This window comes from Castor canadensis, chromosome 8, assembly GCF_047511655.1.
Source record: "Castor canadensis chromosome 8, mCasCan1.hap1v2, whole genome shotgun sequence".
Taxonomy (NCBI): Eukaryota; Metazoa; Chordata; class Mammalia; order Rodentia; family Castoridae; genus Castor; species Castor canadensis.
The window spans coordinates 147,698,317-147,767,696 of record NC_133393.1 but is presented as its reverse complement, the minus strand read 5'-3'; the positions used below and the strand labels follow the sequence as shown (position 1 = coordinate 147,767,696).

Sequence of the window (69,380 nt, the reverse complement as noted above, 5' to 3'; positions counted from 1 at the left end):
CCAGGTTCTGACAGGAGGCACTTCTCAGACACTTTGTCCACCTCTGTACAGAGAAGCAATGTGGAGGGCAGAGCAGGGAGCCCCTAGCCTGGGGGCAGTGGGGCAACACAGTTCCCTGGAGCAGTAAGGCTTAAAGGCCCAGTTCCACCCATCCTGGGAGTCCAGAGATTCCCCTCCAAGCCAGCTAACCTCAGCCCCCTTCCCAGAACATCCTGGCTGGGCCAGTCAGCCACCTGCTCAGTGTTGGACCTATCTCCCTCTTGAAATGAGATGTGCTGTGCGCCTTCATGGAGGGATTGTGGGTGGGACTCCAGACAAGTCACAGCAAAAATCACCTTCAAATAGCCCAGAAGCCAGAGGGAGATGCCCAGGATTAGGGGGTAGAAAACTGTTTGCTAGGGGGCACTCTGATCACAAGATGGAGAGGGAGCTCCGAGGCCCTATCAGAAGGCAGCAATAGGGTTCCCAAGACCCTGAGGTTCCCAAAATACCTTCACTGGGCACACAAGAACCCTGGCTCCTTATGGAAACTGAGACAGCACCACAGCTACAAAGAGTTTGCGCTTGGCTCTTTTATTTCCTTGGCAGTAAAACAGAAGGGAGGGGGCCCCAGCATAGCACCACACAAGCAGCCCCCCTCATTCTGGCCTCCTTGCCGGTGCCACCTTCTCTCCTGCTTGCACTGGGAAATCACCAGCCAAGGTTGCTGGGATGTCACCCAAATGCTGCTTGAATTGGATGATCTTTTTTATTTTTTTGGCAGTACAGGGGTTTGAACTCAGGGCCTCACACTTGCTAGGCAGGCGCTTTACCATTTGAGCCACTCTGCCAGTTCCTGAGTTGGATGGGAGACACTTTCTTTGGCAAAGCAGACATAGAAGGACCAGGATGGTCCTGCTGGTTAGGCATTGCCGAAGCTGACCTGTGTCCTGCCGGCCTCAGTGGGTCTTCCCCCAGCCCTCGGAGATGATGTGCTCTGGCGGGGCACGCGTGTGCCACTCCATCCAGGAACCATCGTAGACCGGCACGTTGGTCTTGCCGCAGAGGTAGGCCCCCAGCACCACGTGGCAGGCTGTGACGCCGGAGCCACACGTGGCCACCAGGGGCTGGGTCAGGTCCACCTTCTTGTCCTTGAACAGGTGGCGGATCTCCTCAGGGTTTTTCTCCAGGCCCTCCTCGGTCAGGAACTCCGTGAAGGGGATGTTCGTGCTGTGTGGGATATGGCCAGGTTCGATGCCTGCGGCGGGAGAGCGGGAGGGAGGGACAAACGGGGCAATGTGAATAGGACTAAGCCTGTCTGCATCATGCCATCGAATCCTCCCAACCGCCAGTCTCAGGCAGAGTGAGAGGCAGTTCCACTTTAGAGATGGCGATGCTGAGTGAACCTTCTAAGGCCTGGGTGTGGCAGTCATCCCTGTCATCCAGCACTCGGGAGGCTGAGGCCGGAGGATCAGGAGATCAAGGCTAGCAATGTATCAGCAAAGTACTAGCTGGAGTTTGGACCTAAGAGTCAGACTCATCAGAGCCTCAGTGGGCCCCAGGTTTCCTGACTGTGCATCCTGGGGGCAGCTGAACAGAGTGCAACCTCCAGTCTGCTAGGACTTGCAGCACTTACAAGCAAGGAATCCCATCTGGCAGGGCAGACAGGCAATAACCAGATAAAGTCAGTGTGGTAGATGCTAGGAAAAGACCCGAGGGTGGCCTTTAGCATAAAAATAGCAGTAATAAGGGCTGGTGGAGTGGCTCAAGTGGTAGAGCACCTGCCTAGCAAGCATGAGGCCCAGAGTTCAATCCCCAGTACTACCATAAATAAATAAATTAATTAATAACAATAATAAGACTGACAATGCCAAATGCTTCCTCTGTGCCGGCCACTGTTGTGCTTTGATGGCATTTTCTCCTTTCACCCTTCCCAAAACTCTATGGAAAAGAAATAATTACCCCTCGTTGTACTAATGAAGAGATGAGGCCCAGAGACAAGCTAGCCCAGGATTTCAGCACAGGTCATCTGAGAGACTTGCTGTGGCCCCACCGGCCACAGTGCCTAGAGGATGGGACGGAGGCTGGTGGGATTCAGCCAGGTAAAGAGGTCTGTGCCTTGGAGCAGAGAGCATCCCAGGCAGAGGGAGCCCAAGGGGCCGTGGATCCTAGAAAGGGCATCATGCCCACAGCCCAGAGAGTGGGAAGGTGGAGGGGAGGGATGCCTCAGTGGGCCTGGAATGCAGGGCAAACCAGACCTCATTCTTAAAAGATGGCTTTGCTGTAGCAAGAAGCAGAGGCCCCGGGCAAGGCCAGAGAACTGTGAGGAGGGTGGCACTCCTCACTCAGGGCCACAACCACGGGGCTCTTACCACACATTGTGTGTTTGCCTCCCCACCATCAGGTAGGTGTGACTAAAAGTCCCATTTAGGACCTGCAACAAAATAAAGCCTCACAGCCAAGTACTCAAAACTGAGTCATTTGGACTCTAGGACATGGCTCTAGGGCAGCTTCTGCCTCAGTTTCTCTGCACAGTGAAGTGACACCCTTTTCGGGAGCTGCTGGCCCTTGTCAATCTCTGTCCTCAGAGGGCAGCACGGAGACAGCATTCCCGAGCTGCAGGGAGGCTGAAGTGGGCCGTGCATCCCCACTGAACAGATTCAGAAACTGAGCCCAGTAGGAGACACCACGCAGAGCACAGCCCAGGGCCAGAAGAGCCAGGGCTTCCCCACACCTTGAACCTCACCCAGCAAAGCACACCCCTCTCCCTGCTGGACTGAGGTGACAAATGCACGTGCACTTGGCCAGGCCTGGGCTGTGGAGTGGGCATTCCTGTGAGCTGCCATGCTTTTACCCCTTCAGCTTGGCTCATCTCACAAAGGAGCTGTATTGTGTGCACCATTCACTCCCGTTCACAGCTGGCAAGTGGGCTGAAGGGCATATTACACACTCTTGAAAAGAGCCATCCTCAGAGCACCACTGATTACTTCTCATCTCTGTTTTTTAAAAATTATTTATCTTTTTTGGTGATAGTTTTTTTTTAAACTCAGAGTCTCATGCTTGCTAGGCTAGGCAAGTACTCTGCCACTTGAGCCACACCTTGTTGCTTTAGTTTATTTTTCAGATAGTCTCTCACTTGTTTCCTAGGCCTGCCTCCGACCATGAGCCATCCTCTTACCTCTGTCTCCTGCGTAGCTGGGATTATAGGCATGACCTACCATGCCTGGTGCTTCCCATTTCTTTCGTACAGCTCATCTCTGGGTGCAAGCACAGAGCTGAGTGATTTACACCCTTGCTCTGTTTGACCCCCACCCCATCCTTTGTGCTCCCTATTCCTGTTCCCACTGCACACATGCAGGAGCTGTGGTTCGAGAGACGCAGCCAGTGTGACTGAGGCACAGCTCTGAACTCAGGTCTGGAAGTGGCAGTACTATGTTGTTCTACCTCTTGGGGCTGAGTAGGGAAGCAACAGAATCAAGGTGGCACTCATACTAGGCTGGTGCACATGAAACAGCCACCTAATGTGGTTTCCAAAATGGTTGGCTATACCAACCATCTCCAAGGCTTGGAGACACATCACTATTGCTCTGCAGGATTCTACCTGGCAGGAGCTTTCTGCCATTCACCAAACATCTCTTGGTGCCAGGAGCTGGGCTAGTGTTCAGGCTGCACTGGGAGCCCAAGCATGGAGCGGAAGATCCAGTCCCCAGGTGGGAGTGTGGGGACAGCCATGCGGGGAGTGCGTGCAGGGGCTTGGCCAGTTCTTGCAGCCTCCAAAGGAATGGTGGGCATGAGGTCCTGAGTTCAAACACCAGTGTTACCAAAGGAAAAGGATTATGGTTAATTGCTACAGTTAGGTGTGGAGGCTCTTGCTGAGCTGCTTTCTGAGACCTTGGACAAGGCAGTCATTCTAAGATGCTTTTCCTCCTCTGTGTAGTGACAGTACAGTCATTTCTCTGTATCTGTAGACAACTGACAAGAGCACCCCCAATATCCCAGACACTCAAGTCTCTTAAATAAAATGTAACTTACACAAATCTTAGATTACTTTTAAACCTCACACAATGTAAATGCTAAATAAATAGTTGTTATGCCATATCATTTAGGGACTAATGACAAAGACAAAAGTCTGCACATAGCACCGCTAAAATATTTTTGATCTGAGATTGGTCAAATTTCAGATATGGAGGGCCAGCGATACCTATCCCCAGGATTGTTGAAAGGCCCACACTAACACGGTCATTGTGTGGACCCCTCTCACGTTATACAGGGCTTTCCCACAGGCCTCTTGTCTAGTGAAACCAGCCCCTAGGCCCATGGCTCTGGCCTCATTGAGGACAGCACCCACCCTGTTTGGAAGCCCATCCATCCCCCCAAGTCTGGCCCTCTGAGGTACTTCATCAGCTAGAGGCTTCTTTTGCTCCCTCACCCCAGGGATACAGGTCAGACCTCATCAACAATCACCCCTTGGGGTTTTTTTCCAAATTGAGGGCTGCTTCCCACTACTCTGCAGTGACCCCATGCAGTATGATAGTGGGGTGAGAGCCATTTGGATTCTCACGATCATTCATGCCACCTTGGGTTCCCAACGTGATTGGGCAGCTACTGTCCGACGCTGGGGAGCAGATGCGGCAGCTTTTGTCCTGTTCCACCAATAGAGTGAGCGAGGCTTAGACAGTGAGGCCCCTGGCGGACTAAACCTTCCCTGACCCCAGGCAATGTGCTTTGAAGGCCAAGGCAAAGCCTCGTGCCCCTGCCTACCCCTCCGTCCCTTTTCCCAGCCTGTTACCTTCTCGGGGCTCAGGCTCAATGCCGCGGAACCGACCAGCGGGGCGGGCGTCTACCACCTGGAAGCGCCGGGACTCCAGGTTCTCCTTCATTTCCTGGAACGTGGTGACGAAGGTGGGGTCTAGACGTGCGCGGAATGTGGCAGGCGTCGGGTAGCTTTTGCCGGAGCTGAGCGGGAGGCCCTGGCTCAGCCAGTGGCGGAGGCCTCCATTGAGTAGGGACACTGTACGGTGGCCGAAGGCACGGAACATCCACCAGAGCCGTGGTGCCGAGTAGAGGCCCTGGTCACTGCCATCGTAGATCACGACGTGCGTGGCCTCGCCCACGCCCAGCTGACCCGCGTACTCTGCAAACTGCTCAGCGTCAGGCAGCATGTGATCGTAGGGCGACGTGCGGTCGCTGCACTGATCGATGTCAAAGAAAGCTGAGCCTGGGATGTGTTGCTCCTCGAATTCGCGGCGTGGGTCACGACCTGTCTTGGGCAGGTACCAGGAGGCGTCGAGGAGCTGCAGGGCCTGCCCAGTGCGTGGGGCCCCCAAGGCCTCTGCCACCCACTGCGAGGACACAAGTGCCCGGAAGAGCTGTGGAGCAGCCATGGTCTCAGTAACACTGGGCAGACAGGCCTGCAGGACAGAGAAGATGTCAGCAGGGTGCATTGTGTTAGTGGACAGTGGAGGAGGTGGGTCCACAGATCAGAGTCCAGGAATGCACACACTACTGGTGGTGAACCCAAGCCTGGACTCTGGTCACCAGGAGCCTCCCCTGCCAGGCCTTGAGAGGGTTGGTGAGGCTCCTCACTCCCTGCTGAGCATACAGGAGGACAGAGGCTCACAGAAGTGCCCAAAGCCAGCTTCTCTTGGTCAGGCTGGTGCTGGACACTGAGGAACTCTTGACCTCGCCAAGTTCCAGGCCTGCTCAGTCACCAGTACAATTGAGGAGTCTGGAGTTCATTGTGAGCAGAGGGGACTCTACCTCAGCATGGAGTGGGAAGGACAGGCTGGGAAGGCTTTCCGGAGGAGGCAGAAATCCAAACTAATTTGATCATTTCAGGGGCCCAGGAACTCCAGCTTGACTTTAGGGATAAGGAGGCTGCCAGGGACATTGGCTAAGGGCAGTCCCAGTAGCCGTGATGACATCACTACATCACAGCTAGATAATGCTGGGGGAAGCTGAGACATCTTCAACAACCCACTTGTGAACCACAGCAGCTCCTGTATATCCCCTGTCATTCTTGGGGATCCTTTTTCCCTGTTATCCCCACCCCCATCCATTTAGAGTAGAAAGAACTCTGGTTTGCTCCCCAAAATTAGGCACAAATTCCACTTCACTGCTTGTGTGGTGGTGGGTATGTTCAGGTCCCAAGGCCACTTCTTTCTTTTAACGAGGATGCCAACTTCCATCTCTGATAGAAGGGCCACCATAATGCACTAGATATGAATGGCTTGCATAATCATTAAGGGTAGTTCAATGACAGCCCAGTACTTGAGTGAATCTCCCATTACTCTCAGGCCCTTAAATCTACAGCAGTAAATCTAGAATCTTAGACTGTCAGGGGGTAGGACTTCAGAGGTTACACTGCCTACACTTCGGAGGCTTCCCTGCCTGAGTGGCTCTTTGCACAAAAGATCCTGGGCCATAGAGGAGGGACTAAGAGAGCAGGCTGCAGGTGTCCCCAATGGGCAGAAACCAGGAAAAGAGACCTGGTCCCTATGTGCATGGTGACCAGGATTACTGAAGGGGAGTTCTCTGGGAGTGAAGGATCTCAGGACCCAGAGGACAGCCCCAGGCTGCTCTCAGGGCCAGTGCAAGCCTAAGCCCCATCTATGTGGGCTTGGGCTCTCCTGGCACCTCTCTGTCCCACTGTGGCACTCAAAACTCAAGAGGATCACTGGGGAGTGATGTTTATCTATGTCTGAATTTTTTGCAACATGCTGTGGCAAGTATTCCATGACAAATTTAAAAAAAAAAAGGGGGTGTCCAGGTTGAGTATAATAGCTATAGCTAATTTGCAAGTCAGTGTTAGCTACAGAAATTTTGCCAACTGTTTTTTAAACAGCCATTGTTACAAGTTAACTTATAGACTTACAATTAAATAAGTTAAATTAAAACCAAAGACAACAAAAACAAACCAGGAGGCTTCAGGGATGAGCCCCACTCCCGGCTTCACACCTTAGGTCCATCTCCACCTCAACTCCATCTGTGTCCTGGTCACTGACTCTGCGTCTGTCTCCTGTGCTTAGGGAAGTTCCTGGCCTAGCCGGCAGGGTTGCTACCAAACAAAGTAACACACAGGATACTCATCAAGGGCACATCATGCAGGCCTGACAGCTACTTTCATTTCACTCTCTCTGCCAGTAAGTTCTCTGCCAGTTTCTCCTCCTCCAGGCCTCTGGTTCAGTGGGCCTCCTCACCCTGGTCTCTCTGCAAGGCCACCTCCTCCATCAGACACTCATCCTAACCCAATCTGCAGGCGATCCTAAGAACCTAGTGGCCACCGCAAGTGTTCCTCAAGGAGAATTTAGAGGAGCCCTAAAATGCCCTCATCTCCTAGACGGCGCCCCCTCCTCCACTCGGGCGGGGTCCCGCGCTGGCACCACAAAGAGTACCCCCCCACACACACAGAAAGGCCAGGGCGACCCAGTAGGCAGCAGTTACCCCGGCTCCTGGCTCCCAGGCTCCGCCATGGCACCCCTCCCCGCGCCCGCAGAGGTCCCCTCCTTCCACCACCAACCTGCAGCCGGCCAAAGGGAGGAGACACGGGCACAGCCCACCGCCCCGGCCACTGGGAACAACCGCTGTCCGCGCTTTCCACTGGCCAGGCCGCGGGGGGAAGCCGGCAAAGCGCCGCCGGGCCCCGCGCTGTCCGCCCCGCCCCTTTCGCGCCCCCACCAGCCTTCGGGGGGGGTTCTGGAAGGCGCGGGGTGCAGAAGGTGGGCCAGAGCCTGGCGCTGCGGCCGAGGGTGGGGCGCAGAATCTGGACGAGCGGCCAGGGTCCCCCCTCGGGAGGCCGCACGATGGTTCAGGCCGCCGAGGGAGCTGCGAGCTTGGGGTTTAAACGCGCCAGCTACTCCAGCGGGCTGGGGCGAGCGCCAGCGAGGCGGCCAGGGCGAGTGAGTGCAGCCGGCCATCTGCGGCCCAGGGGAGGGTCAAGGTGGCGAGAACAGGGCGGGGTGCTCGAGAACCCCGATCCAACTTTGCCAGTGGCACCAAGTCAGGGGCGGATGTGGGCATTCTGGAGGTGGGCAAGCTCAGACTGCCAGGACAGGGAGCTGGAGGGCTGGTGAGAGCACAGGCCAGGGCCGCAGGGCCTTAGCGGAGCTGCTCCCTGTGAGCCCAGCCCCTGTCCTTCTTAGGAAAGGGGACTCTGAGCCCAGGGTCCATCACCTTCATCTTGGGCAGGCTGTCTCTGCGCCTTTCTGGCAGGATCCTAAAAGCGAATATTGTAGCTGTCGTGGTGGCCCCCACTCCTACCTTCGCCCCAGCTCCCGCTACTGGAGTGTTCAGAAACTCGCTTAACCATTCCTCCCTCCCTCCCTTCTGCGCTGGGGACCGAAGCGGGGAGGTGCTAGGGTCGGGTGGAGGGGCAGAGCAGGCTGCCCTTAGGAAATCTGCAAACCTACCCACTGGCTTCCAGACCCACTGGGGTGCTTTTAACCACGCACCAACTCTCCTCCTCCCTGGCCCCGCCCACTGCACACAGTCCTCTCAAGTCTGTCTCTCTCCTGGTTCCTGCCCGCACCAGGTGACACGCAGAACTGACACCATGGTTCAGCAGGTGCTGTACCGGGCGCTAGTCTCCACCAAGTGGCTGGCGGAGTCCATCCGGTCTGGCAAGCTGGGGCCCAGCCTGAGGGTGCTGGACGCATCCTGGTACTCACCAGGAACCCGCCAGGCCCGCCAGGAGTACCAGGAGCGCCATGTGCCGGGTGCCTCTTTCTTTGATATAGAGGAGTGCCGGGACTCAGCTTCACCCTACGAGATGATGCTGCCCAGCGAGGCCTTCTTTGGGGACTATGTGGGCCGCCTGGGCATCAGCAATCACACCCACGTGGTGGTGTATGACGGTGATGACTTGGGCAGCTTCTATGCCCCCCGAGTATGGTGGATGTTCCGAGTGTTTGGTCACCGCACGGTGTCAGTGCTGAATGGTGGCTTCCGGAACTGGTTGAAGGAGGGCCACCCAGTGACATCTGAGCCCTCACACCCCGAGCCGGGAGTTTTCAAAGCCACACTGAACCGCTCCCTGCTCAAGACCTATGAACAGGTGCTGGAGAACATGGAATCTAAGAGGTTCCAGCTGGTGGATTCACGAGCCCAAGGTCGATACCTGGGCACTGAGCCAGAGCCGGATGCAGTAGGTAGGTGTTTCTGTGGTCCCTGGGGAGAATTGCACCACGAAAGGATGGCAAGGAAGGGTGACTGCAACCCTCTCAGGTTTCGCCCTCAGGTCTGCCATGTGGATCTGTCTTTCCATCCGTAAAATGGGAGGGGTAGCTAAACTTAAAGGTGTTTTGAGCTCTGATGCATGAGGACCTCTGTATGTGTCCCCGTAGTTATGTGTTAACCAGTGGCCCAGCATCAGCAGAAGTGACTGGTGACATGTCCAGCCATGTTCACTTCCAGGTACCAGCTTCCCCGACATGCACTAGAGTGTACCAGAGGGTTTCATGCCCATGAGCTGACATTTACATGGCTGTACAGAAGCTTCCCAAGTACATCCCCAGCCTCTCTAGTCCCCAGAGACCTTACAGACACCAACAGTGCCCTTCCCCCAGCTCTTCCGGGCCCCTGACCGCTGTTTGCAAGAGGCCGTGCGGTTGATAACTTTTCTAAGCAGCTGCAGCCTGTCTGAAGGGTTGCTGGCCGCAGCCGCTAGCTCACGCTAGACACTTGGCAGTGCGTTATCCCATCCAATACTGTGAAATGCCCCCCTTTTAGATGGAGGATGAGATACAGGATGTTGTTACCTGCTCAGTTAAGTGGAGGAGTCAGGATTTGAACCCCCATGCTGCTTTGTTTTGCATCAGTGCTCTAGACCTGGATGCAACCCATTCTGTCCTACCCCCACCTCCCAGGGCTAGGAGGAAGTCCCCTCTGCGAGGCATTTTCAAGGAGGTGGCTCTGTACAGAAGGACAGGCCATAAGAAGTCTGCACTGCTTGAGGGGCAAGGGTAGCCTCGGGAAAGGAAAAGATGCTTCTAGAAGTTCCTTAACCAGAGAGGAGTTCAGAGGTCTCGCTTTTGCTTTTCCTGGGCACAGGACTGGTAGTCTGCATAGCCCTTTCCTAAATTAAAGCCTCTGCTCTGTGGGATCTAACTCCTGTGCAACATTTTACATAACTTGTTGCAAAATGTCTCTTCTTTTCCAGGCCTCAGAGGGAGAGAAGGGGGAGAGAGAATGCTGGGAAGTCTGTTTTGCAGTCTTAGAACTGGGGACACTGAAAAGTCACAAGTCACCTCCTCACAAGAAGGGAGGTTGAGGCACACGGAGGCAGGGGCAGGCCAAGATCAAGGCCACACTCAGAGATTGTCAGGCTCTGCCCTCTCAGCTCCACTTTTTCTAGGCCCCTGCTGTCCTCGCCTGGCTTGTTGTCAGGTCTGAAGAAGATTCACGTTCATTGGTCACCTGCCAGATACTCATGGCATGGGACACTCGCAGCCCTTCCTGGCCATGTTTCAAGGTGCCTTTTCTTGTTAGTCGCTCCTGTGGGAGAGAAACAGTGGGGCTGGTTCCCTAGCTGTTTCCCAGCCCACTGAGACTTACTGAGAAATAAGCGATGCCCGGCCCCGTCATATTCCCATTTTATAGATGAGGAAACTGAGGCTCAAAGGGGTGAGATAGACTGATAGTGGTAATGTCACTTGAGAGCCCTGAATTCTAAAGTCCCTCCCGTGACCCTACTCCTACTTCCTCCAGTTTCCATTGGTGCACCAGGGAGCCTTGGTTCCAAGCCAGCCCTGCCAAGCCTTTGTGGACTGAGCTCAGTCCCGATGCTGTGCAAAGTCCAGGGCCATCTAGAAAGACAGAGAACATGCCACCTCCCTCCCTCTAACAGGATTTGCTGGTCTCCCATACAAAGTCACTCAAGGCTGCCGAGGTCATGGACTCCAACCTGGGGTGGGGTAAGGGAGACACCTATGTGTTCAGCAGTCCACTCTTTTTTTTTTGGCAGTACTAGGGTTTGAACTCAAGGCCTCACTCTTGCTAGGCAAATGCTCTACCACTTGAGCCATGCCCCCAGCCCCAATAGTCCAGAGGGAAACTATGGAAGGCAGGGCAGAGGCATCTCTAGAGGGAGTGACCCCAGAGGAGCTGGAAGCAAGGCCTTAGACATTTGATGGGCACTTGTTGCCCACCCCAGGCAGGGAGCTACCCCCTGGCCACTTCCTCGTAAGAGCAGTGGGAGCAGCAACAGAGGCGGAGGCATGTCCAGCCCTGGGAGGGCATGGTGAGGGCGAAGAGGGAGGAAGGGGTGACTCCCAATGAGCACTTTTATCTGCAGAACACTTTATACATAGTCTCTTTTGAAACCAGCAGTGGCTCTGCCAGGGGAGGAAGGCAGGGTGGGCCCAGAGACTAACAAGGCAGAATGGCTGAGACTGGACCCTGGGTCAGCAAGTATCAATGTAAGGCAATTTTCCAAGGGCACTGCTGTGGGGGGGGCGGTGACCATAAACAGACATGGGGACTACAGGAAAAGGCCGCCAATATAGGTGGGTGTTGCTTCATTCTTGCACTGTGTTGCTTTGTTGTTGCATCATGGTACCAAGAAGCCCCACTGCCTGGGTCCCTCCTCCTGGGGCTCGGGGCCAGGGTGTCTGGACTGGATTCCCTAGTGTCTTTAGGAGGAAAGCTGGAAAGGGCTGAAGAGGCCTTCCTGGCCTTGAACTCCCACACCTACCTGTGACCTAAGCATGTTAGCTTGCCACCTCTACCTGTACCTTCTCCCAAACCCAACACAGATTCCTAGACCTCTGAGCAGCAGAGGAACGTGGAAAGTCATCTCATCCTGTCACTGCCTTGGCCTCCTTTCCCAGGGAGACTCAGAGTGGTAAAAAAACCCAGTCTGGGGTCTGACTGAGCTGATTTTATTACCTTTGCTGTGTGTGTGTGGCAAGTTACTGCCCCTCTCTGAGCTTGGGTTCCCCATCAGCCAGGAAGATAATCTTCCTCAGCTTTGTGAAGGTGGAGGAAGATGCAGTTCTTGTGAGAACCCACTGGTGTCAGAGGTATTGAGAATAGCGATATGCCAACTCTGGAGAGGGGTCGGCAGGAGTCTGCAGCTGAAGATGGATGTGGAAGGAGAGCAGCAGGAGGTTCTGCTTCTGGCCAGCAAGACCTCCCTCCCATTGGCTGTTCTCCAGGGTTCTCTGGCCCCCGCCCATATGGGCTCATGGCACCTCTCCCCTCCCCTCCATGGACTGCCAGTCCGGGACATTGAAATTCTCCAGGCAGGCCGATTCCAGCTAGCAGAAGTGAGCAGGAGGACCCCACCTCCCAAGGCTGAGCCCAGCTCTATACGACCCCCAGCCTTATCCTTAGGACAGGCGCCCTTTATAGAATCAGAAGAGAGCAGTGAAACTGGTTGGTCAGGGATCAGGGGAGAGACACCAAACAGCACTCAACGCTTGTTTGCTTGTTCATTAAATGCACTTACAGCCAGCTGCTGCCTGCAGGCTGACGGTTGAAGTTGCCTTTCCTGGGGAGGAGATCCTTGAAGCCAGCAGATCAGCTCCCTCGCCAGCAGGGTTAGTGCATCGCTATATCAGGCAGAAAGAAGTCTCAACAGGTAGAAATGGCTACATTTACAAGTGGGGACATGTGTCCACAGGAGCTCCTGTGCTAATGATTTGGGGTTTTCTTTGGATCATGGGGTGAGGACCCAGCAAAGAGCTGGCTTGAGTGTGCACATGGGGTTGATAGGTACTTTTACCTATAGTAGCTAAACTTTCCCACACACCTGTGAGATGGGTGTCACCCCATTCCGCAGGAGGAGAGACTGAGGCTTGGGGGGGGGGTTCTGCTTCGCTGCACAGTGCTACACATGGCACCAGGAAATGTCTTGGTCAGGGCCTTTCCCTCCCACTGCCACTACCCTGGCCATGCCTTGCCCTGCTCTATGGTCCAGATGTAATGGGGTGGTAGGGATTTTGGAGGGACTGGAGCTAAAGGGATGGGAGGCAGAGCTGGATCAGACCCACTCCCAGTGCCAAGTCTGCAGGGTGCTGGCTGCTCGAGGAAGAGAGGGTGGCCTGGGCATGTGGGGCCTTTGACCCTTCCAATGCCAGTTTTGGCAGAGGGCCTCATTGGGTGTGAGGCAGGGCCAGCCTGGCCCCACTCTGCTCCCACCCAAGGTGCTTGGAGAGGCTTGAAGGGACCACATAGCCCTATTTCAGTGAGTGGTGAAGCAATGGGGAGCCACAGCATCAGGGGACAGGGGGCAGGGCAGCCTCAATTGTCAGTGCATCATTTCTTCTCACCTAGGGGGTAGTCCTAGGGGAAACTGAGGCTCAGAGGGTGCCTTGGCATGCGTTTAGATCACCAGCAGGTAAGTGGCAGAGCTGGAATTTGAACTCATGTCTGATGCCAGGGGCATCAGATGCTTTTTTCACATCTGTGTGCCTAACAGGAAAACCAGGGACCCATGTAATCCTGGGTCTGCCTTTACCTCTCTGTGTAGCCTTAGGAGACCCTTTTTATGTCACCAAGCCTCAAGTCATTTGTAGAATAGAATACATTCTCATTAGTGGGTTATTCAGTTACCTAACACCTGTCTTCCTTGATGGCCCCAACAGGAGGGCCTGGCTGTCTCTCACCACTGTGTCCCTGAATTGACATAGCACATGGCATTTGCTCTTATCAACAACCCTGTGAGACAGGTGTGTGCTGAGCCCATTTTACAGATGAGAAAACCGAAGTTCAGGGAAGTGAAGCGATTTTCCCAAGGTGAAGGTTGGTTAGGTGGTAGGACTGAGACTCAGACTCACTCTTACGCAGGTAGGATTTGGGGCATCCCTCCTTCAAGACAGTGTTTAGAGGAGGGGTACGGGTGGCTTAAGTTGTGAACATTGACTGTACATAGGGTTGCTAATAAATCAAACTCCACAAAGAGCACAGGCATCTTTTTATTTACCAAGCTCTCTATCCTTATAGTCACAGCTGGTGGTGGCCTCTGTGCCCCACTGGTCCCCACCCCCATGCCTCCCCCCTCCTCATTACCCCATCTCCTCTGTCGTCGCCCAGGACTGGATTCTGGCCACATCCGTGGTGCACTCAACATGCCCTTCATGGACTTCCTGACAGAGGACGGCTTTGAGAAGAGTCCCGAGGAGCTCCGCGCCATGTTCCAGGCCAAGAAGGTGGACCTCGCTCAGCCGCTCATCGCCACGTGCCGCAAGGGTGTCACCGCCTGCCACATCGCGCTGGCTGCCTACCTCTGTGGCAAGCCTGATGTGGCGGTGTATGATGGCTCCTGGTCAGAGTGGTTCCGCAGGGCACCCCCTGAGACCGTCGTGTCCCAGGGGAAGGGCGGGAGGGCCTGAGCTCCGCCTTTCTGTGCACTAACTGCAGCCAGCTTAGACAGCCTGGTGCCACCTGCAGCTGCCTTCCGCCTCTTATACACAGGAGATCCACACATCTTTAAAATTGCCGTGAGAGCTCACCCTTCCCCAACAACACTGGAATAAAAGGCCTTTTCTGAGCTGCGTGTCTGCCTGCCTCTTCCTGGGTTCCATCCTTGCCCCTTCCACACTCCCATCTCCTTCAGATTCCTCAGACCCAGCAGGGAAAGAAAAGTCCGTAGCAGCTTCCTGCTGGGGGACCACATGGAGGACACACTTCACTATTCACTGTTGGTCTCATGTCAGGTCCACTCTGCCCCAGAGCATGCTGGGACCTACCTGGAAGGCTAAGGTAGGAAGGGGTACCAGGAAGCCAGAGAGAGTGAAACCAATGCTAACCTGGCCCCAGTTCCTCCGGTTGCAGCCTCAGACCCTGGGTCCCTGGGTGGGGGCAGGGGAGGGTGAGAGCAGCTGGTCTTCCCAAGAGTGTCCAAAGAGGCACCCTGCCACCCTAGGGCCTCCCACAGGAGGTAACGCTCACAAACAGGACCCCCTTCCTGGCTCAGAATAAGATCTGTTGGGGAGCAATGGTGGGAGGGGCTGGAGAAGCAGCCTGCAGGTCTAGCAGTGGGCCATCAAGAAGCCACAGTGGGTGGAGGTCACCTGGCAGGCAGGTCAGTGTGGCTGGATTTTGGGTTTTCCAGAAGCAGGATCTTGAAATCCTGCTCTGAGGCTGCAGGATGACTTCCAGACCCTGTCAACTGGAGCTCTGGGTTCCTTGTTATCCAGCCTCCACAAGTTAAGGCAGGATCCTGGAGGGCCAGGAACCAAGTCCCTCTGAGAGGAACCCCAGCCTGAGGCCACCACTAGGCAAAAAGTGCTCAGGAACTACTGGGTTGATGCTCAGCAGCTGGCAGCTAAGACCTGTGGGTTTGCAGAAGCTTGTCTTGGGCAGTCTGAATGGCCATCCTCAACCAGCTTTCTAAACCTTGGAGCCCTGCTGGGCCTAAGAGCTGCAGGGAGTGATGGCTCTGCCTCCTGCTCCTCTTGCTCCTCCCATCACAGAGTCATCCAGGCAGCACATTTATGAAGCACCTGCCATGAGTCAGGTGTGGTCCAGGTGCCAGAGACTGGGCTGGAGACCAAACAATCCTCCTCCTATGTCACATGGGGTTTATAGCCTGCTGGGGAGAAAGACAAGTACAGATATGTCAGGAGGCAAGCCAGTGGACAGAAGGAAAGGTTGGGCAAGGGAATAGGAGTGCAGGCAAGCCAGGATGTTTCTTTCTTTCTTTTTGGTGACACTGAGGTTGGAACTCCGGGCCTCATCCTTGCTAGGTAGGGACTCTATCCCTTGAGCCACTCCACCAGCTGCTTTTTTTGTGTTGAGTATTTTTGTGATAGGGTCTTGAGAACTATTTGCCCAGACTGGCTTCAAACCATGATCCTTCTGATCTCTGCCACCTGGGTAGCTAGGATTACAGGTGTGAGTCACTGGTACTTAGTGCCAGGATACTTCTTAATGAGGGTGGTCTGGGAAGTGAGCAGGGCCCTGGAGGAAGGAGATGGAGGCCTTGCAGACACTTGGGGGGAAGGAAGTGGCAGCTGAAGGAAGAGACATTTCAAGGTCCTGATACCTTTGTACTTGATGCGTTCAAGAAACAATGGAAGCTGGGTGTGGTGGGGCACAGCTGTAATCCCAGCTATTCAGGAGGTGGAGACAGGAGGATTGAGAGTTCCAGGCCAGAAGGGCTGGGTCATGGGTGCCTCAGCACAGTGGGAGGAGCTGGGGTTAGAGTGGGGGAGGGGAATGCTTGATAGGGCTTTGCAGGTAAACAGGACTTCAGATTTTACTCCAGTTGAGCTGGGAAGCCACTGGAAGGTTTTGATTAGAGGGGTGGCGTTATGTGACATAGGTTTCACCAGGATTCCTTGGCTACTGAAGTGAGAAAAGACTGTGAAGGGGTGCAGTAGACAAAGGTCAGCATGACCCCGTGATGTCTACCTTCCTTTCCTGTCTGATCCTCTCCCTTAGAAAGGGGACTTGTGACTTCTACTCCTCAGGATGAGGCAAAGGTGACAGCCACTCGTGGAACCGAGGGACACAGGCTAAGATCTTGTGAGGAGTCTCTTTGATGACTTTGATGAAGTGAGTAGCATGTGAAGCCCTCATCAAAAGGCACTAAGCTTGGTGTCCAGGATACCAGCAAGAAAGATAAGCTGAAGAGCTTGGCCAAAGTCATCCACCTAGTGTCAGGCTAGATCCTAGGACCCCAAGTGTAATGCTGTGTGACTCCTGGAGAGACCCTGAGAGACTGGACGTGTGGGGCATGCCCCCCACACCCAGCCCTGCCTGGCCCCTGCTGAGTAACACAGAGCTGGTGCACACACCGATGGTTCACTCCATGGAAGTCATTTCACTTTGCTAACCTCTGTCTGCAGCACTTGTGGCGCAAAGGGAGGAGAGAAGACCCTTGCCGTACTGCCCCTGCTTTAATTTTACTGCCTGTTCCCTGATCCCTGGACATTCAGCTCAGACAGTGAGTGTCCTTTCCTTCCCCCTTCCTTTGACCTATATTTATGCTCATAAACGCATTTTGCTTTTCATAGTCTAGTCTCTTCTAAACTGTTGGGCTCCTATGCAACCTTCAAGAGCCAGCTCAAATGGCCCCTCTGTGAGCCCTGTTTCATTTTCCCTAGACAGACTTAGTCCTACCTTCTACTGATTCCTTTGTTTTCCCAAGAACTTCCTTTGCACTTGAGCCTGCACATAACCTGGCCCTTGGTGGCTACTCAGTGGACATTTCAAAGTAGATGAGTGAATGACACATGAAGACCCTTCCTGTCCCCTCAGTGCTAGTTCTCTCCTGACTCCTCAACCCTAAGGTGGCCTATCAGCTGTCTGAGGTAACAGAGCCCTGTGTATAGTGATCACCATGGCAACTCCAATGAATAGCTGGGAAGTCTGCTTCCTAGCAACCCCACTCCCATCAGTCATCAGTAGTAGTGCAGTTCAGGTCTGCACCCTGGGTTTCAGGACACACCGGAGTGGATTAGTTGCTTTGATGGTATGAAAGACCCTGGAGAGGTGAGGCAGAGAAATCTGTGAGGTGGGCCAGGACTCCACCAGGACCTGGGGATTCATTTTCCTTCCCCCAACTCCAGAATTGCTTGTGAGTGCTGAGTGCCCAGGCTGCAGCCGGACCCACCTTCTCTCCCTTCTTGACTGACGTCTCTTGGATCTTCTTGTCCAGGTCAGAAACCAGCAGCAAGGCCACCCTTCTCTGTCAGTCAGTCCAGGATGCTCAGATAGGGAGACGTGGGGGGCACATCAGTGGGGCTGGGGACAAGAGGGGAAACTTATAGGAGTTAACTTGAACTTCACCTAACTTGCAGATGTGCAGCTTAGTTTTAGTGCTACCTGGGTGAAGTCCTATTTGTTTTCCTCTAACACACACTTTTCCACTGAGCTGTCCCCCAGCCCTTACTGCTTTACTGACCCTTAGCTTTTCCATCACAACAAAGGATAGGTTCATAGTTACTTCATGGGGCCTCAGTGGGCCCTAGATGTGGGGATGCTGGGTACATCAGATGTGTTAGCCATCTCTTACTGCATAACAAGTTGCCCCAAAATGCAGTCCTTATCATCTCCTGGTCCCAAGGGCCAAGAATACAGGTGTGGCTTCAGTGGGTCTCTCCTAGGCTGCAGTCAGTGTGTGGTCTGAGGCTTCTGTATCAAGACAAACCAGAGAAGAATCCTTTTCCAAGGCTATTCATGTCAGGATCCAGGTCCTTATAAGCTGCTGACCAGAGGCCACCTCCATTCCTTGCCATGTGGGCCAGTCCACAAGACAGCTCTCAACATGACTACTGGCCTCCATCAGAGCCAGGGAGCTGAGAAGAGTCCAAGAGAGTGTGTGAACAAGACAGACGTCAGTCTTTCATAACTTGGAAGCTACATGCCTCTCATCTGCCATATTCTTGTTGGAAGAAAGTTACTAGATCCAACCTACCCTCAAGGGACAGGGATTATGCCAAGAAACAAGGATTACTGGGAGTCATTCAGCTGCCTGCCACTCTTCACCCTCTGGTCCCTAAAATACATTTGCCTTCCACATGCAATCTGCATTAACTGCCCTCAAGATCTCCAAAGTCTCACTGCGCTGGGGTGGCTCACATCTGTAATCCTGTGATCCTAACTACTCAGGATGCAGGCATCAGGAGGGATAGTGGTTCGAAGTCAGACCAGGAAAATAGTTCATGAGACCCTATCTTAAAAATACCCAGCAAGAAAAAGGGTCTGGTGGAGTGGCTCAAGGAGTTAGAGTGCCTGCCTTGCAAGCGTGAGGCCCTGAGTTCAAACTCCAGTGCTGCAAAAAAAAAAAAAAAGTAAATAAATAAATAATTAAAAAATAAAAGATCTCCAAAGATCTGAACACAGCAGCAGTTGTGATGGAGACTGAGGCCTGGTTGCGGATGAGGCTCCTCGTGCTGCTGCTTGCGGGAGGTCCTCGGTCCAGCTCTTCTCCTTGGCAAATCTCACTGAACACCACATGCCGTGCTATGGCAGCTACAGAATGAGTGTTGCAGGTGTTCTTATTTCAAAATGAGAATGAAGGATGAAGCCCAGCCAGGCAGACATTGGATGTTCCTTGAGTCAGGGATGACTGTCCATTGCTTGCAGTTCTCTGTCCTGAGGACTTTTGCTTCCACGCTGAGTAAGTTTTAAAACATCCAGTCCAATGGTGTGTTTTCATTTTGGACTGTCTTACTCCAAACTGGCAGCACTTCTGTCAGTTCAATTTTCTCAAAAACTGTATTACTTATGGAAATTCACACCACTGAACAGTCATGCCCTCCATCTGGAGTTGGGGGGATGGCGCCCCTCAATCTCCTAGGGGCCCCATAGATCTGAGAAGAAGGTATCAGAGGCCTGTCCTTTATTTCCTTAAAGGGCCCTTTTTTGCTGAAAATTCTTGATCCTTCCATCTTTCTATGGTTGTAGCAATAGATTATAGTCACACTCTTGGTCTCATCTTCCTAACAGGGCTGTGGAGCTATTTCTTAATTTTACATCTTTTGAATCTGGAGAAGAAGAGTTTTCAAAACCATGAAGTCCTGGCTCCATTTTGTTGAATGGTCCTCTCTTCCATGTACCTCTTTCCTGTCACGTGTCCCCACAAGCAGCAGGAGCACTGATACCTTATATGGAATACCTTCCCAGTACTTTGTGTGGAAACAGCCATCACAGAACCCCTCTGTTCATAGTTACACGTTCTGTGTCACTACGCCACATGACAGGTGCCACATCACTGCTGATGATCATTCACAAGTTTCCATATATCAAGGGTCCTGTGAGTTCTCATAACATACTCCTCCTCTCTTCCTGTGCCCATGTGGGGGCAGTTCTTTGGAGTCATAATTTTGCAGATCGACTGTTTAAGGGGATGTCGGCTTTTTCTGTCATGCTTCTCAAACACCCTCAATGTCTCCCTGCTGCTTGGTCCTGAAGCCACTCTGGATACCAAAATATGTGTGTGTTACAACAAAAGACCACCACAGAGCTTAGCTACTTAGACCTCTTATAAAAGAACTAACAGATGGTTCTAGTTTTCATTGTTACTGAACTCAGCTTTGAAAGATGGCCACACAGAAAACCAGTGCCTGAGAGACATGTTGGGGAGAAAGAGAGTCAGCTTTATTGAGAGTGCTGGTGAGCTGGAAGGAGGCAGAGGGCTCGATGTCTCCAGGACCATTCTCCAGGTTTTTGAAAAAGTGAGGGATGTTTATATGATGACCAGGTCAGGGGTTGCAGGCAGAGACGAGCCCTTCCCAGGAGCCCAAGTTGGGCAGTTGAGTGTTTTGGATGTGTTCTCTTAATCTGGAGAGTAAGATGTTCCAGTCTGAGGTCAACAGCATTTCCTGTAATTGGCTTAGGACAATGAGCAAGATCACAGGAATGCAGGGTGAAGGCCACTGTCTGAAAACAAGAAAGGACAAGAGTACAACAGGACAGGGCCACTGATGGCCAGAGCCCATTACACTGGGAGTCAGGATCTGGTGGTTCCCTGACAGGTTCTGTGACTCAGGTCCCCAGGCTGTAATTAAGGTGTCATATGGGCTGTGTTCTCATATCTAGGACCAGCTGAAGCCAGAGTCACTCTGAAGAACATTTTAAGGGAACAGAATTAATTCGATTTTCTGAGATGGTTGGATGGAGGGTTTGTGCTCCCTGTGAGCTGTTGGCCCAAGGTCACTCAATTCCTGGTCATATGAGCCTTTCCATAGGGCAACTTAAAACACAGCAGCCATTGCCCTCAGAGTGAGGGCACCACAAGAGCTAGGGAAAGAACAGAGCAGGAACAAGACAGACTCTGCTAGTCTAATTCCAGAAGTGATAGTCACCACTTTTGTCTTATCCTTTTGAACAGAAATAAGCCAATAGGTCCAGCCCACACCCAAGAGGGAGGGTGTAACTCAGTCGGTGATTACCAGGGGGATAAGGGAGCACTAGAGTCATATCAGAAGATGCTTGCTCATTGAATAATAATGACGGGATGGAACCTAGGGCCTCCTGCAAGCCCTCTGCCAGTAAGCCACATTCTCAGTCTCAAATAGATAGGAGGTGTCAAAATCAATAGCATGCTTGGTTTGTCAAGTTTTAAAGGAATAAAGTAGTCTGGTTCCTACCTGCTTTGAGCTTATCAGCAAAACAACTTGCTGGGTGACCTTAGACAAATCACTCTCCCTCTCTGGTCCTCAGTTCTTAAAGACCTCTTTCTGGCTCTGACTTGTTTCTATTCTATTCTTTATTGTCCTTACTGTGTGAGGCAGGGTTTTATTTTATTTATATTACAAAAGTTGCAAAAGCCTGGAAAAAAGCTTACATATGATAAAATAAGGGAATATCAAGAAGCAAAAGAGCCACTAGAAAAAAACACTACAAATGTGAAAGCTGCAGAGGTGTTTGGAGATGCGGAGCTAGCCTCAGAGAAAAGACGGAAGTCATCTGGAGCCTGGTTCTTGCTCCGGGCTTTCCTCTACACCGGCTAAGCTGCTTCCTTCCCCAACCGTGAATGACCCGAGGTGAAGTGGGTAACATCTTATTTGCAGAAAGAGAAGTCCTGGGTTGGGGACTGGGGAAATGCCCACACAGCCGGGGAGCCAGTGCTGGGCTCCTTAGTGGTGCTGGGGGCAGGGGAGGAGAAGAGGAGGAGGAGGTGGAAGGAAAGGATTAGGAGAAAGAGGAGCACAGGTCCCAAGGCCTTTGAGGCCTTTCTGAGAGGGCAGAGCCTATGAGGTCTAGGCACAACCCAGGGTCTGGTGAAGGGAGGCTGGGCAGCAGTGTCCACTGTGGGACTGGGCCCTGCAGGATGGTGGGTGGTGGCGGCAGCAGGGCAGGGATCCTGGTCAGGGGCTGGCTGTGACTCTGCAGGTGGTTCCGCTTAGCTGCAGACCCTGTCGTCTGAGATCCTGTGACGTGTTGCTTTGTTTCCAGGACCACACTTGGAATTACCTGTCCTTGAGCAAAAGTGGATAGAGCTGGACCACTCAGCAGGTAGGATGGAAGGACCAGGGGTGTGAGGACTGCACAGCCAGTTCTTCACAGGGACTCCCTGGGGACAGCTGGCCACATCCCCTCATCAGTTTCACAGGGGCCTCCAGACCTGCTGAGGCCCTGACCTCCTTAGGGATCACTCTGACTGAGCACAAAAGAACCTGGTGGGAATGAATTTCTGAGCCCCTTGTATCCCACCAGACTTGGGGGTTCTTACTCCCCAAGTCCCCATCCTCAGCTGTTCTGTGTTAAGAGGGGGACAGCACTTCCCTGTGTGCCCAAGAAGGGCTGAGATGTGGGAGAATAGAGTGTGAGAGGTCTGGCCACTGTGTGTGGGGTTACATGCAGGTCCTGAGTGAGCACGGCCCAAGGCACGCATGGCCGGGGAGGAGCAAGAGCTTGTCCTGGGCTCTGGACAGAGCTGCCAGGCCAGGCAGGGAGAGGGCTGCACTTTGGTGGGGCCCTGCCTGCAGGGAAAGGTTTCTACTGCTGGTGTGGCTGGGCCAGGTCAGCTGTGAGAATGGTCACCAGGAGTGGGCAGGTGGTATGTGGAGAGGGCAATCTGGCGAGACTGGGGGCACTCCTGCTGCAATGACCTGATTTCCCTCCAGATTCGGGGCCTTTCTGCAGGCATTCGGACATAAGTGCTGGGAGGTCTGTGTTTTTTGAGTGTACCTGTCATTCTGATAGGTGGCAGGTACAGACCTGCATCCCTCCCTCTCTCCCTCCTTCCTTCTTCCTTCTTCAAAAAACATTCAACTCCCAGAGCACAGGGGCCAGCTTGTTCGCTTTTGTAACCCCTAGCCAGCCACACCCAACACACAGTAGGTGGTCACTCAGTTGATGAATTGGTGCTAGTCTCTGCTCTCTGAGCCAGAGGATACAAGACACACCCCGAAGGGAAGGCAGTGACAGTTACACCGGAGACAGAGATGGCGAGGAACAGGAGGTAGCCATGAGTGCAGGCTGGGAAACAGGGCAGTCCTGAGCCTGGATGTGTGGGATTGGGGTGGGAGCTCATCCCTGTGCTGGGCCTCAGTATCCACATGGGGCAGGTGAGAGGCCACGGCTGACCAGGATGATTCTCCTTCCTCTACGTCCACGCCTTTGGGAAGGCCCCCACCCCCTCCTGGCAACCTTAGCTGTCCCTAGAGGCCCCCAGTGCTTGTCTGCCAGGTGGTTTGGACAGAGTCCAGCAGAAGGGTGGGAAGGCCATCTGGCCTCAGGAACAAAGTCTCCCTCCAGCCTTTGTAGGTGACAAAGGGGCAAGGACAAAGGGTAGGAGGAAGAATGGGAAGAGGCAGTGTGCAGGAAAGTGGAGAAACCTCAGTTTCCTCTGTGCCCACTGCCAGGAGAAGGATCTAGAATGAAACAAACCCCACAGCCGAGAAGCCTGAAGCTCACAGCAGCCTTTTCTGAAAAGCTGAGCTGAAACAATGGGACCGTCTAGCAGCTGGGCACTGGCCAAGGCCTACAGGGCTTGGGGGAAAGTTCTCTCTCTGCTGCCTGGAGTAGATCCCCAAAGCATGGGGATGTTTTCATTAACAGCAAGTTACAGAGCAACACATAGACTCTGGTCTCATTTATAAACAAAAGAGAAACAAACCACGTGTGTTTTAAGAGGACTAGAAGATCCTTCTAGAAAGTTCTGGAGGAGAAGCTCAGCTGGGGGCAGGTGTTGCATAAACTGGGTGCTAAGCCACCTCCAACTGGTTACTGTGATGCACTGCGTCACAAAGAGAAAACACTTCTGGTTAAGTCACCAGCCAGGGCCCATGATTGCCAGATTCAGCCTGATATCAGAGACGTCCAAATGAGAGGGAACTGGAGTCTTAGCATTGATGAGATGCAGTGTTCCTCAGGCTGTGACACCCCACAGCCTCCTGCTCACGCATTCGCTCACTGAGGGACTCCACACTCTCTCAGGTGGGCTGGGCTCTTAGGGGTGGGAGGGCTCAGACTGGCTCACAGCGGACTCCTCTTTGGTGACCCTCTGTCTGTCTAGGAGGGAAAAAGGAGATGGTTTGTAGCTCTCTGGAGGTAGAAAGGGCAAGCCCCAGAGTCATGAGAGACGTGTTGGGAACAGGAGGTGAGAAGCAGGAGTGGGGTGGGTGTCTGGAAAACTTCTTGGTGGAAGGAAGGGCAGGGTTCTGGCACTGGGAAAGGAGGGGCTGTCCTCGAGGTAGTGGGCCAAGCTGGGCAAACACTGAGAGGTGGGATGTCATGGGACATTGAGTGAGAAGAAGCTATAGCCTGCCTGTCTCCAGGGGTGAGTGGAGAGGCAGAGGGCGGGAGACTGCTGCCACTGGGGGTCTTGGGCAGGATGTGAGTGGGTGTAGAGGAAAGGACTAGGTGGGAACCTGAGAGCCTAGGAGGTGCCTAGGATGAAGGATAGAGAAGGTGGAGGGTAGGGGGACAAAGACCAAGGCCTAGACATGACTGGTGCTTTCTACGTGTGTGATCTGGGCAAGCTGAGAACCGCTTCTCCCAGCCCCAGAGGCTGCTTGATTCCTTCACTGGATTTCTGGGGTCTCAGGGTAGGAAAGAAAACTAGCCAAATGGACTCTAAAGCACAGAGAGACCAGGTCCCTTGCTTGAGGCCACACAGCTAGGCCTCAAGGATGGACAGGCATGGGCTACAACCCCCCCTAGTCAAAAGCAGTATGGGCCAGCCTTGTCCCTTGGTTTGGCCTGGCCACTGAGCTCACTTCTGTTGTTTCTCTCCTCACCTGTGCCTCTGGCTCCTGTGGTGTCTCTGTGCCTCCCCTTTTGTTTCTGGACCTCTGGTCTCTGTGTCTGCCTGTTTCCCTCTGTCACTTGCCTGTCTGTCCCCTTCCTGCCCCTGACTGTCTGCATTTTTCTCTCTCTCTCTCTCCCTCCCTCCAGTTCAGGCACAACCGCTTTGACCAAGACCCACCAGCACAACAACAAGGAGGGCCAGCAGGACGTGGACCACTGGAGAACCACCCTCAGCCCCTTAGACACCTCTAAGTTCAAGTACCAGGCCCATTCTCCCCGAGAACCCGAGCCAGCACCTCAGGGCAGGACCGCCAGGAGGGCATCCCGCCTTCCCCTCAGGCACTGCCAGCTGGGATTCTCTGGGAATGGAACCACATAGTGGGGCCCTGAAGAAGAGGGGTTCCAGACCTTTCTCTAGAGAGGACAGAGCGAATTTCCAAGAGGGGGTTCAACAAGAGGAAGGTCCCAACTCCAGGACCCAGGAGCAGAGGACTTCACCTCTGAGTCAGAAAGGCAGTGTCATTCCTAACAACATTCGTCACAAGTTTGGAAGCAAAGTGGTGGACCAGCTTGTCTCCGAGGAGCAGGTGTCAACACGGGGGGCTTAGGAGGCTAAGCATGGTGGAGGGCTGCTAGGGGAGACTTAACAAAAAACCCTGCTCTTGACTACAGCCTGTAGTATCAGTGATGGAAAGCACAGTATACCAAGCACCTGCCACGGGGCAGACCATTGGGCACTATTTGAACTGCTCCTGTGTAGCGACTCATTTAATTTTTCTAACAGTTATACCAGGAGGGTGGAATTACTCCAGCGAAAGGCAGCCCAGGGCTGAGAGCGGTTAGATAAGTTAACCAAATTTACCCAGTTGTGTGGGATGAGGACCCAGATTAGATTGGCAGATTCTGGAGCCCTGGTCCTTAGTGACTTTGCTGTTACGAGCCTTTTGTTTGAACTGGACATTTTCAATTTGAACAAGTCTCCTAAGGGAGACAGAATTGAGTGGATGGACCACATTTTTGGGGAATCAGAAGACCTAGATTTGAATCCTGGCTTTGTCCCTGAATGCTGGGTGACTTTGGGTAAGTTACTTTGCCTCTCTGGCCTTTACATCTGTAAAGTGAAGCAGTCAAACTAAATCAGGCTGACAGATTTAGGGTGTGCATTCTACACTCTCCTAGCCTGCGCCCATGGCAGACATGGCTAATTGATGCTGGCACTCTTTCCCGCCTGATACACCATTCTAGGCAGTCACTACTAATCAACTGAAATTTGAGATAAAATTCAACTTCCACTTCTGATCAAAGGCAAAGAATCCTTCTTGCTCTGGCATTCTGAGACATTTTTTTCAATGTCACCATCTCAGCCGTCATAGCGACTACATTGTGGTAGGCCAGGCAGGAATTCTTGCTTCCCTTTTAACAGATGGTAAAATTTAGGCCCAGAGAGGTCACGTGACGTGCTCTGGGTCACAGAGAAGGAAGATCCCTGCTTGCAAAGACTGTGGGTCATGTCCCCTCCCTGGTTCCTCTCCCATTTGCCATCTCATGGGGCAATGACCCCACCTACCAGGCAATCTGGAAGGTCATAGTCTTAAATGTTCTGCCCAGCTTGGAGAGACCTGTCCCCACTTGAGTTGACTGTGTGGTCACTTACTCTCACTGCCTCTCTTGGCCGCTTCTCTCCTTAGCTGCCATTGGTTGGGCTCAAATCAAGACATTGGTCTTCCTGTCCAGCTGTGATACAGGTTTTAGGTGTCATTGAGCCCACATGTCAAAGCTGAAAGCTACTTCAAAGACCCTCCACACACACACACACACACACACACACACACACACACACACACACACAATTCTGTCCTCCACCTATATTCAGAAGTAGGGAAACTGAGGACCAGAGAGGAGCAGAGCCCTTGTCAAAGTCAGTAGCTGCTCTCTGGCAGAATTGGGGTTCACACCCAGGTTTCCTCCCTCCTAGGCCCAGGCTCAACCAGTCAGGCCTCGGTTTCCCCATTGGTATAGGGAAGGTGTGGCCTCAATGAAAGCTGAGGACTTTGACTTTGATGTGGGCAGCAAGCCAGGGCTCTGGGGCTCCCCAGCTGTGTGTACTGGGCAAGTCTGGCCTCCCAAGGCCCAGTACCCTTACTTATAACCTGGTGGGAACAGTGTCACCCTAGGAAGCCCCTCCTGATGCTGCATTCAGTAGGTGCTCAGTATATGGGGGAGGCTTTAGGATTGCTGTCATTCCTGAAGCCCTGGCCCATGTGTGGGGAGGGGTGGGAAGCAGGACCTTCAACCCACTCCAGCTCCCCAGTCCTGGGCCTGCAGCCTGAGGAGAGGTGGTGAGGCCAGGGCCAGAGGGAGGAGGACTTAGAGGAGAGCTAAGGCTTGGCCCCTGCTTTACCATCACCTTGTGGTCACCCTGCCTTGCCTCCCCCACCAGGCTCAGAAGGCCATCAGTGAAGTTTTCGAGGACCAGAAGAGGACAAGCTTGTGGTCCACCAGGACCCAGAGTCCTGCAAAAGTCTCCACCATCTTCTCAGACTACTATGATTTGGGTTACAACATGCAGTCAAACTTGTTTCAAGGTGAGGTCAAAGGACAAGCGGAGGAAGGAGGGCATTAGCTAGCGAGCACCCATGGTCTCCAGGGCATTGCGCAGGGAAGGCCTTTGGTCTGGGATGCCAAGGCACGACCCACAGACACTCACTTCATGTGTACCAAGGGCATCTCCCATGCAAGTGCTGGGGTTGCCCAGTCCCCTGGCCAGAGTGTCCTCACGGTGCACAGTCAGTTCTGGGGTTTGGCAGAGCTCTGCCACCTGATCTACATCCCGAACCCCTCACAAGTTTCTTAATCTGTCAGTAGGAGGCCAGGCAGCCCTGGCCTGGGCACCTTTCCACAGTACAGTAGCACAGCACAGCCACTCACTAGCTGGGTGTGGCCTCAGGCAGGTCCTTTACCTCGCTAAGCCTCAGCCACCTCCTCTGGGCAGTGTTGAGAAAGACAGCATGGCCCTGTCACCATGGGTGGGAGCCCATGGAGGCAGGGAAGTGCTTAGCCTGGGCACAGAGACGGTACTCAGTAGCTGCAAAGCCATTATTTTTCTTATCTGGAGCCTGGGGATGGCACCGTCTAGGAGAAATGACAGGTGGGTTGGAGGCTGCACCATTTACAGAGGGCTTCCTTTTTTCTGTGTGTCCTGCTGGGACAAGCTGCACTTCACAGGTGAATTTGAGGCCAGTGGCCCAAGACCTCAGTGGTCTGAGGCATCCTGGGACTCACATCCAGACTTTTCTTCTGTCTCCAAAGCTCTCAGGTCTTCTCTCAACACCAGTCCTTCACCTCCCTCGCCATGACACTATTCCCAAGGGCTTTCCAAATTGCTCAGGTGTGGGGTCCAGGGCCAGCACATGGGGGTTTCTAACTGCCCCAACTTTCCGGTTCAGCCTCACTGCCAGGATCAGCTCTTTCTGGCCCTCCTCCTCCTCTTCCTTCTCCTTCTCCCTTCAAGCTGTCTCCAGCACTCCCAGGGCCTGGCAGACCACCTCTCCCTGGCTTGGGTCCCTGTCACCCAAGGAACCAGACACCCCCTGGAAACCTTTCTGGGTTTTTCTTTGAGCTTGGAGAAGGGGTGGCGCTAGAGGAGGGGTGAGGAAACACAGCCCTGATTGTCCTCTGTTCTGGGCACCAAGAATCTTGCCTTTTGCCTTCCCTGTTTAACAATTAATCACCAAAGAGTTTGCACTTATAATCTTATATGGGAACGTCTACATAAATGCAAAAGAATAATATTTAAAAACTCTTATCATCCTCATTTAGCCTGGGCAGTAGAGCTGTACCAAGGGTTGCTGGAAACCAGCTCATGCCAGATTGTACCAGTTTACAATCTGGTTGTTGAATTTTTCTGAACTGTTTGGCATACAAATGCTGTCTGAATATTGGCCATGAGCAGTATTTACCCTCAGGAAACTGGCAAACAGTGAGCGAGGGATTTGCCTTGCAGCACGCTACTCTCATTGTGCCCATCTGTATGTCTCTGTCAGGCTCCACCTGGTCTGAGTTCACCTTGGCACGTGCTGTTTGAGGTTGGTGAGGCACGAATGGCTGCACGGGGGTGCAGAAGAACTCAGGAAGCAGACTGGGTTGCTGACCCAGAAAGTCTTTTCTCTGTAAGAGGCAGAAGCCAAGCCAGGGTTTGAAGCAGAATGAGCTTGTGTGACTTAGGTAAAAAATTCACCCCAGTTGCTGGTGGGAGTAGCTGTAAGGGAGCTGAGAGACACCAAGAAGGGGGTGACTGTAAATATCCAGGTGGGACAGATGGTGGCCTGATGTGTTAGTTGGTCTTCCATTACTGTAACAAAATACCTGAGACAATCAACTTATAAAGAGGAAAGGTTCATTTGGCTCACAGTGTTGGAGGTTCCAGTCTATGATGGATTGGTCCCATTGCTTTGGGCCTGTGGTGAGGCAGGACATCATGGCAGGGGCTGTGTGGTAGAGCAAAGCCATTCACCTCATAGCCAAGAAGTGAAAAAGAGGAGGAGGAAGAAGCTGGAGTAACACAACCATCTTTGGGGATCCCAGTATCCTAAAACCTCCCACTAAGCCTCACCTCAAAGTTACCATCACCTCCCAAGAGAACCATGCAGGGGGCTAAACCTTTAACACGTGGGCCTTTGGAGAACATTCCAGAACCAAACTACAGCACTTGACCTAGGAGCTGGGCCGGCAGGCCACAGTTTGGAGGGTCCTCTTGGGCAATATGGCAGCTCAGGAGGCTGAGGGTGAAGCAGCCTGATGAAGCAGGAGCCGGGGTGTGAGACGGTGCACACGGATGTGCTAATGGATGGATTTGGGGTACAGGAAGAGGAATTAAGACTGAATGCAAGGTGCTTCTGGGAGGAGGATCGGCTGTTTACCGAGGTAGAGATGGCTCAGGAGGAGCAGGGAGAAATCCTGCCCTCAGCTGAGTCGCGGAGATAATCCGTTATGTAGCCACCTAAAATGCTTGGTCTTCCTTTTCGCTTACGTCTCTAACGCATCTGGAGTTGAGTTCTGTTTGCAGTGTGAAGTGGGATTGAGTTTTAACTCCTCCTCCATGTGGATTACCGATCGCCTCCTTTCTTTTACTGAAGAGTTCCCACCCCGCACTGGGGACCTGCAGGGGTGACTGTGTCTGCCCTCGGCTTTCCATATGTGCGTGGATCCGTTTCCAGGTCGCTGTCCTGTCACCAGTGTAGTGTTACACTCCTATTTGTCGCGTATCTGGCCGGGCAATGCCCTACCCCATCACCCCCTCGCCATCACCACCAGCCACTAGATTCTTTATTCTTTCATATAAATTTTAGAATCAACTTGTTAATTTTCATGAAAAACCTCATTGGGATTTTGACTAGAAGTACATTGAATCTATGGTGCAATTTACGATAAGAAATTTTCTAATCTATAAATATGGTATGCAGCTCTAATTTAAATCTTCCTTCCTGTCTGTTAATAACAGTGTATACTTTTTTGTTAAACTTATTTAGGAAAATTCCTTTTTTTTCTATCATTTACTGTAAATGGCATCTTTTTCAAAATTACATTTTCTAGGCTGGGGGTGTATTTAAGAGGTAGACCAAGGTCCTGGGTTCAATCTCCAGATCAAAAAATAAATAAAATAAAATGAAATATTACATTTTCTAACTGTGCTCCCCATGGTACACACAGAGCCTTATTTATTTGTTTATTTATTTTTGTATTTGCAGCACTGGGGATCAAACCCAGGGCCTATTGCATACTGGGCAAGCATTCTACCACTGAGTCACCTCCGCAACCCAACAGTTTTTATTTTTGTATATTAATCTTATATCCAGAAGTCTTACTTAGCTCTCATTGATTCCAATGGCTGTCAATTTTTTGGGGGGGGGGTTCTTTATAATAATGTTTTCTTTTGTGTAAAAGTCATTAGTATTTCTTTTGTAATAATAAACATATGTGCTGTCTGTCTTATGCCAAAGAGTACTTTACAGAGTTTAATTTTCACGAAACTCTATGCCAGTTGGAAAGGGCTAGAGAACTCGCTTAGGGTCACACAGGGATGAAGGTGTAGAATTGGGAGCTGAACCCTGGCCACCCGGGGCCAAGTTCCTCATCTTAACTGCTTGTTTTTTCCCACCTTCAAATCAGCATTTAACTGACTCTTCTGGGACAATGGTGCATGTAAGCAGGAAAACCTCATGTCTTTCTCCTTCTTGGCTGTTACACTGTACCATTAAATATAATTCATTGTGGTTTTTTTCTGCTGGACTGGGGCAACCCAGGGCATCACGAATGCTAGGCAAGCTCTCCACTTCCAAGCTAAATCCCCATTCCCTAAGATACTCTTTATTGGGGGTAAGGGGTTCCCCTTATTTCTCATTTGCACTTAAATTTTTATTTTTTCTGTGTACTGGGAATGGAACCCAGGGTCTCACACATGTCGGGCAAGCTCTTAGGCCCTTGAGCCATACTCCCACCCTTTTTGCTTGTGTTTTGTTTCTGAAATAAGGTCTCGCTAATTTGACTAACCTTGAAATCAAGATCCTTCTGCCTCTGCTTCTTGAGTAGCTGGGATTACAGGTATATATGACCATTCTTGGCTTGCACTGTAATTTTTTTTAACTTGTGAATGGCTGTTAAATTTTATTAAATGCTTGCACTGTGGCTTTTTTTTTTTTTTTAGCTGATCATAGGATTTTTTTCCCCTTTTATCTATTAATGTGGTAAATCTTTATTAACTGGTTTCCAAATATTAAACCAGACTTGTTTTCTTGTTTTTACCTTTTAAAATTGTGACAACTACATTCCTAGAGGCCATGGGGCTGTTGAATAGCCCCCCGCAGCCTCCCAGGTCAAGGAAGGCTTCACGGTACTCTGGTACTCCGAAGCATCTCCTGTCTTCTGTCCTTGTCACCCTCCTCCCAAAGAGAACCATCATGGGTCTTGTGCTTGGCTTCTGAATGCTCCTTTGCTGTCTTTACACTATCAATCCCTCAGGATCCCCCAGGACCTTTAGAGAGACCAGGCTGGGCTGAGCTCATAGGGCAGGTGACTTTGAAGGAGGCCTTGGAGGCCAGCAGGCCACCTGTGTGTTTCTGGGGAAGAGTCGAGCAGAGGGAGTGCACTGACGATGGGGCGCTCAGCTGCCTCTTCACTGGGAGCCATGGTAGGATTTTATTTACGGGAGAGACTTAGGTTGAGAGGACCCACCTGGCTATGGAGCTGAGGCTGGACAGGACACAGTGGGGCAAGAGTCAAGGCAGGAGACCAGTGAGGAGGCACAGAGCAGGTGAGGCTGCAAGGAGGGAGAAGTGGGAGGATTTTGCTGGTATGGAAAAGGCAGAGTGGGATGGGTTTCATTTCTTTCCTTGGTGGTACTGGGGTTTGAACTCGACTTCACACTGGATAGGCAGGTGCTCTACCACCTGAGCCACACTCCCAGCCCTTTTTGATTTTAGTCATTTTTTGGACAGGGCCTTGAGTTTTTGCCAGGGCTGGCCTCAGCCTGAGATTCTCCTACCTAAAGTCCCCAGCATAGCTGGAATGCCAGGGGCATGTCACCACACCTGGCTTATTTGTTGAGATGAGGTGTCTACTAACTTCTTGCCTAGGCTGGCCTGGACTGTGATTCTCATATTTCTACCTCCCAAGTAGCTGGGATAAACAGGTGTGCCCCATCACCTGTGGCCTGTGGATTTCTTGGTAGATTAGGGATGGGGTGGAGGGAAGAAAAGGCAAAGGTGACTTTGATTGGAGACTGGAGGGGTGGAGTTGCATGGGACAGAAGGCGAGGCAAATGTGAACCGGGTGGAGGTGAGTGTGTATGTGTGTGTGGGGGGGAAGTTTAGTGTGTCTCCCTCTGTACCTGTTTCCCCCTTTGTAAAATGTGACTAATAACAGCCCCTGCCTCCAAAGTTTTTCAGAAAACAAGCTTAATATGTGTGCGGTCTGAGATCCTGCCATATGGTAAGCATTTGTTAAACACAGATAAACGTCCCAGGGCCATGTGTACGGGAACCACAGTTAGATGGAGAAGACGGCTCATGGAGCATGTAGTCCGCCTGTGGCTGGGCTGACCCTTGCAGTGGCTGGGGCTTCAGCACCCCAGGGTCAGGGTGCATGGGAAGGAGGGCCTAAGATTGCCCGGGTGTGTTTACTTGCCTGGTTTTGTCTGAAGGTGGCTTCCCACCATCTTGCATGTTTGGCAGGGTTTGAAGCCAAGTATTTATTTCTCTCAGGCATTTCTGTGGTTCTGCAGAGGCCCTGCTGGGGACATATGTGCATGCTTCCTGGCGTGGTGGTGTGGGCTTCTCCCACACTTACACCCTGCCCCAAGCTGTTTTAATGTTTGGAAGTGTGCCCAGCACCTCTGCTGTTGGCACCCATCAGAAAGCCTTAGGGTAGGATGTAACAGGGCAGCTGGCTGTTCCTCTTCCCACTGCCCACGCCTTGTTCACAGAAACATGGTGTCCCTTCACTTGTGGGGGTATGGCCTGGCCAGTGCCCACTCTGCTCTGCCAGCTCAGACCAAAGCGTTTTGCTCTGTCTTGGTCTTTCCCAAACTATCTACAGGTTCCTGAAGTGATCCTATGAGCCCCTCCAATTGGCTTTAAAGTGAGAGGCGAGAGAGAGGTCCCTTGGGGAGGGGGACAAAGAAATCCTCTTAACTACACCGGCCGGTTTTCCCAAGTTCTGATACTTTATAGCCTGGATGACACTTTTTGGCAGACTTTACACTACTTTTAAGTTCCTTCCGGAGGAGTCGGTATCTCAGCTTGCTTTGATGCTTGTCACCATGGGGATTTCTAACTCAACCTCTGACCCATAAGCGTTTCAAGCTGTCCATACTGAACTCAAAATGGATTGTGAGTTTTCTCTTCCTGGGCACCGTGAGGCGAGCACCACACCTTCTCTGCCATGCCATTCTGCTTCACCCCAGACCCAAAGGTGGCAGACTGAAACCCCCAAGGCCATACAGTTGAACCATTGATAAATGACAGACCATGAGTCACTGGGGGAAAAAAAAACCCCAGCAAGTTTTTGTGTGCCTACTCTAGCACCTTCCAGAAACATGTCACTGCAGCCCTCCCTACAACTTGGCCATCTGTCCTCAGCAGCCAAGCGTGGCGTCTTTTAGGGTTTCTCTTTCCTATACCAGGCCAGCCTCATCTACAGATGCATTAGAGATTTTTTTGAGGGGGGGGGTAATCCTGATTTTCTGCAGTGAGGTCTGGGACTTTGCAAGACTTAAAAGGAAGAAGGAAAGATGGGGCTGAGGACTGGGGGTGGACAGTGGAATTGGGAGGCAAGAGGAGAAAGGGTAAGGTGGGCATTTTCCAAATGCACTCTCAGTGCTAAATACAGCTTAAAAAAAAAGAAAAAAAATAGATTTCTAGCTTTAGGGCATTGTTGCTAGAGAACACTGCCTGGAATGATTTCTGACCTTTGAAATTGTTGAGCCCGGCTCTATTGAGCAGCCAATTTGGCAGGTGCGCTTATGTGCTTGAAAATAACGTCTGGGGTACAGAACTCTGCGTGTGTCTAATAGAGCAGGTTGTTAATCACTTGTACACAAATTTTGTCATCATTTACTAATGTTCTTTGCTTGATCTATTTATTACTAATGGGTGGCCTTGAGAACGTTCTCTCTGATAGTGGACCTTTTGGTGGAGTTCTGTTGATTTTGCTTGATCTGTTTTGAGATTATTTCAAGGCAGTGAGCTTAGAAGCATCAAATTACCTTACAGCCTATTTTGTTTCTCACGACACCGTTGCCTTTCAGACTATTTTGTGTGGTGTAACTATAGCTAGGCCAGGTTGCTTTGGGTCAGTGTTGGTTGATGTATCTTTTTCTTCCTTCCACAATTATCTTCCCTTTGGGTCCTTTGTAAAAAGTGTGCTTTAAATAATACATATCTGGAAAATATTTTTGATAGTCTGACAATCTGTTGTTTAACCAATGGCACCATCCAATTATACCTAATTACTGATTTAGGTTTATTGCTATGACCTGATTTTGTGTTTTCCATTTGTGCTCTTTCTCCCTGCCTTTTTGGGAAGGATTTGCATAAGCTCTCTTTTTTTTTCCCCCTTGGTCCAATTTTTATCCTTTTGTACTCTTTCTATGCTTTAGTAATCACTAAACGAATAGGAAAAGGACAAAAATTAGTAATGTTTATGTGCATAGTTAGCAAATTCTAAAGTTAACCAAGGCATTAGGTTTTTGGAACCACTATAGACAGTAGAAGGCTTTTTCTGCTCTCCCCATCCCTTTCTCTGCTGGCATGTTGTTATTTTATAGAATTTTCTATATAAGCAAAGTCTCTTGAGCTGTGGAGACTGGAGCCTCCAGTCTGTTATTTATTAGCCATGTGACTCTGAATGAGTGACTCAACTTCTCTGTGCTCCAGTGACTTCAATGGTAAAAGGGAGATAATGGTCATATGTGAGAAGGAAGAACGAGTGAGTTCATGTGAAGTTCCTAGAATTGTTCTTAGCACATGCTAAATCTTCAAAAGTGGTTGGTAGACTAGGGGTGTGACTAAGCACTGATTTAGTGTGAGGGTCAACTTGATTGGATTGAGAGATACCTAGGAGATTAGGCGTGTCTAGAGAGGATGAGCTAAGTGGCGTGGACCAACCCTGGATGTGGGCAGTGCCATCCCATAGGCTGAGGACCCAGATGGAATAAAAGGGAAAAAGGAGAAAGCCCACATCCCATGCATTCTCTCTCTCTCTCTCTTTCTCTCCTGGCCTTCCTGATGTGAGTTGCTCTGCTCCCCAATGCCCTCCCTGCTGTGAGCCAAATTGTTTTGCTCAGGTATTTTGCCACAGAGATGAAAAACTAATACAGAAAAGTGGTGCCAGAGAAGTGGGGTTGTTGCTGTGAGTACCTGTCAATGTGGTTTAGAAGGCTTTTGAATTGGTTTGGGGGAGGAATTTGGAAAAGTTTGATATGTGGGGTAGAGAGGTCCTAGAAAGCTGTTAGCAGAGCTTCTTGGGCACTTCTGGTGGGAACTCAGAAGACCAGACTGCTGATAGAAATGCAGACATAAAGACTGCACTCATAAGGTTTCAGGTGGAGCAAGGATTCTATTGGGAGTTGACGAGAGGCCATCCATGTTACAAAAAAGTTGTCCACATTTTGTCCATATTCTGAGACTTTGAGTGCAGCTGTATTTAAAAGAAGCTGGCTAGTTAATTTGTCAGAGGAAATTTCAAGGCATCATAGCTGTCAGGCTGTGGCATGAATATTGCTCTTATAGAGGGTCACAGTAAGAAATAGGAACAAAAGCAGAACAGAAAGTTTTGAAAAACTTTCAGTCTACCCAGAAAAAGGCATGAATGTGAAGTTGGGGCCAAGGAAAGTGTGGCTGCTGAAGGGATTAGGGCAATTAAAAACAGGTCAAGTAGGGGCTGATAGAGAGGCTCAAGTGGTAGGGTGCCTGCCTAGCAATTGTGAAGCCCTGAGTTCAAACCCCAGTTAAAAAAAGAAAAAGAAGCCAAGTGCTTTGCACAGGGGATTAGGAAAGATTCCTTGAGGGCATCTCAGGAATTGGCCAGAATTACTCCTCCCCTTCACTGCACCATGGATAGTAGGCGAGGATGTAAAAGCTTTAACTCATTTGAAAGCCTTTGCTTTCAGAAGACTTGGCTCCCTGCTTGCACAGGGCCATCTAGGGGAGTTTTTCCATGGGTTTAGCCATCCAGGCAGTCAAAGGCCACAGTGGCCATGGTCCAAGTGGACCCAGGTACTGCTGGAGATGGCAGTGGACCTTGGCATTGTCAATGAGAGGCTGGTTTTGCAGCCTCATGGAGGCTTCCACCTAGATTTCAAAGGAAATCCTGGGAGGCCAGGCAATGTAGGGCAGGGGTCCCTGCAGGCAGCCAGTGAGAGTGTGATGTGTGAAATTCTGTGAGTGAAGCCTAAACTGCAATGGAGACTGCCAAGAAGTTAGAGGTCCCAGGAATGTGGCAAATCTGGCGAGGAAAACCACAGGCAATGAGCAGAACTAGCCCAGGAGAGAGGCCATGTGAGCTGCAAACTGCAAGGCCATGGGGGCAGGGCTACCCAAGCCCTTTGGAGCACATATGACATCACCATATGTCCCCAAGGGCAGATATGGAGCTACAGGATTTAACATTTTCCCTTCTGGCTTTCATTCTTGCTTTGGAATGATCCTTCCTTGCTAATCTCCTATTCCATTTTGGAATGGGAATATTTGCCATTGTAACTCAGAAGTATGCAGCTTTCTTTCTGATTTGACAGGGGCTCATACCTGAGAGTTTGTCTTGAGTCTCAGGAAAGATTTTGGACTTGGACTTTTGAACAATGTTGGAACTATTAAGACTATGGGAATTCTTGGAGAGGGACTGAATGAGTTTTGCATTATGAGATAGACACGAGCCTTTTCAGGGCCAAGGGTAGAATGTTATGTTTTAAGGAGATGTTTGGATGTCAAGTTGACAAGGGGTGGACTTGTGATGGTTAATCTCCAATCGTCAACTTGTTTGGATTGAGAGACACCTAGGAGATTAAGAAATCACAGCTCTGGCTGTGTCTGTTGGGGCATGTCCAGAGAGGATTAGCTAAAGCGGGGGGAGACCTGCTGTGAGTGTGGGCAGCACAATCCCATAGGCTGGGGGTCCAGATGTAGTAAAAGGGGCAAAAGGAAAAAGTAGTAACACAAGTGCTCTGTCTCTCTGCTTCCTGGCTACCATGGTGTGAGCTGTTCTCCTCTACCATGCCCTCCCTGGCACAAAAGACCAACACCTCTGAAACCATGAGCCAAAATATATCACTCCTCTCTTAAGTTGCTTTGCTCAGGTATTTTGTCATGGAGACAAAAAACACTGACCTAGCATGTGCAAGGTCTTGGGTTCTATCCCAGCACCACCAAAGAAGAAGAAGAAGAAGAAGAAAAGGTTAGCGATCATATGTTCATTATTTTTCCCCACAATTAGATTCTGATGCTATTGTTATAGTGGTGTATGCTTAGATTTACTCAGTTTCCCTTTTTTTGCCTACTATTCCTTCTCATATCTTAGGTCTTTCTTCTGGGGTCATTTTTTTTCTTCCTGGGTAGTTGTTTATAAGGTATTTTAGTGAGGCTTTTCTTATCAGTCACCTTTAGGCTCTGTTTGCCAGGAAGGTATTTTGTTGTTTTTCTTGGAAGTCAGTTGTATTATAAACTATTATGGATCAATGATTGCTTTTCATTAGTACTTTGATATTCATCCATTTTTTTCCTGTCATCGATGGTTAATTAAATCATTATTCTTTGTAAGTCAACTGCCTGTTTTCTATGGCTACCTCTAGGATTTCTTTCTCTCTGATATTCTAAGTTTTACTTGAAGGTTCTAGGAAAGGAATTCTTGGACTGGGTGTGTGGCTCAGTGGTAGAGCACTCGCCTAGCTCATGCAAAGCTCTGGGTTCAATCCCTAAAAAAGAAGAACTAAAAGAATTGTTTTTTCAATGGTAGGTATTGAACCCAGGGCTTTGTGCATGCTAGACAAGTACTCTGCCACTGAGCTACATTTCTAGTCTCCATGTGTATTCATTTAAACTCATAATATCTTTTTGGGTTTGGTCCTGTGATCTTTCTGGTGACTTTTGATCATGGTATCTTATTTCCTTGTGTGCTTTAATTTTATGTGTTGAGATGAATTTTCTGAAAACATGGGTATTAATTGCCACATGACAGACACTCCAATGAATGTCCAAAAATTTAATCTTCTCAATGTTTGCAAGAAAACCTTATTCCTTCGTATAGATGAAGAAAATGAAGCTCAAAGAGGTTAAAACTTGTTGAAGGCCATATTACCCATAAATCATGGAGCTGTGACTTGAACCCAGGCCTACTTTACTCTGAAATCCTCCACTCCCCTTCTTTCCCACAACCCACCACCCGTAGAGGAAACTGATGCCCAGTGCAAACTGTACCTCCACTGACCTTGGGATTTCTTCACGGTCTCCTACAGGGGCTCCCCAGGAGACAAAGAGTCTCATGAAGGCTTCCTACACTCCAGAGGTCATTGAGAAATCAGTGAGGGACATAGAACACTGGCATGGCAGAAAGACAGATGAGCTGGGTAAGTGGGAGCTATGATTGATTCTGTTCTGGACCTGTTCTCAGGTCCAGAAAGAAGACAGAGTCCTGGGGTGGACTTGCAGAGGCATGGGACACTGATGGGGTCTGGGCCCTTAGAGGCTGTCAGGTGATCTCTATTGTCCCCTTCTCTCCTCTCTGTAGGACGATGGCACCAGAAAAATGCTATGAACATGAACTTGCAGAAAGCACTAGAAGAGAAATACGGAGAAAAGAGTAAATCTAAGAGTTCAAAGTACTAGATATGGCATAGGAAATGCCCTCTGTCCAAACAAAGTGATGATAATAAAGACAGGCACAAATCTGAGCCCTGCTCCTCTGTGTGGTGCCTCTCTTCATCCTGGGAAGGGGACAAAGTTTTGGTGTTGGAGGGACCCGCTGAAGAAGACAGGAGCTCAGAGGGTCCAAACTGCCCCCTAGGCCCCCTTCCTCCTTCATACCTCCCTCCGTGATGCCTGAGAGGATGTGAGAATTGAGCCGGACTCTGTCTCAAGCCCAGTGTCCTGGATCCTTCCTTGTGCCCTGGGTGGATGGGTCCTATAGTAGACACTGCTAGACTGTACCCTACAAGCTCTCCTTAGCAAACCCCGATTGTTTCTAGATATCCATGCTCTCCCACAAGCCCATGGACTTCAGAGGAATTGGCCACATGCATTCCTTCTAGTCTAGGGATGGGTTTGACCAGTTCCATGGTGAGTCTCACCCCCTATCCCCACACAATGTGATGGGCTCAGGAGTGGGCATGTGACTTGCTTGGGCCAGTGAGATGCAAGGAAAGATGTGGCCTGTGAAGCCTTCTGGGAAATTCTCTTCTGTGCTGGAGCTCCTGGGGGAGCATCCCTTGCTCCTGATGCAGTAAGTGAGGAGCCGTGCAGCCCTGCAGAATTGCCCTGAGCACACACCCTTGGGCCAGAGGAACTGTGGACTATGCTGCATTAGCTGTGTCCTCATGACTTCACTGAGCTGCTCCATGAACTTGGCAAAAGCCACCCACCCCTGGACTTCCTGTAATGTGATCCTGGGAATCTCTCCATCATTTAAGTAGCTGAAAGCATGCTTAGTCATACGGATTCCTGGTGACAACATGGGAAGGACTTAGGGATTGGAACCCCAGGCAAGAGTCCCACTAGAGAAGGAAGGTTCAAGGTCAGGCAGCTATGTCTACCAGTAGATCCTGAAACTTTTCAGCTGATGGGTCTCTAAGCGAGCAGCACACCCCACCACAAGGTCACTGACTTGCAGTCTCAGAAGATGCTCTATTCACGGGATATTGACTGTTCACATATTCCAAGTCACACCAGAACCCAGTAGCTTTAAATGATCATTTTCTTCCAACTGTGCAGTTGGGCAGGGCTCAGTTGGCCTGGCTCAATTCTGCTCCATGTGGCATCTGCTGTGGAGGTGTCTTCTGCTCCTCACATGCCTGGTGCCTAGGCTGGGATGAGTACCACAGGTGGGACGATGCCAGTACAACAGATGGGATGGCTACCACAGCTGGGAATGCCTGGACATCACTGTCTCCTTGGGGCCTCTCCTGGATGCTAACTTGGGCTTCTTCATGGCATGGTAACCAGGTTCTAAAAGGAGCTTCCAAGGGGACAAGATTCAGTGCTCAAGGGTTTATCAAGGTGGCCCTGGATCACATGCACAAAGGGGCCCAGCACAGGTGAAGATATGCAATACCACGCTCCTGTTAATAGCAAGACAACCTACATGTCTTCCACCTGGGAAGTGGACGTGTGGGATAGTCCAGAGCGATGGGAAGGGATGGACCTCACCTACATTGGAACAACGTCATGACATGTCACGGAGGTGGAAACGACAATGTGCAGAACAAGCACCACAACAGTAAACGTACTCATTATGTCGCCTTCAAAAGACATCAGAACACAGCACTGCTCCTGGGTATACATGTAAGAGCATGGAAGGTGGCTGGGAAGTATATTACCAAAATCCTCCTTCACGCCACATTTAGCTCAGCACCTCACAACAGTCTCACAAGGGAGTAACCATGCCAGGCTGACTTAGAGTCAGTGATGGACTCCAGTTTGACATCAGTGACATGTTTTATGATTTTGCCTCAGTTAAGGATTCTGTCTCAGGACATTAAAAAAGTTTTTTTTTTTTTTGATGGTAGTGGGGTTTGAATTCGGTACCTTCCACTTGCTACGATGCAGGTGCTCTATAAGCCGCTCTGCCAGTCCAAGAAGTCTTTTAAATTAACCATTTTCTAGAGAGAGCAAATCTGTAATCTTGGCAAAGTAAATAAAACATGCATAGATTTTTTTTTAACTTGGAGGCCTTGACCCCACTGGTGCTCTTTTCAGCACCCTCCCTCCCCATGCACCTGAGGCCCTAGATGGCAGAATTCAGTGATTCAAAGTTCCACAGTGATACAGGGACCAAATTGCATTAATTCAGTGAGTGAAAAGGCACTCACCCTTCAATTCAGGCAGGGCCTTGTTTACCTATGATGACTGAGACCCAAATTCATAATCTCTGTCATGTCTAAGTACCACCCAATAAGACATCAATAAAAGCAGTTTAGGAGCTGGGTGTTGGGAGAATGCATCAGAAATCCCAGTACTTGGGAGGCTGAGGCAGGAGGATCAAAAGTTTAAGGTCAGCATGGATTACATAGTGAGACCCTGCCTCAAAACAGAAACAAACTGTTGGGTCTAGAGACCTAAGGCAGATGAGTGAGTATCCCGTCCCCCATGGAGGGCATCCTGAGAGCTGAAACATCCATACAAACCCCAGCCTTCACCTGAGCAGCGAGCCACCGGCTTCCGGGCTCCGCTGCAGTACCCCAGCTGTAGCCGTTCCTTTCTCTCTAATAGATCCTACTTTATACACCGGCTTTGGCTTAGCATTCAGCTGCCTCACGAACCAGTTCTCTGGCCTGTGAAGGAAAGGACCCTCGACACCAGAACGTAACAAAACCTAACCAGCGTACAAGGTAAGCATATTCAGAAATGTCACAATGAATCCCCTCCCCCATACAACTAATGTATGCTAAAAAATGCTTTGAGAAAAAAGAAAAACAAAACAACACCCCCCAACAAAAAAACCAAGACAAGACCAACAAAACAAAACAAGCCAGGTATGAGGGTATACTTCTGTAATCTCAGCTACTCAGAAGGTGGAGGTAGGAGGCTCACAGTCCAAGGTCAGCTGACATGGGAAAAGTTTGATAACTCTCAAAACAAACTAAAAGAAAAAGGGTTTGGGATGTAGAGTGTTTGCTAAGCAAGTTCAAGACCCTGAGTTCCATCCCCAGTACCACTAAGAAAAAAAAAACTGGAAGGAAGAGGAAGAAACCATGCTCTAGAGCTAGGGCACATGGCTAGAATCCCAGCTCATCTCGCCCCCTGATGGCCATCTCTCCAAACTGCTGGCCCAGAGTTCAGAAATCTTTAAGTACACCTTGGGGGGAGGGCGTGGGGGTTCCTGAAGACCACAGACACGTCTCTCTACCCACGCCTTTCCTGCCCGCCACCCTCAGCTCCATCTCATGGATGAGGAAGTGAATTTATGTTGCATCCAGAAGCAAACGGTCCTTTTTCTGCTTTGCAAACCCAGACTCCATGTGACACAGTGGCAGCCCCATCCTCTTCCTTCCCCGGTCTTTATAATGAGCAAACAGGAACTGCAGCTGGAGTCTAGCGAGGCAGATCGCTTCTCACTTCTTGAAAACTAACAGAGTTGTCACACATCTTTCCAACAATTACCTGAGAACATGTCTACAAGTAACCGACCCACCCAGGGCCACGCAAGTGTGTAATGTTTATGCTTTTCCTTCCTCTGCCTGCTTTCCTATAGATGTTTCAAAGACTGTGGTGACATGCTATTAGATATTGTATGAAAAATTACCCCATTGTCAAAGGGATTTGGGTTACACTGGTTTAAATAACACTATTCAGAACTCATTTGTTCAGGACTTCTCAGAACCTTGAGTATGCTAAAATTTATTGTGTCACTCCAAATTGTTGCACCTAGTTTTCACTGTTCCCCATTGGGCTTGGCAACAGAGCAAGCCATCAATGGCTATGAGAATGTCTATGATTATGACATTGATTTTATGCAACTTACAAGTTCAGAAGCCTGGGCAGTCTGGCAAGAGTAGCCCTGTTGGGTTTTTTTGTGGGGGGAAGGGTACATGGACCGATGCTGCTATAGTTTGGATGCTGAATGTCCCCCAAAAGTCCATGGTAAAAGCATGGTCCCCATGGTGACACTATGAGGAGGCCGCAGAACCTTTAGGGGGTGGGCCTAGCAGGAGGTCTCCAGGTCATTGTGGGTATACCCTTGAGGGGATTATGGGCCCCCAGCCTCTTGCTTCCTGGCCACGAAGTGAGCAGTTGGCTTGGCCACACACTTCCCACCACTGCTATCTGGCACCTACACGAGAGACCTGAAACTGTGGGTCCGCCTGACCTTGGACCAGAATTCCCAAGACTGTGAGCAAAAAGAAACCTTTTCCAAGCAAGTATTTCATCATAGCAACGCACAGGTGACTGCACAGGTGTGTAAGCCAGGATGCCTATACTTAAGGCCCATGGGGAGTGTGCCTCCAAAGGACCCGGCCAGTGCTGTGGGCATCCCCCACGGGGAGAAGACAAACACCGCCCTTGGCTGGGGCTGTAGTTCAGTGGTAGAGCACTTGCCTAGGATACATGAAGCCCTGGACTGGAGCCTTAACACCAAAAAATAAAACAAAACAAAACAATCAGCCCCCACATCTGTGAGTCTGAATCCACAGATTCAACCAATCACAGGTTGAAAATATTCAGAAAAAAATCGCATCTGTGCAAGTATGTACAGATTTCCCCCTTTTCATTATGCCCTAAACAACCAAGTACAACAACTACCCAGCATTACTTTGTACTGAGTACTAATACTGTGGAGATGACTGAAAGTACAGGGAGGGTGTGCCCAGACATGCCAGTCCTGTGGTTTTTATGTAAGGAACTTGGGTAGCCACAGATTTTGGTATTTGTGGCAGGGGATAAGGGCAGGGTGGAACCGGATCCCCCAAAGTTCCCTAGGGGCAAGGGGCAATTATAATCAGAGAAGGAGGTGAGCCTGGCCTCAGTACATGGGAGTGATAATTCTTTCATGGCTGCTACACAGGAATCAGGCCAGAGAGGGTGAACTCCCTGTGTGGCTGGCTTACCTGCTTTGTAGAAGAGGGGTGCTGGGTGACAAGTCCAGGACAATGGCGGGATGCAGCCTGGGGCTCCTCCTGATCCAAACCCCTCCCCATGGGCCAGGTTTTCCATGCACTTACTATGCTCTGAGTGTGTGACACCATTGGGTAGGAGGGCTCCTAGTCTAGGAGGTGACAAAGGGGACATCATGGAGATTAGTTTAGGGACTGAAATGGTCAGGAGTGAGGGTGCAGCCTGGAGGCTGAAAGTCAGCCACCCCAGGCTTCCAGGGTGGAAAATTAGAGGCTGGTAAACATGGTCCCAGGTCACAAAACATTTGGAGTCAGTGCTGCTGGGGCCCTGGCTCGGGTCAGAGTCCGTGTAGACTCTGTAGGGTAGAACATTCCAGGTTTCCTGGAGGAAGGCAGTTGGTGACAGCAGGCTCTTTGGAGGTCAGAAGTGAAGGGCTTTGCTGCTGTTCACTTGCTCCCCAGCTGGTTTGAGCAGCACACCTCCTCTGGCCATTTCTATAGCGTCAGGCATAGCTATTCCTGGTGACTATAAGGCCCTTCCTTCCATGGAATTTAACCTGTGACCTCCATTAAATAAATCACAGGAGGCCACTGTTTGGGACTGGGCTCCTGTACTGGGGGCAACAGACCAGACTAAAATCAAAATGGAGTTGTGACTGCTAAAGTTGTTTGGTGACAACCAAACTGAAACTAAGCTGCTTATCTGAACTTTTAAGAAACCAGGAGAAATGAGAGGAGAGTCTAAAGTCCCACAGTGGCCAGTTCCAAGAGGTATGGTCCTGAAGTTTGCTCACCTGTCTATCACAAAGGCAGCCTGATGTTCACCCGTTAGTTCTCTAATGTTCTACTTCCCTGTCCCGATTTCCGAGGAAAGTGACTTTGAAGTGTCCACTCTGCTTTTCTTGGTCTATGAAAACCAACCTGTTCTGCCTGGCTCTTTGGAACATTTATTCTATTTTGTGGAAAGAAATGTTGCCTGATTGCAGAATTGAAAATCAAGAAAAATTAAGATCTTTAAATGACACCGGGGTAATTTGTCCTTGGATACACAGTAAGTACTGGAGCTGGACCCAGGTAGCTGCAGGGCTCTGAGAAGTACAAGCTATGGTTTTCTCAGGAATGCAAGTCAGCAGGGTGGGGCTCCTGGAATGTTTGCACAGGGTCCAGAGAGGAAGTTCCCATGGAGATTTTCACGTTTATTGCTAGTCCTTAAATCTTTCCTTATGACCAAGTGCCAAAGAACTTTTACAACCAGGTGAAGGAGGAGAGAGAGCTGCACGTGCATTCGGTGAGATTTGGGAAAGAGCCAGGCATGGTCTCCAAGGAATGTTTACAGCTATCAGGTTTATGCGGCATGCTGGACCATGGACCAGAGCTGTTGGAACACTGAGCTCCCCCCTTAAGGGAGCAAAAGGCAAAGACTGGAAGGTCTTTGGAGACATGCTCCTTGCATCCCTTTATTTTAAAAATGGGGAAACTGAGGCACACATATAGAGAGAAATGAATTGTCAAGGTCCAGAGGCAAGTGGGAGAGACCTGGGGTGGATCCCAGGCCTTTTGGCACAGGGGCCTCTCAGTGACCTCACTGCCATTGCTAACTCAGCCAAGGGGTGGGGTTGGGCTGGGGACAGAACCAAGACTCAGATCTCAGGATTCTTTTTCTGGATGTGGCTTAGCAGCCAACAGCTCTGAGGAACCGGGCAAGCGACCTGAGTTTCCTTGTCTGTGAACTGAGGAGACCGAGAGCCCACCTCGCAAGGTGGTCATAGGTCAAGAGCCCCAAATGCAGTGTCCACAGCAAGGCCTGGCACAAGAAGGTACAGGATAAGTGCAGTGTAGCCTGGGCATTTTTCAGGCACCCTTGCTCCCCAGAAGTCACTAAAAAAGGGAAGAACCACATTCAGTAGAAGCAAAGAAGCTGAGTAGAGAGATGAAGGACATCTGTAGGGTCAAAACGGGACTCAGGGTGGACCCTGGGCAAGGCTTTGCCTGAGGGAGACAGACAGACACATTATCTATTGTCTGCTGCCCTTGTCCTTCGCCAGCTGGACATGAGCAGGGGAGAATAAAACAAGCCAGCAAACCCCTCTCTTGTGAATAGCTCCTGAGGACAGATCCATGGTAGCTGGAGACCTACCTCAGAAGGTAGCCTTGAGGTGGTGGGGCTCCCTCCAAATCAGGAGGGAGTGGGAAGTGGAAGAGAAGGAAGGAATCACATTGCTAGGCAAGTCACCACTGGGAAACTGGCTCAAGTCCCCAGAGGGGCCCTGGGAAGCAGTAGGTGTTACTGGGTGGGTGATCTAAGGAGACTCTGGTCAAAAGATATCAGGTACTTGTGTCCTGGGAGAGAAAAATTTAAAAAGGATGTGAAAATGATAGTAAGGTTATTGAAGGTGAGAAAGCAGTAACCTTTCTCTCTCTTTTAAAGGGCCTTTATAAATTGAAAGGGCAAAGGCTGGGAAAATCTGGGCGGTCTTTGCAGGGTGGGCTAGGGTGATTGACAGCTTTGATTGACAAGCTCTTATCATACAACATGGGGCACTCTGCGCAAGCACTTCTGCTAACTCTCAGGTATTTTAATGACATGTATGAGGTGAAACCAATATTCATGTTTTAATCAGAGGGCCTTTATCTGAGAGGTGATCAAGGGCAGAATTCCCCCCAAGGCTTTCTGTCTTTGGGGAAACTTACAGCTGCAAAAGATTTACAATTCAAGAGGACTCTACAACTGTTAAAATTTTGCAAGGAGTTTAGCATGAAGTGCAGAGAAAAGTCTCATAGTTCCAGATGGCAACTTTTCCTTGTCACTAGCCTGCCTCATATGAACTGTGAGGCTCTGCGTCACCCCTCTCAGGGGCTGTGGGTGAGTCCAGCTCAACATTCCCACAGGGCTTGGCACAAGTGCCTGAGTGACTGTGGGCCAGGAAGGGTGCCCTGGAATGGTGAAGGAGGACAGATAGGGTCAAAGAAACAGCTGCATTTGAGTTAAAGCAGAAAAAACAGATCTTTTCACTGTCAAAAGACATTATACAATTTCAAAATAGTAATGTTGCCTTTATTTTCCATTCTAGAACCAGGCAACACTTCATTCCATGAAACAATGAGTTCCAATGAGCGGAGCAGAGGTTTATAGACAGAAAAGGGCTGAAGAAAGTTACTTTCCTTGTAAGAGGAGACAGAACAATGGAACAATAACTAGGTTGTTACCTTTTCTTGTGTCAGGACAAAGGCTGGGGAACATTCGCTGTTACAGGAGATTACAACAAATGTCTGTGTTCCACATGTCAGGTCCTGCCACTTGCCCAACCACCAAATAAAGAGATGAGTAACAGTGAAGTTGATGCATGGATGACATGTGCAGGAATTTCAGATGCTCAGGGTTCTTGAGCCTCTCTGAGAATGAAAGCACAGACAGACTCTAATAGCAGAGGTCGGAAAGATTTTATTTGTAGAGAATTTATCTGTAGAGAAGAGAAGAGAAAGACTGCATATATGGGAATGCAGGGGGACCTGGAAACCGGTGATCCCATGGGTCAGGGTGGGGAGTGGGTTTTATAGCCTTTTTGCATTGCCTGATGGCAGAGATGCCTTTCAGAAGCAAATGGGCATTTCCTAGGGAGGAGAAGTGTCTCCTTGACCTCCCTTGGTCTGTCCTTCAAAGGCAGAGAAAGCAGATTTGTCATGTGGAGGGAAGAGGCAAGGTAGCATTTCAGTCCATTTTGGGGGTACCCACAGGAGCCCCAGGCTTAAGCAGGAGGAACTGGGTGTAGGGGAGAGGTGTGCATTAAGCAGTCCCATCACAGGTATATTTCAGGTGGTCATAGGCAGCAACCCAGGTGGTGCAATAGCTCATTGTCCTGGGATTGGTCAAGGGTCTTTACTAAGTCATTGCTGTCTGGTAGGTGGTCTTTGTCTCCTGTCTGATCCTTCCTTGATTCCAAGATGGCTGCAAAGCAACTACAGGCAAGCATGGCTCAGAGCAAAGGACATAGATACAAAATGGAAGCTGGGATGCTGAGTTTTTATTCCTCCTTTTAGTTAATTTGTGGACCCAAGAGTCAGTTCTTCCCAGAAAAGCAGCTTTTAAGTACCTATTGATATGCCAATTAAACTGGCATGACTGGATATTTGGCTATTATTGTTCTAATCCTGATTTTTTTGAAGTTCAGATAAACAACTTAGTTTTGGCTTGAGGTGGAACCCTAGCATGAGCGACTCCATTTTAATATCCAGCCTGATCTGTTGCGGCCTAGTCCAGGAACTTGGCTCAAAACAATGGCCTCCTATATTTTTTATTTAACAGTCCTGATGTTAACAGTATTGGTGCAGTCTGGGATCAGAAGCTCCTGGTTTTTGTGCTCCAAATGGAAAGATCCAAGCAGAGCACATGGATGGGGTGAGGTAGGATAGCTTTATTGAGAAATAAGGAGTTATCCGTTCTGCCAGGTGAGGAAAGGGAAGAAGAAGAAGGTGGCTCGGTGAGTGCAGGTGGAGTCTGCTGGGAGACAGAGAGAGTACTTTTCTTTCTCAGGTGCCTTTAAAACCTACCCTACCCCATGGGAGGGCAGGCCCAGGAGGTTCCCAACCAACAGTGAGTGAGTGGGGCGGGGCATGGGTAGTTCCCAGCCAGGTGAGGGCAGTCAGGCCATCCCCAGGCAGGCTACATGAGCCCCAAACTTTTCTACTTCTATCCTGTCTCAACCTCCCCCTGAGAGACAATATTCCAAAAGACTCTTTTTTGGGGGTTGCTGAAGGAGGGTGTTCCACCTTTAGTACCTGCTTCGAGATGACAGGGAGCAGCAGACTCTAAATATACAGGGAAATCATCTCCTCTTTCTTTCCCTTGGGGCTCATTCTGACACAATATGTCTGAATTATTGTCCAGCACAGTTAAGGTTGCTCATGGAGCTCTCATTCGTTTGTAGAGTTTAATATCCCTGTTGCCTCATGATGCCTGATTTAGAAGGCATGACCTGAACATTTAACACTGATAGGAGCATCAGAAGGAGCCCTGCCAGCAGTGGCAGGAAGGACAAAGTAATTTTGAAAAGTGACAGGGAGTCTCATGGTTACTTTACCTATAGGTGTTTATACCTGTAGCTATTTTAAATTCTAGATAGCCCTGTATTCTGGACTATAGTTAAAGGCTGACTACATTAGGTGCCAAGTGTACCGGGGGCAGGTGTTAGTCCAATTAGAGAGTAAACATTAATGAGTCAGTTCTGTACAGAAAGAAGACTCAGTGTCCTTAGGCAGAAGTTATTTACCACTGAAAGTTATATTGCCTTTGCTTAAACAGAAGACCTAGGTCAAAGACATGAGTTTGCCTTTTGCCAGAAGCCCAGAAGGCTTAAACGTTAGAGCACATGTGTAAGAGAGCCCTTTTTAAAATCTCTCGGCTTTGGTTGCTTTTAGAGGTCTGGCATAATTGACTCCATCTGGATCTGGAGACGTCCCCTCTTGGGGTGCTTGAATGCCACTTGTTCCTCTAAAAAGTCGGGGGATACTGACCATTTGGGGGTCATATCCTCTTAAACTGCTTCTCTGAACAGTTGTCTAAAGATTTTGCCAATTTGGCAGTTCTGTCCCTCAGTGTGGGAGTGCTCCCCTGAAAGTCCAGAAAGTCAGGTTCTGTCCCATGGAGGAGGGAGACTTGAACAGATCAGTAGTCAGAGCCAATGTGGCCTTTTTTCGCCAAATTAAGCAACAAAGAGATTTATAAAAAGTGGCTTTTAGGCTGGGCTTAATTAGTCTAATTGCTTGTCTCATGGGGAGGTACTGACACCTGTGAATAACTGTCAAATATCAGCAGGTAACAGTTACAAAGTTTTACAAGGAAAATACAAAATGACCCCAGTACTTAAACATGTCTGTCCTGGTTGGTGGATAAGCGCTTGTCACAGTCATTTTTCATGGGGTTGCCTGCGAATGTTCTTGAAAGATCAGAGCTGTAATGACAAAACTTAAAGTAACCATGGTTAATTACAATTTAAACCTTGAATTTTGGTTAGGTAAAGTTAACGGCTGTCAGTACGGTCAATACAGTACTGACAATAGAAAAAAAAATCCCTAAATTTTCCAATGGTTAAGGGAAGGCAGTGTTAGTAATTTTAAAAAGCCCCTGTTTTAATGCTCTGTTGTCTATATTATATATGAAATGATGTCTAATTACTCAATGTCAGATAAACCAATGTTCACCTGATGAACGGATGTCAGAAAAACCAATGTTTAGCTGACAGATGACAGGCATTTGTCATAAAGAGCAGAAATGTCAAAGATCTTACTAGACGTTATCTTAGATAAAGGAACTATAGCTGCTTGCATAGATATACTTTTAACTCTATAAACTATTTGAGATGAATTTAGATACATGTATAAGGCATTAGGAGTATTAGAACCATTTAAGGAATTTTTACTTAGTTGAAACTTAGTGTCTTTAGTGTTATTGGAAAAATACTTTAGGCTTTTGTGTCTGGCATCAGACTAATTTAAGCAGGATGTAAAGAACAGTAAATGATCTTAAATGGGCTATGAAGAGAACCCGTCATCTTATTTTGATTAGCAGGATCGAAGCATCTCCCAACACTTAAGGATACAGCCAAATGAATATGCTGGCTTCCCCAGGCTGGCTGGCAGAAAGAAGAGGAAAAGAGGAGGATCCATTTACCCCTCCATCCATGCACAAGGACTCCTGAATGGAATTCCTTATGTTGGATGGTGGAGAGTGAGAGAGAGGAAAGGGGAGGTGGATTGTTGCCCTTTTGGAGAGAGGAAAAATGAGAACTTTCTAGATCCTCAAAGCATCCATCTTGAACCATCTGAAAGCCTCAACACAGGCCTCTTCAACCTGTTTCCATCACACGTCTGTGGAGCAGGCGAGTGGCAGGGGACCCTGGCTTCCAAGTCAGCCGTTCCCCTGAGGGCACCTCATCCACCCCAGCATGGGTTTTTTTTTTTTGATGGGATGTTGATCCTGAATGTTGACCCAACTATTAAAACATCTCAGCTATTATGACCAGTACAGAATCCTAATTGTACCAAAGTAAGCTTGGCTGATACAAACCCATCACTTGTGGTTAGTTTTCGTATCAGGCCATGGGGTTATAGTCAGCTTGTAAACTGAGAAAAATGGGAGAACATGTATAATTTTTAATAATAAACCAATTAAGATTAATGTTTCAAATAATTAGAGAAACAGAGATAAGGGGTTAAGCATATTATTTACACCTGGACAGCACGCTGTTGTTTGATTTTGGTAAAATTTTGTATTAGTCTACAGTACCAAAAGATCTTGATAGTTATTTTGATAAAACAGAAACCCATTTTAAAATACATAATGGTACCTTAAATTATAACCTTAGAAAACTTTTAGGCAAATTTTAAATTATAAATTTGTATGTTGAAATAAGTTTTGTAAAAACCCAAATTTAGATACCACTGTTTTAAATAAAGCTCTTAGTAACCTTATAACTTAAAAGACTTAGGAAGAAAATTAAATTAAACAATATTTTAATAATAGCATTCTGTGAGAGCACACGGGCCAATAAACCTAATTATAAAAGAGTTCAATGTCAATTATGCTCATGGTAGAATAAAACACATTGAGATTATTGTTTATAAAATTATCTTTAGTCCTAAACCAGAGAATAATTAGGTATGATTGGGATTAGAACTTCAGATAACCTTTGAGACAGTTGTGCACATTCATTTTATAAAGGTAGATTAAGAACCATCTTAAAGACATCTAAACACACACAAAGACACATAGATGTTATGACCTAGGCATGCCAACAGATATAAGTAGCATAGTGAGCTCAAAAAAGTAAAAATTAAGTGGCTACAATTGGTAGGAGATAAAGACATGTGCAATACACACAATGACACACAAAACAATCACATTAATTTAGAGTGTACTCTTAACCCATTTCTTTGTCATTATCTCTCGAAGATTCATCAGCCAGATTCCTAAATCGTTCACAACAGCTCTTTCACATACTCTGTTCTTGGCTTAATCCCTAACAGATGAGTGCAGTAAAAACAACATGTATACAAACAATATTAATCTAGAGAGTTTTAACCACAAATTGTTTATAATTTTCCTAGAGTAAGGCAAGATGGCATCACCCATGAGTTTCCTATTCCTAGGAAGTGACAAGATGGTGCTGGACACATGGTGGCTCCATCATGGTGGCATTTCCTGTGACCACATGCTCTCTCCAAAGGGTCTCTCAAATGGAACACAAGGACATGTTACATGCAACATACAGGCTCAAAATAGCAATCTGTTATAGGAGTAAAAGACATCTCTCCCTGAGAGACAGGTGTTCATGAGCTGGTATACTAATGAAAAGACCAAATTGAAGCAAGGTGGGATTTAAAAGGTTTTGTTAGTTTCCGGTTTACTCCAGGTGTTTATAATTAGAGTCTGGATTTTCTTATAAAAGGGCTTTGTTATTACCTAGAAAGCCAAGAATCGAAACACTGGAGAACCCACCATTTACAGATCTACAACTTGGAAAGACCTTAAACAGTTTAGAATCTGACATACTACTTTGAGCTATGGAGAAGATTTTATTAATTTTAAAACAAAATAATTGCTAAGAATAAACCTCTAATTAAATTGTCTATTTAAAATGTACACATATAAAACCCACTTTCTTTAACCTCTTGGCTGTAAACCTAATTTTATCAGCAGAGAACACTTAAGGTTAGAATGTTTTTAAAGGTTTATTGTATATCTTATTTTAGAATAATAATTATGATGGACAGCATTAATTAGCACTATATTTTGGTGTAAAAAGATGTCACTATATTAATAAATTTTCTTTTAATTTTGTCCTTAGAGTAAATGAATTTTAAATAAGTTACAATGCTTTTTTAAATTATATATATACTTTATGGGTGACTAAGGTTAAGTCTTTAAATGGCACTGCTTTTAATTTTAGAAAACATGTTTTAGAGAATTTAAACATATTTAACATTTAAGGACAGCAACAATTAACACCACAGCTAAACAGACATAACCTATATGTTAATTTAGATTTTACTTTTGAATGGAATTTAGAATCTCTGGCTAAGATGGGCAGACAGTTCTTGATAGCCCTGGGACAAAGGGATTGTGACCTTGGTGTTAGCATTTCTGTGACCCCTGCAGGCTATGGGGGCAAGGTGAGCGTGGCAAAAATGTGGATAGGATGGCTAGGGTAGACAGACATGGCAGGAGAGGGGGTCAGAAAAAGAAGACAGAGAGGGTTGCAGATAGGAAGAAGGCAGTTTGGTTAGGCACAGGACCTTGCTCCTCCCTCCCCCACCTTTTTTTTTTTTCCGGGAACAGTGCTGTAGTCCCAAGTCTCTGGGGCACCTAGCCCCATGTGTGTACTACAGCCAAGATGGCATCTATTGCAGCAGTACACCACTGAGGTCATGGTTGTTGTGCTTTACCACCATGTGCATCGGTGCCCCTTGGCTGGCTAGGTGGGGCTTCTTAGTGTGGAAGCCCACACTAAGAAGCAAGTCCGGGACTGTGCTGTGGGTAGGCTTGAGGGGAGGATCTGGAGGATTGCACCAAGCGGCCACAGGCCCAGAGGCTCTGCTGAATGGCTCTGAGCATCGCGGTGGCCTTGCCAAATGGCACCAAGCATCCTAGGGGTACTGGGTCAGCAGCCCACTCTGGAACCTCCACCCTGTTCTGCCCTCCAGAGGCGGGACTTCCGCCCTCCTCTAGAAAAACTTGTGTGTATGTGCAGAACCGTGTGTGTGCACGTTAAACCCGCGTGCACGGGCGCCATCATGTGTGCAGGGCTGCCTTCATGGTTGTCTCGACCAGCCAATCAGGAAACCATGTGAGTGCATTGTGAAATGTGGGTGTGGCTTCCTCTAGTGGCCCACTGGGCAACCGTATGCAGTCATTGTGACCTGTGGGTGTGGTTAGCTCAAGTGGGCAACTGAGAGGCCCTAAGCATGTGTTGCAACCCACATCCCTGGCTCCTTCTAGTGGCTGGCGGGGAAACCTCATGGCCTATGCCACTCCGTGAGTGCTCACCCCAATGGATGGCCCAGGAGGCTGTGTGTGCACACCCATCCTCAGGCACTGGTGGTGGCCAGGACGTAGTGCTCACGAGCAGGGAGCAAGAAGCAAGGATACTTTGCCTTTACCACTATCATGTTCCATGACAGGTGTAAAACCTGTAGTTTTATGTCCCTTCCCCCCTGGGGGGGTGGCTGCAATGGGCATGCAAGTCTCCCATCCTACAGGTAGCAGTTTATTTGCTCCCTGTCTGAGGCTCCCTCCCCTATTTTATGAGCAGCCATGCTTTCCCAGGGCAGGCTTTTTTTTTTTTTCTTAAAAAAACAAAACAAAAAACCCGTTGCTGGATGGTGTTAGGTCCCTGGCACTCTTGGGGCAGGTGGAAGGTCCTGAGGCTAGCACTGAAACCAGACCCCCTGATTTATGACTGCTTGTCCAACTCCCCTGCTTGTTTCTCTGATTGTTTCTCAGTTTGCAAAACAACTCAGGAACTTCCAGTTACTCAACTAGCCAGGCATGTCGACCTGTTCCATCTGGTGATCACAGATAATTAGAGACCAGAAACTCTCTCCCTCCCCCATGGCTTGGCTCCTCCTATAAAACACACTACTCATTTCAGCCAAGCCACTGCTTCCTGATCTGGGAGGGGAGGAGAAGGGGGCAGCCCTGCAGTCTGGTTCCAATAAAACTTTCCTTTCCACACATGGTGTGGTCTTTATTTGGCAGTACCTTTTATGGGCTGACTGAGGTGTGCCTCCCATTTGTTTTTTAAAACCACCAGTTGAGGGGAGAGAAAGAAGAGTAGAAAGATGGGAGAGGGGTGGAGAAGCTCAGCCGAAATAGCAGGGGTATTTCTTATTGTCCCCAGCCACGTGGGGGGTTAGAGAACTTAGAGTAGGGTCTCCCATAGTGCAATGAAGGATAGGAAGGAGCAAGGGTGATTAAGAGTTATGGAAAGTAGGGCCGGGGAAGGGGCAGCTAGCTTTTAATGTGATCCATCCCCCACGGCAGGACCAGAGAACCCAGACATGAACCCTGTGCCTTGAGTGCTCATTGGAGCTTGTGAGTCCTGCCAGTGAATGTTACATCCTGCCAATCAGGGTGTGGTCCATTTGTACCCAGGTTCCAAATGAGTCCCGAGCATTGGGTGAATGTCCCGACGTGAGGGTCCCCTACCGTACAAGCCATGAGTGGTGTTTGTTTCTGAAACATCAGGTGGTGAGGCATGGTACCAGAGGACAGAGAAAGATGGAGAAAATAAAGATTGGCAGAGATAACATATTGGGATCTCACCGGACAGTTTCTCCTGGCTGGCTCGCTATAAATGTTAACAGTGCTGGTGCAGTCTGTGACCAGAAGATCATGGTTTTTGTGCTCCAAATGAAAAATCCAAGAAGAGCACATGGATGAGGTGAGTAGGATAGCTTTATTGAGAAATTGGGAGTCACCCATTCTGCTAGGTGAGGAAAGGGAAGAAGAAGAAGAAGAAGAAGGGGGCGCAGTGGGTGCAGGTGGAGTCCACTGGCAGAGAGAGAGGGCTTTTCTTTTCCAGGTGCCTTTAAAAACTACACTACTCCATGGCAGGGTAGGCCTAGGAGGTTCCCATCCAATAATGAATGAGTGGGGAGGAGCACGGGCCATTCCCAGATAGGTGAGGGTGGTCTGTCAACCTACATGAATCCCAAACTTTTCCTACTTCTAGCCTACCTCACTGACAGTAGGAGAAAGAGTTTGCCCGGAGATGAGTGGGTGTTTGAAAGGGAGGTTGAAGGGGTAAGGGCACATCAGGGACTCCAGTGAAAAATTACCAAGGGAGGTACAGTGTTAATGTGACAGACAATCTGTGTCTGCAGGTTAGCCATTATCAAAGCTGGATTCTGTCCTCCCACAGAGACTGGGAGATGGAGGGACCCTGTCCTTCCTGATGGTTCCATTTTAAAGGAATGGAGAAAGATACTGCTGAATTGGAGGACAGAGGGAGGCTTCGCACTATAAGTTCTTCTTATGAAATAGTGAACAAAGAGGGGTCAGGGGCCTGTGGACTGGTGTTGGTCAGAATAAATAGTGAGTTCTCCAGTGGTGCTGAGGTTTTTCAAGTAGACATTTTTATGAGGAGGAAGGGTCCACTCTAGGGACATGGCTTAGGGATATGGCTGCTAGAAGCATTGGTAGAGTTTGGTCTTCTCTGAGCGTAGAGGGTTGGAAGGACTGATTATATGCCAATGAGGCAGGCCAGATTGATGAAGCGATAGGGAAATTAAAAATAATAAATATTCAAGCTCAGAAATTTCGACAGAACCGCAGCTCAGAAAGTTTAAAGACGCCGGGTAAGAATCACCATTTTGATTCTTCACTCCCACTTCCTGCACGGGAAGCAGGAAATACTTACTAAAATAAAGCCCTGCTGAATTTTCACTTGGTGAGACTCTCCTCTTTGTGAGACCCCTTGAAATGCTTTTCACTGTGAATCTCAAGTTCACAATGGGTGTGGAAACTGGGAAGCTGAGGGCCCCCCTCGTCCTTCCCTCCTTCAGTAACACCAAAAGTCAACCCACTTGCCATTCCTTAGTTGCTCCAGTCAGACACCTGGGATATATGTCCTGGAATTTAGAAATCTGCTTATGAGGCAGGCTAGTAATAGAGATTTCAGGACTCTGGCCTGCCTAGGGCCACAGGCAGGGCTTTTCCCACTGCACTTAGTGTAAATTAGTTGTAAATTATATGTAAGACAAAAGCCTTGAGGCAATTCCACGCTGCCCCTCTTTGTCTCTCAGGTAAAAGCCCTTTGCTTACAACACGAATATTGATCACACCTCATACATGTAATTAAAATACTTGAGAGCTAGCTTAAGTGCATGCACAGATTGAACCAAACCTGTCAATCACCCTAGCCTGTGCCACAGAGACCACCCAGGTTTTTCCTGCTGTTTGCCCTTAGAGTTTATAAAAGGCCCTGTAAACAAAGACCCACACTTCTACACAACCTGACTAGGGGCTAGCTCTATGATAACTTTCTCCCACTTTTAATAAATGTTATACATATCACGCCTGGATTCTTTCTACACAGGCTGCCAAAACCTAGGCATCTTCTTTGTTTGTTTGTTTTTGCGGTACTGGGGCTTGAACTCAGGATCGGGTCTTGCAAACATTTTTCCCGGGCTGGCTTCGAACCACGATCCTCCTGATTTCTGCTCCCTGAGTAGCTAGGATTACCAGCATGAGCCACCAGGCGCCCGTCTCCTAGGCATCTTCTGACCAGTTTCCCAGAGACTACCCATCCAGTGACACTTACACATATGCACTAACACACACAATGCATTACATCTAAACTTACACGTTGTCACTTGAGCAAATGCATAGACACACAGGCACATGAACCTGTGTGCCGCCTAAGCAGTCACACAGGCCTGGTGCTCAGAAGGGCCTCACACTAGGTTTGATGCTCTACTGTTATGTTTTTCAAATTCTTGATAATTTTTAAAGTATTTCCACATTTTCCTTTTGCATTGGGCTATGCCTGCACAGATGCACCTAGGTGGCTTCCATCTCATTATGTCCTGCTGTTTCCAGTTTTGATTTCACATGAGAAGTTCCCATGAAGCTCCATCCTCAGCCCTGTAACCCAAGGACTTCAAAAGAGAACTGCAAACTGCAGCTGGAGGAGCTCCTCTGAAGAGGGGTTGAGGCAATGTCTGATGTCAACCTCTAGATGGCAGCATCTCTCCGAGTCAAGGATAGGAAGGAAGTGAGTGGTGAGGAAATAGGTTCCTGGTGGGAATTTACCCTTTTCAAGGAAGAATGGAGATTTCCCAAAGCAGCACTCTTTGAGGGATTATCTATGCCATTCTCCTGTCAATTCATTTTGAATAGTTTTCTTTAAAAAATTTCTGACTACCAATTGCAGCATGTTTTATTATAGAAAATAGTACACACAAAAAAGGAAAAACCATCTGTAGTTTGAAACTGGTCCTTAAAAAAAAGAAAAAAAGAATGTGAAAGGAAGTGTCTATACCTTCTTTTCTCCAGTAACAGAGCATACTAACTGCTAGACACTTAAACACCTACCATATTTCTTCTGTACACAGATGCACACCCACAAGTGTTGAAGTGCTACCACGACTGACACAAATTCTACACATGCTGTCATTTGCTTTCTCACTTAATACGATGTGGTCAAGTTTCCCTGGTGGTAGGTACAGATCTGCTAGAGTTTTTAACCACTCAGAATATAATATTCCAAAGTCTGGCTTTTATATGGCTTAGGTGAGAGGTTTACTGAACAATATGTACTTGTGAGTATAAAGCCCAAATAGGTTTATTTTCTCCCACTCATCTGGTGGTATCCATCTTAGATGGGCATGTGGAAATCCCATCACCCAGGTTGTTTCTTTTTTTCCTGCTTTCTTTGGTTTTTGTTGCCATCTGTCCTAGTCCAGGATCCAAGTTCCAGCCCAGGGAAGGGCATAAGTCCCTGAAGTTGCTCAGAACACCTCGAAGACCACCCAGCCTGGGGAGATGAATGTCTATTGGACTCTCCATAGTGAAGCAGCTATAGCAAGATAAACCTTGTCTCTGCCCAAGACGCTCTGTGTCTGCTGGAAACCTCCACCCTTCCCTTCTAAGGTCTCGTCTGGGAGCGTAGACTTCCCAGAAGCCCTTCCTATGTGGTCTGGCTTATTCCCCAGGGGAAGACTCTTGAACAAGATGTGGAAGGCAGGAGGGAGGGAGCAGCAGCCACTTCTGAAGTTGCTGTAGTGTGTGGGCACAAGTGAGAGCCCAACAGCAACCTTGGGGCCTCTTGAAAACCATCCTTGACCTTCTGTGGTGTGGTACTGTCAACGTAACTGGGTTAAGACAAATCTAGGGAACTAGGAAAGCATCACTGTGGGTGTGATTGTGAGGCCGTTTCCAGAGGAGACTGGAGTGTGAGTCAGCAGGTTGAGTGGAGAAGGGTGCCTATGTTATGGACAGGCACCAAAAAAGCAGACAATGGGATTTCCTTCCTTTCTTATCAGGACTCCAGGCTTTCTGGACCTGACTCCAGCACCGACAATAGTAGACTCCCAGGTTTCCAGGCCTGTGACCTTGGGCTGAGAATTACACCATTGGTTTCCCCGATTCTGAGGCTTTTGGACTTGGGCTGAACCATGCTTTGGCATCCCAGTGTGCAGAATCTCTCGTAGTCATAGCTCAGCCTCCATAATCAAGTGAGCCAATTCCTCTAATAAGTCCCCTCCTTCCTCCTCTCTCCCTCCCTTCTTTCTTCCCTTCCTCCCTCTCTCCTTTTGATTCTGTCTCCCTGGAAAACTCTGACTAATAGAATTGGTAATGTCCCCACCCCAGGAGTGGCTTCTCTGGTTTTTGCTCTTCATGATCTTTCCATAGGTGTGTTTGTTCTGGATGTGGTTAAAGGGGAACAAACATTTGCATATAGGAATCTGGGATTGTTTCTTTGATCTTTTTAGATTGAAGACCACAGTGACCTCATTGCCAGGAGAAAATGGGACGCTGTTACTTCATGACCTGCACTGGCAAATCAGTTACTTAAGGTAGCATCTGTTATTGCTTGGAGTCAAGTGCCAATGGAAGGCAAGGCTGGGGACACAGATAGTCCTGGCAATAGAACATTATGGTAGAATGGGTTGGACTCTTCTGGCAATACAGGGACTTTGAAGGAAAAAAAGAAAGACAGACTTAGGGCTTGAGATGCTTAGCTCAGGACCAGTGTTGAAAACCAGAGAATTTCTAGATCACTCTGAAAGAATTCCTTATTCCTTACGGTCACAAGGTCAATATTTCTGAAAAGAAAACCCAAAGTCTGATTTTGTGAAAGTATACAATACAATACGAATTCAATTCAGGACCTTGTTAGGTCTCTTAGGTCAAAGTGAAGGGATTAATTGGGAAGAAGAGAGACTCTAGGAGTTGCAGTGGGGCATTTGGAGAGATTCAGATGAATCTGGGTATCTTGAACCCCCAGTTCTGATGAGCCTCTGTCATCATCAATAACAGGCTTTTCTCCTTTGCCTGAGGAGGTCAACCTTCCTTTGAGGACAATTGACTCACCAGGGCCACTTGCCTGAGGGGAATGCTGATTCCCTGGACAGCGCCCCTTTCCATCTTTCATTGCTTTCGGACTGTAAAACCTTGGCAGAATCTCCTGTTGATGAGCACAAAGGCTGACCTGGGGGGAGGTCCTGAAATAACAGATTGGCGGAAGCCTGAGGAGTAGGTGTGCAGTGAATCTTCAGGTCTTAGACCAGAGCAGGAGGATAATGTCGGGTTGGAATTCATTAATTCCATGCACTAACCACAGCGTCCAGGAAGGGTGCTCAAGGTTGCTCAATGCCGCAATTTATGACCCATTAAATGAAGTCAGGATGCTCGAATGTTCCTCCGAAAATGACGAAGGAGGGACTCCAAAATCTTAGAGAGCTAAGAGCACCGAGTGTATTTATTATGTGTGGCCTGCCTACCTTCCTCAAGGATGCTACAGAAGGATTGCTGCCTCAGTCCAACCTTTAAAAAATACTTTGGCGTGATAAGACATAGCTAGGCCTATTGAGGAGGGAGAAGCTTGTTCCAGTCAGCCTCCCAGGGACAGGGAGTGACACTAATGTGCAGCTGTGCAGATGCATAGAGACGAAAGTACTATGTAATGAGCCTGCAGCCTGCCTGCTCAGCTCAGAGTGAGCCAATGTTAGAGCGAGCTCATGATGAGAACAACGTGGGAGCATGTGCCAACTGGTAAAACCAGCCGGGCCTTTCTCTCCACCCACTGTGGTCTCTGTGGAGACATGGAGAGCAGGTGTCATTTATCTTTGGGAGACAGAGAAACCACACACACCCCCCCCCCATCACCGTGACTCCTTATCCTCTCCAATCTGCTCACATCCTTTCTGTCGAAGTCAGAAGTCCAGGGAGCACCAAGGGCTCCAAGTATAGTGGAGGCGGGAGAAGGGACCTCACCAGGTGGGTGTGGTTACCACCATGGGAAGCAGATGGAGCAGAAAAAGACAGTGGGACCTGAGATCTTTCGAGAAGCTAATTGGCACCATGTCCTTGGGACTGGTAGCATCGGGTAGCTTGCACAAGCGTTATTCTGGACAAGTAGAAAATCTCTAAGTCTAGCAAACGGCCATGTGACTTGCATCTTCACAAGAGGTAGGTGGCCTGTGTCTGGTTTCTAGAACTGAGCCAGTGTGCAGACCTGGAACCTCAGGAGGAAGAGAAGGATGGGTCCCCTCGAGGGGGATCCTGCTATGCTGCCAAAAACTTAACATGGTAGATGTCTCTTCTTGTCTTCTCCAAAGGGACTCTGATCGCAAAGGGAGCCACCCAGACTTTTGGGATATTATTGGTCCAAGAACAAGGACCATAAAAAAGGGACAATAAAATTTGTCCCAACCTTTATGTTTGTAGCTGAGACAAAAGACAGATAAATGAGAGAAAAATCACAAGTTTATTAACGTGTACAGTGCACGGGAGAAAGATAGCTCAAGGCAGTGGCTTAGGAGTTGGCCTTAAATGGTATTTCAACAAACAGCAAACTATCTTAGGGAAGGACAAGGCCCAGGCACCAGAGGTGGAAAAACTAGAAGGTTAATTTATGGGAAGAGAGTCTGCGGCAGGCTCCCGTGGCCTGGCCATCTCAGCAGGTACAAAAGCCTGGTAAGGAGCTTGCACCCAGTCTTGAGGTAGGAAACAAAAGGGGGATGGAGGGAGAAAAGACCTTTGGCCTTCATGACTCTCTGTCCTGCTTTTCAGCAAAAAGAAAAAGCAGAGTTGCCCTGCAGTTTGATTATCTTCAGTCAACAATCCCTTATATTTGGGGGAGAAATATTACCGTTTCCTTGTTGCAGTTGGGACTGGCTTTGGCCTGGCAGCAGCTACTCTGTTCCCATGTCTGCAGTACTGGTGGTGCTGGTTTGAAGATTTTAGTACTCCATGGAGAAATGCTTCCAGCAGGGGCATCAGACAGGGTCCATCGTCCTGGAAGCACAGGCTGTCACCTGACCACATGCAGCTTTTCCTGCTGCTAAACCAAGAAAGGAGCTACTGCACTGTTGGAATGACTTGTTCTATGAGGGAAAAAGATTATTATTATTACAGAGTGGGGGTGGGGACCCAGCGGATCATTTGGGAAGTCCCTTAATGCTCTCACAATCAGTAGTAAAGGTTAGCCCAATACAGGCATAACCACCTTTAAGAATGGGTGGTCTAAGTGTCGTAGTGCATACCTGTAGTCCCAGCACTTGAGAGGCTGAGGCAGAAGGATTCCTTGAGCTCAGGAGTTCTAGGTCAGCCCAGGTAACCCAGAAAAACCCTCCCCTCAAAAACCAACCAAACAAAAGTGTGGTCACCCTGCCAGCTAGGAAACCATGAGTGCCAGGATGATAGCCACAGGCAAGAACACCACGGAGCAGGAGGTGGGACAAAAGGTTGTGCCAGTTATGCCTATATGGCCAGACACAAGGATGGGGACTTTCTAGGGTGCTATTCACTTTTTTCTTTATTTTCTTAAACCAATACTTTATTATTTATTGAACTACTAAGATGAAGTACCCTGAAATATCAGCATACACAAGGTCAGGTCAGTTTCATCTGGACCCAATCCCCCAGTCATATAAAAGTCCTTTTAGAGACATCTTTAGTTTGAAATGCATCATTAAATGAGAAATGGCTCAAAAAAATGCTTCCCCCCCATTTTCCTTGTTCTTCTTTGCTTTTTCCTTGTAATAAATATTTCCCATTCCTTTCTATCTAATGCAAGGAGTGTTAACTCAACATTTAGACTTTAGGTGGTTGTGACCAAGTTAGGAAAGGCTAAGAGATCATGGGACTTTGGGGAGAGATATAGGGTGTTGGTTGTTGTTGAGGCAGGGTCTCATCTTGTAGCCAAGGCTGGCTTGGAACTAGTGATCCTTCTTGCTCCTCCTCCCTTGTGCTGGGATTTCAGGTGTGTACTACCATGTCCAGATGAGGTATAAGCCTTTTTTGAGAGAAGAGAGAGCCCAGCTTAATTTGATAATGGGATAGCTGGGTCATATTATACAGAAGAACGATGTACTTACTGACTCCATTAGGAAGTTAGCTATGAGCTGAAAGGGTAGGTGTGGGTCCCAGTGGACTGTGCTGGGCAGTCTGAATCACTGGGTATCACACCTTTGTCAGGAACTGCAATTCACAGAATCCTTTCCTTTGTGGACCGGGATGAACATTTGTTTGCTCACTGGAGCTTTCTATGACATGTGAAGTGCAAAGGAGCTCATAAGGACATTGTTCTGGAAGCTGATGCAGCCACCCAGAAAGGATGTGAGTCACAGCTTCCCAAAAACACTCAAGAACCGGCTGCTGGGTGCTGTTAGCTGGGATCTTTGCTATCGTTTTTTGGGTCTTTGCTTTCTCTGCTCTTGCATAGATGTGAGTTCCCAAGTCTTCTATTCAATCCTTAACTCTCAAAATGCACCGAACCCTGGAAAACTTGCAGAGACTGACAACCTATCATAGCATAATGCTGGTGGACTTTTATGTTAGAAACAGCCTTTGGATTGTCTAAAGCCTTTCCCTGCCAGAAGTGGGGTGGTCTGGGCATCTCTATTAGCAATTTGTATTTCTTCTGTAAATTACCTGCTTAGCTATTTTTTCTTTCAATTTGATATTATTTTTTTTCTAGAGGGAACACTTGACATAATATAATGATTATTTGTGGGCCATGTTTGTTGTGAAATATTAGGAAGAAGGGGGGGCTCCATCTCCCCAGTATACCTCCCAATCTCCATAGAGAAGAATTCAAATTCGTCTTTCCAAGAAGGGGTAGTGTGTTAGAGTGAGGGTGCCCATCCTCTTCCCCTCCTCCTCTTTCCCCCTCCTCTCCATTCCCACTTCCTTCCTCTTCTTTTCCTCCTTCTTCTCCTCCTCTCCTTTTCCCCTCCCCCCTCCTTCTTCTTCCCTCCTCTTTCTTCTTCTTCTCCTCCTCCCCTACTCTTTCCCCTTCCCTTCCTCCTCCTCCTTCTCTGTCTTCACCTTCTTGAAGAGGCCACTGCTCCAGGCAGGTCCACGCCTGCCTCTCATTCACTTGAGCCACCTAACATCAGTTACAGACAGTGGACCCTCCCCTCCTTCCTCTCTTCTCAAGTCCAGCCCACCACATCCTAGCCTGTCCACAAGGATAGGTCAGGACAGGCAGGACCGGCTCCATGGGAATTCATGGGAAAGGTTTTGGGGTTGCTGCATAGTTTCCAGCCATCCATAAACCAATTCTCCATTTAGTTTAATTCTTCATGTGTTCTATTTGGCAGAACCCAGAAAGGGAATAAGAGCAAATGGTATGATTTGCACAAATACCCCCTTCCAGCTGATTGCTTCTTGGTTTTGATTTCCCTTAATGTTTGGTGTTCATGCCCACCTATACTTTTTAAGATTGTATAGAATCAAATATTTTCTATTAGGGTTTTTGAATTTAATTCCTTCAGTTGTTATTCAACATATGTGACTTAAATAGCCACACCCATGTGCAGTTTCTAGTTCTGGAAATGCAATGATTGGATCCCTTCTCTCAAGAACTGGTCAGGTTTAGAAGGGCATCTCACAGGGAAATCATAGAGAGAGTCGTAGCAGGGAGGAGGACCAGAAGAGAAACAGACAGGCTGTTTCTGATAATGAGGCAGGGGAAGAGATGGCAAAGCAGAGAGAGAAAACTTACAGAACTTTAAAGATCTCTGTTATAAACTGTTTAAGTTTTTTACATATGAATATGTCAACATCTTGAGGATGGTTCTTATTATAGAGTTAATTAAAAAAAATTGTTACTCTGTTCTGCTACTTTTAAGAAAACAGGTTTTCAAACTTACTTCAATCAGGTCTCTGTAGGAGGCAGGCATTCAGCGGCTAACACTCTGGCTTAGACCAGAGGAGAAAAAAAAGAAAGAAAGAAAAGGGGGCTCAACAGGAATCTTAAAATTTGGGTAGTTAAAAAATGACCTTAGCCTGTTTCATTCTGTCATAAATAAAATCTGGGATTTAATTCTCTTTTATAATACATAGGCCTATTAACAAATGGGTCTTCTATAAATTGTTTTTATACAAAAAATAATTTTAAGGTTGCTTTCTTTCTGTTCTTTTCCTTACAAATATAAGACTCTAAGTTAAGAGGTTTTATGAGTTATTTTCAACAAGTAACAAATATATATGGTATTAAGGATATGGTTTTTAAAAATAAAAGGTTTAAAAATACTTTTAAATTAAAAAAAAGGATAAAGACAAACTCCCCCAGAGGATACAAAATAAGTTGTCATAAATGTACAGAGTAAGTTGTCATAAAAAGATGGAGCTTACAAATGCTTATGTAAATGATTGAGTTGACTAAAATCCAGTTACATTAAAGGTTTTGTAAGGTCAAAATTTAATGTACTAATATTAAACTAAAACTTAATTCCCTAAGCTCATAACAACAAGGCTATCTTAAAAATATTATATTGTTCTTGATAACATTTACAAAAACTGTCTGAAAATGGTTTTGTTTTGTCAAGATAACTGTCAGAAATTTTTGGTGCTGCAGGATAATCCACAAATTTATCAAGACAAGAGTTTGTTAAAACACAGAGAGACAAGAGGCAGCTGAGCACAGGGAGTGCTGCTGTACTGATATGAGCGTTGAGACAGGTTTACTTATGTAAAGCAAAGTAAAAAAAGAAAAAAAAAGCCAAAGTGTATCCTTCAGATAGGTTAAAGAAGGAAAAAAAAAAAAAAACTCAAAGAGAAGCCCTACACTAGAGATCAAGACCTCCAGTTTTTATTGGTGTCAACAGAGTGGAGATGTTAGTCCTACTCCTTCCATATGGCAGGCAAGGGGGAGTTTTTGGCCTGGGATGGCCAGATTGGGCCTGTTATTCTAGGGGGGGCTCCACTGACTACAGGTTGATGGGATCCTGCTGTATGTCATGAGTCATCTGTTAATGTCAACTATCTGGGATGTGATCCCTTATCAATGTCTCAGCCATGATTCTTGGCCATTAGGTTTCCTAACTCCACACTTAGTCCCCATAAATATTTACCTGTGTTCTCTGGTGATTTTTGTCAGAGTTTTAACTGCTAAGGTAACTGAGTCATGTTCATTTAAGAGTTGGTGTATGTTGGGGTTGACAGTGAGGACAGCCATATTAGGACTAGACTGCCTCTCCCCTTGCAGATGGCTTACTAGAAACTCCCCACCCAACCCCAAAGACTGACAAAAGAACAATTGTTAACCTTTATCTCCCCAGATGGGTGCCAAGGATAGTTGAGCAAACAGACCTAACTACATTTGTCTTTCTTGGTTGTCCAGCAACAATATCCCTTAGTGACCTTCCTGGTACTTTTCCACTAGCCCCCTATATCTAGCCCAAGCCTGTGTGTGGCAGTGGGCTCTAGCTGTCTTGCTGGGGTCCCCCTCCACAGGGCTCCTGCCTGAACAATAAAGCCTGTTCTGGTGTTTGAGCCATCTCTCTGTCTCTTCCATGCTCTTATTTTCTAACAGCTTATGTTAAATTTTCTAAATGACCTCATGGTAAAACAACTGTTGTCTTGGGTGATTCTAATATAGTCGGTACCCTATATGTGTCTGTGACTGGACTATTTGGGTTTACTAAAACAGTTCTTCCCCCGCCAACTGATGAAAAAAATCTAAGGTTTTACTTCAAGGACAACAACTAAACTAATATGTATATATAACCTCTACAGAGCTATGATGTTATTGCTGGTTCCTTATACTAAATATATTTATGTTTTGCAAGTATATCAAACTTTCTAAAATACAAAATTTAGACAAACACGGTAACAAAAAGTTAGTGGTACTGATACACTGTTCTGTTGGTTGCTAAATTGTCCATCAAAATTTTAACCATAACTCTTTTTAGTTTTTGTCATTATAGTTCTGATCCTTCTGGGGCATTTACAATCAAGTCCATAAAAAATAACTCTAATAAGTGCTTATGTGTCAACCAGGTTAGCTTTTTAGACATCTGCTTTTGTTGGATTTTGTTTTATATTGTTCTTGTCTAAAATCCCACTGCCTAAGAGCCACTCCTTCTAAGCCTCTTTGTTGCTTAAATTTGGCTAAAAATGTCTAGTTGGTACCGCCTCTCACCTGATCCACTCATTATTTCCCTACTCCCCTGCCCCCCCCCCCCATGTGGGACTAAAATCAAACAACCAAACAAAATCTAGGAAAGAGAAAATCCTCACGATAAGGAAAGAAAATGACCAATCAAGAAAGGTCTTCAGTGTACGGTCATATTACCCTGAATGTGCCCATCTCGTCTGATCTCAGAAGCTAAGCAGGGTCGGGTCTGGTTAATACTTGGATGGGAGACAGATCTTCAGAAGAGACTGCTCAGAGACAAGCAGTTTGGAGACAAGGTGGGGGAATGCCACCAAAGTTCCAATGGAGTCTCTGGTGCCAGAGCTCTCAAAAATAACCAAGGCCGAGAGGATTGAGGAAGTGGTTCTTATGCATGTGTGGCCACCTGGCATTAAAGCCCTTCCAGACACAAATTCATATTTTTAGACAGGGTCTTCTACTTAGAGACAAAATGACTATTTTTACTGTCTTTAAACATGTCCTTTCATACTTAAAGATGGTGGGTTTAACTTCTTTAAACAACAAATTTTCTTGGACATCTATACTGATAGTATATTGTTGCCATGGTAATTCTACTCAGTTAAAAAAAAAAACAACCAAAAGATACTGTCAGGGTAAAAAATAAATAAATAAAATGTCCAACCATTAAAACCCCATTAGAGGGGCTCTTTTGTTGTTGTCTTGTCTATCCCCACTACAGTTAAGTAGCAAAAATTGCTCCCTGGATCTACCACAGCCGAGTGAAGCCAGCCTCTCCTAAGTGGGAGTGCATCCCTGACCCAGCCTCATCATGCAAGATCACCCTCCAGAACACCTGCGCCCTTCCCTGGAAGGATCCCACTCTAATTACTCCAAAAGCTGACTAGTCTACACACAGAGGAAGCTTGAACATGGGATGCACCTCTGCTCTCCTCTACACGCTTGGACTCTTCTCTTTTGGGTTGGCCCTTGCAGGGTTTTTCCTGTGCACTGAATGTTATGAGAGAGCCATTGTTGGTACCTCCGCACAGCCATGCTTTGTGTCATGCACCCACCAACAGGTCAGATGCTACATTGGCTCATATATTCCCAGGTTAGCGAGGTTGCTGATAAGTGATACTAAAAGTCCCAGGGTAAAGAAAACAATACAGACTACATTTGCCATAAAAAGGGGGGCGATGGGTCTTATCCTAGGAACATGCATAATATCACCCTGCTGGTCCCCCTGGTATTGCGCTCTTTCAGGACCATTATAGAGGCCACTATAGAAAGAAAAACAGCCACACATGTAATGATGCTATGGAAATCCAAACCTCTAAATCAAGATGATGCTCTTTGACTGTAGTTGGGTCCAAGCATCAAAGAGGGAAATGATGCAGCAGGGAGGAGGACCAGAAGAGAAACAGACAGGCTGTGTTCTGATAATGAGGCAGGGGAAAGGGAAGGCAAAACAGAGGGAGAAAACTTAAAGAATTAAAACATGAAGAAGGTCACATAGCACTGGGGAGTGAAACAGCCAATGAAGTCACATGCAGCCTTATGTGGGCTGAGCTTTGCTTTTGCTTCTGTAACCTGCTTGCAAGGGTACATAAGGTGAGACCCCTTTGCTCTCGGGGCTCAGCCTTTGGACACGAGTCCACTGAGTCTGTGCCGGCACAATAAAATGTTGCTTCCTGCTAAACTGCCTCAGTCTCTTGTATCTCAGCTTGAGATTCCCTCAACAGAGTCTCCCACTTTTTTTTCTAGTACTTTCATCGTATTTTAAAAATTGCTAGATTTTTAACCGATTTGAAAAATATTTTTATTTATTTATTCGGTGGCACTGGGGTTTGAACTCAGGAGCTCCTGCTTGCAAGACAGGTATTCTTACTGCTTGAGCCACTCCACCAGCTCGTGACTGGTGTGAGGTAGAGAATTGCATTTCCAAGTTAGAGCTGATTATCTCAACAGGTTTTGTTATAACTTATCTTTTTGCCATGATTTGAAATTGTCACAAACCAGCTGGCTGGGGTCCTTCTGCTCTGCCTGGATGGAAGTCATGGGTAGGTGAGGAGAAGATCCTCCAGTTATTCTGGGCCCATAGTGGGTTTTTATAATCCTGGCAAGTCCAGGCAGTGGATGACAGTGAGGAGCCACAGGGGCACCCTCTAGTGTCACAGCTCCCACACGTGAAGGGTCAGAGCCAAGGCACTTTGACAGCTGGGGGCAGTGGCTTGGGATACATGCCTTAGGGGTCAGACCAAAGACTGGAAATGTTATAGCTCTTTTGTGCCTCAGGGTCAGACCCATGGTGGGAGGGATCTCTCTGCCACTGACCC

At 48.5% G+C, this 69,380-nt stretch overlaps 3 protein-coding genes and 1 long non-coding RNA gene across 10 annotated transcripts; 3 read left to right on the top strand and 1 right to left on the bottom strand.

The window, feature by feature from the left end:
- Positions 1-557: 557 nt before the first annotated feature.
- Mpst (mercaptopyruvate sulfurtransferase) lies at positions 558-7,631 on the bottom strand. 2 transcript variants are annotated; one of them, XM_020175764.2, is made up of 3 exons: positions 7,499-7,631; positions 4,769-5,390; positions 558-1,237 (listed from the first exon to the last, which is right to left on the bottom strand). In XM_020175764.2, exons 2-3 carry the CDS (start codon positions 5,361-5,363, stop codon positions 939-941), a joined length of 894 nt encoding a protein of 297 aa, XP_020031353.1. In that variant the 5' UTR covers positions 5,364-5,390; positions 7,499-7,631; the 3' UTR covers positions 558-938. The 2 variants fall into 2 exon arrangements, with proteins under 2 accessions (XP_020031353.1, XP_020031348.1); XM_020175759.2 differs by lacking the exon at positions 7,499-7,631 and adding an exon at positions 7,423-7,496.
- Positions 7,632-7,729: 98 nt separating this feature from the next.
- On the top strand, positions 7,730-14,467 carry Tst (thiosulfate sulfurtransferase). Its single transcript, XM_020175758.2, has 3 exons — positions 7,730-7,877; positions 8,510-9,125; positions 14,011-14,467. Exons 1-3 carry the CDS (start codon positions 7,782-7,784, stop codon positions 14,307-14,309), a joined length of 1,011 nt encoding a protein of 336 aa, XP_020031347.2. The 5' UTR covers positions 7,730-7,781; the 3' UTR covers positions 14,310-14,467.
- Positions 14,468-21,569: 7,102 nt separating this feature from the next.
- On the top strand, positions 21,570-39,061 carry Cimip4 (ciliary microtubule inner protein 4). 2 transcript variants are annotated; one of them, XM_074084412.1, is made up of 5 exons: positions 21,570-21,885; positions 24,772-25,211; positions 27,065-27,209; positions 38,627-38,737; positions 38,899-39,061. In XM_074084412.1, the coding sequence occupies exons 2-5, from the start codon at positions 24,990-24,992 to the stop codon at positions 38,994-38,996; spliced, it is 576 nt and encodes a 191-aa protein (XP_073940513.1). In that variant the 5' UTR covers positions 21,570-21,885; positions 24,772-24,989; the 3' UTR covers positions 38,997-39,061. The 2 variants fall into 2 exon arrangements, with proteins under 2 accessions (XP_073940513.1, XP_073940512.1); XM_074084411.1 differs by lacking the exon at positions 21,570-21,885 and adding an exon at positions 23,645-23,811.
- A 5,316-nt stretch (positions 39,062-44,377) lies between these two features.
- LOC141425839 (uncharacterized) lies at positions 44,378-68,733 on the top strand. Of its 5 annotated transcripts, XR_012450994.1 has the most exons (5): positions 44,378-44,987; positions 55,179-55,374; positions 57,489-59,170; positions 59,429-59,512; positions 61,731-68,733. It is a non-coding gene; the product is annotated as an uncharacterized lncRNA (long non-coding RNA). The 5 variants fall into 5 exon arrangements; XR_012450992.1 differs by having other exon boundaries at positions 57,489-59,512; XR_012450993.1 differs by lacking the exon at positions 61,731-68,733 and having other exon boundaries at positions 57,489-58,586; positions 58,979-61,706.
- The last annotated feature ends 647 nt before the right edge of the window (positions 68,734-69,380 follow it).

Excerpts from the sequence above, each read along its gene's own strand:
- Mpst (XM_020175764.2), bottom strand. The coding sequence starts at position 5,363 with ATGGCTGCTCCACAGCTCTTCCGGGCACTTGTGTCCTCGCAGTGGGTG. Across the intron at positions 1,238-4,768 it reads TGAGCCTGAGCCCCGAGAAG|GCATCGAACCTGGCCATATC; the intron begins GTAACAGGCTGG and ends CTCCCGCCGCAG.
- Cimip4 (XM_074084412.1), top strand. The coding sequence starts at position 24,990 with ATGGAACCACATAGTGGGGCCCTGAAGAAGAGGGGTTCCAGACCTTTC. Across the intron at positions 25,212-27,064 it reads AGCTTGTCTCCGAGGAGCAG|GCTCAGAAGGCCATCAGTGA; the intron begins GTGTCAACACGG and ends CTCCCCCACCAG. Across the intron at positions 27,210-38,626 it reads GCAGTCAAACTTGTTTCAAG|GGGCTCCCCAGGAGACAAAG; the intron begins GTGAGGTCAAAG and ends GGTCTCCTACAG.
- Tst (XM_020175758.2), top strand. The coding sequence starts at position 7,782 with ATGGTTCAGGCCGCCGAGGGAGCTGCGAGCTTGGGGTTTAAACGCGCC. Across the intron at positions 7,878-8,509 it reads CAGCGAGGCGGCCAGGGCGA|GTGACACGCAGAACTGACAC; the intron begins GTGAGTGCAGCC and ends TGCCCGCACCAG. Across the intron at positions 9,126-14,010 it reads GCCAGAGCCGGATGCAGTAG|GACTGGATTCTGGCCACATC; the intron begins GTAGGTGTTTCT and ends GTCGTCGCCCAG.